Raw genomic sequence first — 72,089 nt, forward strand, 5'->3', positions numbered from 1 at the left:
TTGCAACATACTTTGAAACTGTAATAAAATGAACCAATGGAAAAATGTCAAAGAAGTTCAACTAACTGCTCAGTAGTCATTCATCTTTTGACATTATCTGAGATGGAAAATGTATGTAATTATATGATCACGTCAAATGTTATTTGTCACATGCCCTTAACCAACAATCCAGTTGAAGTCGGAAGTTTACATACACCTTAGCCAAATTCATTTAAACTCAGTTTTTCACAATTCCTGACATTCAATCCTAGTAAAAAATTCCATGTCTTAGGTCAGTTAGGATCACCACTTTATTTTAGGAATGTGAAATGCCAGAATAATAGTAGAGAGAATGGTTTATTTCAGCTTGTACTGTATTTCTTTCGTCACATTCCCTGTGGACCAGAAGTTTAAATACACTCAATTAGTATTGGGTAGCATTGCCTTTAAATTGTTTAACTTGGGTCAAATGTTTCGGGTTGCCTTCCACAAGCTTCCCACAATAAGTTGGGTGAATTTTTGCCCATTACTCCTGACACAGCTGATGTAACTGAGTCAGGTTGTAGGCCTCCTTGCTCGCACACACTTTTTCAGTTCTGCCCAAAACAATTCTATAGGATTGAGGTCAGGGCTTTGTGATGTCCACTCCAATACCGTGAATGTGTTGTCCTTAAGCCATTTAGCCATCTAGCCATCTATTTTGTGAAGTGCACCAGTCCCTCCTGCAGCAAAGCACCCCACAACATGATGCTGCCACCCCCGTGCTTCATGGTTGGGATGGTGTTCTTCGGCTTGCAAGCCTCCCTCTTTTTCCTCCAAACATAACGATGGTCATTATGGCCAAACAGTTATATTTTTGTTTCATCAGACCAGAGGACATTTCTCCAAAAAGTATGATCTTTGTCCCCATGTGCAGTTGCAAACCGTAGCCTGGCTTTTTTATGGCGGTTTTGGAACAGTGGCTTCTTCCTTGCTGAGTGGCCTTTCAGGTTATGTCGATATAGGACTCGTTTTACTGTGGATATAGATACATTTGTACCCGTTTCCTCCAGCATCTTCACAAGGTCCTTTGCTGTTGATCTGGGATTGATTTGCACTTTTCCCACCAAAGTACGTTCACCTCTAGGAGACAGAACGCGTCTCCTTCCTGAGCGGTATGACGGCTGCATGGTCCCATGGTGTTTATACTTGCGTACTATTGTTTGTACAGATGAAAGTGGTACCTTCAGGCGTTTGGAAATTGCTCCCAATGATGAACCAGACTTGTCAAGGTCTTCAATTGTTTTCTGAGGTCTTGGCTGATTTGTTTTGATTTCCCCATGATATCAAGCAAAGAGGCACTGAGTTTGAAGGTAGGCCTTTAAATACATCCAAAGGTACACCTCCAATTGACTCAAATTATGTCAATTAGCCTATCAGAAGCTTCTAAAGCCATGACATAATTTTCTGGATTTTTCCAAGCTGTTTAAAAAGGCACATCAACTTAGTGTATGTAAACTTCTGACCCACTGGAATTGTGATACAGTGAATTATAAGTGAAATAAGAAATTGTTGGACAAATTACTTGTGTCATGCACAAAGTAGATGTCCTAACCTGACTTGCTGTTGCCAAATACTTTCATGTTAATTTCTCTACCATAATGTTACGTTCTGACCTTTATTTCCTTTGTTTTGTCTTTATTTAGTATCGTCAGGGCATAAGTTGGGGTGGGCAGTCTGTGTGTTTTTCTATGTTTGGGGTTTTGAGTTCATCCTAGTATGGTTCTCAATCGGAGGCAGGTGTTGTTAGTTGTCTCTGATTGAGAATCATACTTAGGTAGCCTGGGTTTCACTTTTGAGTGGTGGGTGTTTGTTTTCCGTGTGTGTGTTTGTTGCCACACGGTACTGTTTCCTCATGTTCACGTTTATTGTTTTGTATTTTCATAGTGTTCAGTTTAAATCTTAAAATAAACGTTATGGACACTTACCACGCTGCACATTGGTCCTCCGATCCTTCTCCTCCTCAGAGGAGGAGGAGGAATGCCGTTACACATAAACTGCCTCCAACATAATTTTGGAAAATTTGGCAGTACGTCCAACCATAAACTACAGACAACAAACACAATTGCATTTTATCGATGGCAATTTGAATGCACAGAGATACCGTAATGAGATCCTGAGGCCCTTTGTCGTGCCATTCATCTGCTGCCACCAATGTCGCAAGGATCTGTACACAATGCCTGGAAGCTGAAAATGCCCTGGTTCTTCCATGGCCTGCATACTCACCAGATATGTAAACCATTGAGCATGTTTGGATGCTCTGGAGCGACTTGTAGGACGGCGTGTTCCAGTTCCTGCCAATATCCAGCAACTGCACAGCGATTGAAGAGTAGTGGGACAACATTCCACAGGCCACAATCAACAGCCTGATCAACTCTATAGTATGTGAAGGAGATGTGTCGCTCTGCATGAGGCAAATGGTGGTCACACCAGATACTGACTGGTTTTCTGATGGATGCCCCTATCTTTTTTTAAAGGTATCTGCGACCAACAGATGCATATTTGTATTTCCAATCATGTGAAAACCATAGATTAGGGCCTAATGAATTTATTTCAATAGACTGATTTCCTTTTATGAACTGTAACTCAGTAAAATCGTTGAAATTGTTGCATTTATATTTTTGTTCAGTATATTTCTGAACTTCCTTGGTGAAGAGTCAGTTTGTAAAGATTACTGTAAAAACTAGCCACAAAATGTAGAAATTTTACTATCTTCACAAAGCTCCATCAATTGGTAATTTCCTTAACATTAATTTCTGAATTATTTTCGCCTTCCTCCATACATTACCTTCTTGATGTAACAAAAGCCCCTCTAGCCTTCTCTTTGTAAATGTAATCTCATTCATTGAGTAGTTTATGTAACTGAATTTCATTCAACCCTGTACCTTTGTTTTGACTTTCAGATGGGGAAGTAATTTCACTGACAATGCTTTTAATCCTTAATCTCTTTTTTTGATGCATGTTCCTTGCCATGCCTCATTGCCAATCTTCTAATCTTAAACATGAATAATTCACACTATTTCTCATTTCTCATCATCATCAATGGATAATGTCCAGTGTTAAATAAGATAATTGCCATTTGCTGTGAAGTTTGTATAAGTCTTAGTTGTTAATACTTCTCTTTGAGAATAGTGACCTCTGCAGAATAATTTATACCATGTGATAACCACAGCTCATTGATAGTCCCCACTGGTTTTTCCAAAATTGCACATCCTCTGAGTATGAATGGCATTTTTTTTTAAAGAAAATTAAATCTTCCTTTGCCTCTTTACAAAATAGGAAAAAATGCTTTTCTTTTTACAATATCCTGTAAACCCATTGTGTTAAAGGATATAAAAAGTAACAACAACAGAAGTCATTAACTACTTAACTGAATTGTTGTTGTCTCGCCTGCCCAGCCTGTGTGCAATGTCGACGGTCTCACTGACTCACACCAAGACCGGGCGCTAGCTTCTGACAAATGTCACTTACTTTTTGTTTTACGACCACAACGTTGTATTCAGTCTGTTCGTACAGGCAACATCTTATATTGGACCGTTCAGCATTGGAGATTGTCTCCTCCAGCTGAGTGGTTGTTTTATCCATGGTTTTGCACTTTTCGTGAGGGTGCACTGTAGTTCTCTATCTTTTTTTCCATTGATCCAAATCGAGATGGCAACCGGAGTATGGGCGATTGGGTGTGTTGAAAGGAAAACAAGTCAGCTGGTTTGTCAGATTTGTTACCACTCAAGACTGTTTTGTGTGGCCTATTTGGTATTTGGTATTTTATTAGAGTCCCCATTAGCTGTTGCAAAAGCAGCAGCTACTCTTCCTGGGGTCCAACACAACACATGAAACATAATACAGAACATCAGTAGACAAGAACAGCTCAAGAACAGAACTACATACATTGGTTTGCACGACGAGTCAATAAACCGGCGACCAGTGCACTGATGTTGTATGGACATGCCTTCCAACCTGAGATCTGACCGCGATAATTAAGCTTCCGAATGCCTTTTCTTTCCCTCCCATTATTGTATATCAAGTAAGACAGCAACCTACATAAGAAACAACACATATTGATTGCTCAATGGGCAGGGAATGAACAGCAACAACACCAGGAGCTCCCGAGTGTTGCACCGGTCTAAGGCACTGCATCTCAGAGCGAAAGGCGTCACTACATACTCTGGTTCGATTCCAGGCTGTATCACAACTGGCCGTGATTGGGAGTTTGCAAAGGCTATTTTCTTGCCGAAATCCCCCCCTCGCCCCAATTCTATCTTGGGACTGCAAGGCCTGGCACACTTCATAATCATTTTGGTAGCTCATGTTGACAAGTAGTGTGTGCCACAGAAAGCAAAATTAAAGTATAAAGAAACATAAACATTTATTTTAGAAACATTTTGTAATGTTTAAGAAAAATAATGATAATAGACAAATATTATCACACAGTAACACAAACAGAAAGTTACGTTTGTTAACAAACATTAAATAAGTAATATAAATTTCGATCTTTGCATAATAAGATGTAAAATGACAATAAATCAAATATAAAAAGACAATAAATAACAAACAAATATTGGATAGCTGCAACAGCTCGACTGAACATTTAGTCCAATTTTTATGGAAAGTTTTCCAGGTGATATCACATGGAACTCAAGCCTAACCTAGTCCTGATAGGCAGATAGGGGAAAATCCTTCCCCTTCTTTCTTTGGCACACATCAGAGTCAAGTACTTTCTATTGAACAAACTTCACGTTCATATTAAACATTGAGCCGGGAGTAAAATGTAGGCAAGCAATAAACATTTCAGAACAACTACTAGTTGAATAAGACATGGGAGAGATGACACATTTTGTCAAAGAGGTGTATTTATAGACAAAAACACTTGAAACAAATAGCCAAACCGAAAACTGCAGACATTACTAGTGCCTCCCCCGATATCAAACCGACATAAAAAAAAATCTAATGAAAGGCAGCCCAACGTAATCAGAAATCTCAACTAGCAAGCAAGTCGCAACAATGAATAATTGAGTACCTGCAAGTCGGGGGTGGGGGAGAATTCTGGCAGCGGGAGCTTTTCGGCACAACACCTGCAACGGTTAGGAAAGTAGCTAAAGTACCTAGTATCAGGGTCACAGTAAGCACACTCATACAACGCATGAAGAAATAGTACACCCATCAGTGCTTTTATTTATTTTTTTATCATATTTTTCATAAGTGAAAATGTCAAATTATTTGTGAAATACGACTCATTCTCTGGCTTCAAAACACAAGTGCAAACTCTCGCAGTATAATGTACGGTAGTTGTAGCTGCGTGGTAAGAAACACAGCTCAATCAAATCCGTCTAACCATAGACAGAAGGGGAAACCCATCACAGCGGCTATACACGCCAGTTCAGAAAGTTTCCTCACTAGGAGGAGTGCAAGGGCGAATGGAGTTTGTGCAGAAGCGTACTTCACCAGGGGCGTTCCCTAATATACATATGCAAATACATGGTACAACGCGCCAATAGTATCGCGCTATCTCTTGCTTGGCTTTGCCCACCTGCTTCCAGGTTCTGCCCAGTATGCTTCACGTTCTCCTACTGTATACAACATAGATTAACTATCTTGGGTTAGTTCTTAATATATTTTGTCTAACCTATAGTGGAGCGCTTTCGACACACCCACTCGCCATAGCTGTAGCTGCCCTTCTCAGAAAAGTGACCAAAGCTCCTTTTCCTATTTTGGAAAAATGACATCCTTCACACACATATACAAATTATCCAGCACTCTAGGCACATCGTTGTTTCGGCGAGTTAGCTACTAAAGTATATCCTCTATGAAATGATAAATGGAATAACGATAGAGTGCAGAGGCAACTCGTTGTCTGTAAGCACGAAAGACCAGAGCCGTTACTAGCTTTGAAACTATTTGTCCCTCCCTTTATAGCTAGTTATCTACGTGCCAACGTACAAATAACGTGTCTCACATAGCTATAGCTAGCTAATATGGTTCGTAGATATCTTTAAATGTCTGAATGTTGCACTTTCTCTGGGCAGAAGTGAATTATGTTTATGTGCCTAGCGTTGACAACACATTTAAATGTACTGCTCAAGAATCAATACACCACGGAGTACCGAAGGTTTAAAAAGTCTGGACAATGCACCACTGGAGAAACAAGTTCTACATTTTGTATTGAAGTGCGTGACGTATGCACATGAAATATAATTGATTACAGTAGTAACTGTATAAATATTTTTTCAAAATGTCAAACAAAAAACAACTGGCAGCGGCGGGATTCGAACCCGCGCCTCCGAAGAGACTGGAGCCTTAATCCAGCGCCTTAGACCGCTCGGCCACGCTACCGATGAAATATAGATGTTGGGTTTGGGTATTTAACTGAGCATAAGTAGGGAATATATTTCTACTCCATAGTTTATTTGATAGGAAAGTTTTACTTCGTCTGACTATCACTTCAAAATCAGTAGACCTATCCCACTACTTTTCTCCCAATGGTACTGAAAACGTGTGTTTATTCAGACCTTGTACACTGCCGCCAACCTTGTACACTACCGCCATCTACTGGTTGAAGAGGCAGTGTAATAACTATCACGCACCAATCGGGCAAGGTCAACTTTTTATTTTGTATTTATTCTTATATAACCTTTATTTAACAAGGCTAGTCAGTTAAGAACAAATCATTATTTACAATGACGGCATATAAAAAGGCCTCCTTCTGGGACGGGGGCTGGGATCAAAAATAAAATAAGAAACAAAGCCACATCATGAAAAGAGAGACACCACAACACTAAAAGAGAGACCTAAGACAACAACATAGCATGGCAGCAACACATGAAAACACAGCATGGTAGCAACACAGTATTACAACAACATGGTAGCAACACAACATGGCAGAAGCACAACATTGTAGCAGATCAAAACATGGTACAAACATTATTGGGCACACAATAATAATCACACAAAGCAGCCACAACTGTCAGTAAGAGTGTCCATGATTGAGTCTTTGAATGAAGAGATTGAGATAAAACTGTCCAGTTTGAGTGTTTGTTGCAGCTCGTTCCAGTCACTAGCTGCAGAGAACTGAAAAGAGGAGCAACCCAGGGATGTGTGTGCTTTGGGGACCTTTAATAGAATGTGACTGGCAGAATGGGTGTTGTATGTGGAGGATGAGGGCTGCAGTAGGTATCTCAGATAGGGGGCAGTGAGGCCTAAGAGGGTTTTATAAATAAGCATCAACCAGTGGGTCTTGTGACGGGTTTACAGAGATTACCAGTTTACAGAGGAGTATAGAGTGCAGTGATGTGTCCTACAAGGAGCCTTGGTGGCAAATCTGATGGCCAGAATGGTAAAGAACATCTAGCCGCTCGACAGAACCTTTACCTGACGATCTATAAATCATGATGAAACTTGATGTCTAAGTGTATTTTATTAAAGTTACCTCTTGTGCTTAAATGACACAATGTGAACAAACAACACAACAACCTTACATTAAGAAAACTAGATATTTCTGCAGCCAGAAAAGCTTGCTAATATGATACATACTGATGCTGTAGTTATTAATAATCAAGTAATCACATAACATTATTTGTGACTCAATAACCTTAGAGGATAAACATTATGCTTTATCCTCAGCCTGAGCATAAAATAGTGCACAATGACGTAGCCTAGTTGTGATTTGTGTCATAGTGACTCGTGACTGTCTCAATTCCTCGTGGTGCGTTGCTGCTGTATGCTGAGAAGTAGCGACCCTTTAGTCCTGAAGCCATTCCTAGCCTGAAGCACTGATTGTTATGATAATCACCGTTCTATTTACGTAGCTAACCTATTCTTCTTTTCCTCCTCACTACCACTCTCTCTTTCTGTCTCACATTCTGTTTAACTCTCTCTTTCTGTCTCACATTCTGTTTAACTCTCTCTTTCTGTCTCACATTCTGTTTAACTCTCTCTTTCTCTTTCACATTCTGTTTAACTCTCTCTTTCTGTCTCACATTCTGTTTAACTCTCTCTTTCTCTTTCACATTCTGTTTAACTTTCTCTTTCTGTCTCACATTCTGTTTAACTCTCTCTTTCTGTCTCACATTCTGTTTAACTCTCTCTTTCTCTTTCACATTCTGTTTAACTCTCTCTTTCTGTCTCACATTCTGTTTAACTCTCTCTTTCTCTTTCACATTCTGTTTAACTTTCTCTTTCTGTCTCACATTCTGTTTAACTCTCTCTTTCTCTTTCACATTCTGTTTAACTCTCTCTTTCTGTCTCACATTCTATTTAACTCTCTCTTTCTCTTTCACATTCTGTTTAACTCTCTCTTTCTCTTTCACATTCTGTTTAACTTTCTCTTTCTGTCTCACATTCTATTTAACTCTCTCTTTCTCTTTCACATTCTGTTTAACTCTCTCTTTCTGTCTCACATTCTATTTAACTCTCTCTTTCTCTTTCACATTCTGTTTAACTCTCTCTTTCTGTCTCACATTCTGTTTAACTCTCTCTTTCTCTTTCACATTCTGTTTAACTTTCTCTTTCTGTCTCACATTCTGTTTAACTCTCTCTTTCTCTTTCACATTCTGTTTAACTCTCTCTTTCTCTTTCACATTCTGTTTAACTCTCTCTTTCTGTCTCACATTCTGTTTAACTCTCTCTTTCTCTTTCACATTCTATTTAACTCTCTCTTTCTCTTTCACATTCTGTTTAACTTTCTCTTTCTGTCTCACATTCTATTTAACTCTCTCTTTCTCTTTCACATTCTGTTTAACTCTCTCTTTCTCTTTCACATTCTGTTTAACTTTCTCTTTCTGTCTCACATTCTATTTAACTCTCTCTTTCTCTTTCACATTCTGTTTAACTCTCTCTTTCTGTCTCACATTCTATTTAACTCTCTCTTTCTCTTTCACATTCTGTTTAACTCTCTCTTTCTGTTTCACATTCTGTTTAACTTTCTCTTTCTGTCTCACATTCTGTTTAACTCTCTCTTTCTCTTTCACATTCTGTTTAACTCTCTCTTTCTGTCTCACATTCTGTTTAACTCTCTCTTTCTGTCTCATATTCTGTTTAACTCTCTCTTTCTCTTTCACATTCTGTTTAACTTTCTCTTTCTGTCTCACATTCTATTTAACTCTCTCTTTCTCTTTCACATTCTGTTTAACTCTCTCTTTCTGTCTCACATTCTGTTTAACTCTCTCTTTCTGTCTCACATTCTGTTTAACTCTCTCTTTCTGTCTCACATTCTGTTTAACTCTCTCTTTCTGTCTCACATTCTGTTTAACTCTCTCTTTCTGTCTCACATTCTGTTTAACTCTCTCTTTCTGTCTCACATTCTGTTTAACTCTCTCTTTCTGTCTCACATTCTGTTAACTCTCTCTTTCTGTCTCACATTCTGTTTAACTCTCTCTTTCTGTCTCACATTCTGTTTAACTCTCTCTTTCTGTCTCACATTCTGTGTAATTCTCTCTCTCTTTGACATTCGGTGTAACTCAATTCAATTCATTTTAAGGAGCTTTATTGGCAATGGAAAACATATGTTAACATTGCCAAAGCAAGTGAAGTAGATAATATACAAAAGTTAAATAAACAATAAAAATGAACAGTGAACATTACACTCACAGAAGTAACTCTCTCTCTCTCTCTCTCTCTCTCTCTCTCTCTCACATTCTGTGTAACTTTCTCTTTCTCACATTCTGTGTAACTCTCTCTTTCACATTCGGTGTAACTCTCTCACATTCTGTGTAACTCTCTCTTTCACATTCGGTGTAACTCTCTCACATTCTGTGTAATTCTCTCTTTCCCTCACACATTCTGTGTAACTCTCTCTTTCTCACATTCTGTGTAACTTTCTCTTTCTCACATTCTGTGTAACTCTCTCTTTCACATTCGGTGTAACTCTCTCACATTCTGTGTAACTCTCTCCTTCACATTTGGTGTAACTCTCTCACATTCTGTGTAACTCTCTCTTTCACATTCGGTGTAACTCTCTCACATTCTGTGTAATTCTCTCTTTCCCTCACACATTCTGTGTAACTCTCTCTTTCTCACATTCTGTGTAACTTTCTCTTTCTCACATTCTGTGTAACTCTCTCTTTCACATTCGGTGTAACTCTCTCACATTCTGTGTAACTCTCTCCTTCACATTCGGTGTAACTCTCTCACATTCTGTGTAACTCTCTCCTTCACATTCTGTGTAACTCTCTCCTTCACATTCGGTGTAACTCTCTCACATTCTGTGTAATTCTCTCTTTCCCTCACACACTCTGTGTAATTCTCTCTTTCCCTCACACATTCTGTGTAATTCTCTCTTTCCCTCACACATTCTGTGTAATTCTCTCTTTCCCTCACACATTCTGTGTAACTCTCTCCTTCACATTCGGTGTAACTCTCTCCTTCACATTCGGTGTAACTCTCTCACATTCTGTGTAATTCTCTCTTTCCCTCACACTTTCTGTGTAATTCTCTCTTTCCCTCACACATTCTGTGTAATTCTCTCTTTCCCTCACACATTCTGTGTAATTCTCTCTTTCCCTCACACATTCTGTGTAATTCTCTCTTTCCCTCACACATTCTGTGTAATTCTCTCTTTCCCTCACACATTCTGTGTAATTCTCTCTTTCCCTCACACATTCTGTGTAATTCTCTCTTTCCCTCACACATTCTGTGTAATTCTCTCTTTCCCTCACACATTCTGTGTAATTCTCTCTTTCCCTCACACATTCTGTGTAATTCTCTCTTCCCTCTCACATTCTGTGTAATTCTCTCTTTCCCTCACACATTCTGTGTAATTCTCTCTTTCCCTCACACATTCTGTGTAATTCTCTCTATCCCTCACACATTCTGTGTAATTCTCTCTTTCCCTCACACATTCTGTGTAATTCTCTCTTTCCCTCACACATTCTGTGTAATTCTCTCTATCCCTCACACATTCTGTGTAATTCTCTCTTTCCCTCACACATTCTGTGTAATTCTCTCTTTCCCTCACACATTCTGTGTAATTCTCTCTTTCCCTCACACATTCTGTGTAACTCTCTCCTTCTCACACTGTGTAACTTTCTCTCTCACACTGTGTGTAACTCAATTCAATTCAATAGGCTTTATTGGCATGGCAAACATATGTTTAAATTGCCAAAGCAAGTGAAATAGATAATAAACAAAAGTGAAATAAATAATCAAAGATTCAAAGTAAACTTTACACTCATAAATGTTTCAAAGGAATATGAACATTTCAAATGTCATATAATGTCTATATACAGTGTTGTAACGATGTGCAAATAGTTCAAGTACAAAAGGGAAGAGACATTTACATAAATCTGGGTTGTATTTACAATGGTGTTTGTTCTTCACTGGTTGCCCTTTTCTTGTGGAAACAGGTCACAAATCTTGCTGCTGTGATGGCACACTGTGGTACTTCACCCAATACATATTTATCAAGATTGGGTTAATTTTCAAATTCTTTGTGGGTCTGTGTAATCTGAGGGAAATATGTGTCTCTAATATGGTCATACATTTGGCAGGAGGTTAGAAATTGCAGCTCAGTTTCCAACTCATTTTGTGGGCAGTGAGCACATACCCTGTCTTCTCTTGAGAGCCAGGTCTGCCTACGGCGACCATTCTCAATAGCAAGGTTATGCTCACTGAATCTGTTCATAGTTGTTTCACAAAGACACGGCGGTTGGAGCCAAAAATCTCACATTTGGATTCATCAGACCAAAAGCCAGATTTCCACAGCTCTAATGTCTATTACTTTTGTTTCTTGGCCCAAGCAAGTCCATTCTTATTCTTGGTGTCCCTTAGTAGTACACTGCTCAAAAAATAAAGGGAACACTAAAATAACACATCCTAGATCTGAATGAATGACATATTCTTATTAAATACTTTTTTCTTTACATAGTTGAATGTGCTGACAACAAAATCACACAAAAATGATCAATGGAAATCAAATGTATCAACCCATGGAGGTCTGGATTTGGAGTCACACTCAAAATTAAAGTGGAAAACCACACTACTGGATGATCCAACTTTGATGTAATGTCATTAAAACAAGTCAAAATGAGGCTCAGTAGTGTGTGTGGCCTCTGCGTGCCTGAAAGACCTCCCTACAACGCCTGGGCATGCTCCTGATGAGGTGGCGGATGGTCTCCTGAGGGATCTCCTCCCAGACCTGGACTAAAGCATCCACCAACTCCTGGAGAGTCTGTGGTGCAACGTGGCGTTGGTGGATGGAGCGAGACATGATGTCCCAGATGTGCTCAATTGGATTCAGGTCTGGGGAACGGATGGGCCAGTCCATAGCATCAATGCCTTCCTCTTGCAGGAACTGCTGACACACTCCAGCCACATGAGGTCTAGCATTGTCTTGCATTAGGAGGAAACCAGGGCCAACCGCACCAGCATATGGTCTCACAAGGGGTCTGAGGATCTCATCTCGGTACCTAATGGCAGTCAGGCTACCTCTGGCGAGCACATGGAGTGCTGTGCAGCTCCCCAAAGAAATGCCACCCTACACCATGACTGACCCACCGCCAAACCGGTCATGCTGGAGGATGTTGCAGGCAGCAGAACGTTCTCCATGGCGTCTCCAGACTGTCACGTCTGTCACATGTGCTCAGTGTGAACCTGCTTTCATCTGTGAAGAGCACAGGGCGCCAGTGGTGAATTTGTCAATCTTGGTGTTCTCTGGCAAATGCCAAACGTCCTGCACGGTGTTGGGCTGTGAGCACAACCCCCCCCTGCGGACGTCGGGTCCTCATACCACCCTCATGGAGTCTGTTTCTGACCGTTTGAGCAGACACATGCACATTTGTGGCCTGCTGGAGGTCATTTTGCAGGGCTCTGGCAGTGCTCCTCCTGCCCTCCTTGCACAGGTGGAGGTAGCAGTCCTGCTGCTGGGTTGTTGCCCTCCTACGGCCTCCTCCACGTCTCCTGATGTACTGGCCTGTCTCCTGGTAGCGCCTCCATGCTCTGGACACTACGCTGACAGATACAGCAAACCTTCTTGCCACAGCTCACATTGATGTGCCATCCTGGATGAGCTGCACTACCTGAGCCACTTGTGTGGGTTGTAGACTCCGTCTCATGCTACCACTAGAGTGAAAGCACCGCCAGCATTCAAAAGTGACCAAAACATCAGCCAGGAAGCATAGGAACTGAGAAATGGTCTGTGGTCACCACCTGCAGAACCACTCATTTATTAGGGGTGTCTTGCTAATTGCCTATAATTTCCACCTGTTGTCTATTCCATTTGCACAACAGCATGTGAAATGTTTTGTCAATCAGTGTTGCTTCCTACGTGGACAGTTTGATTTCACAGAAGTGTGATTGACTCGGAGTTACATTGTGTTGTTTAAGTGTTCCCTTAATTTTTTTGAGCAGTGTAGTTTCTTTGCAGCAATTCAACCATGAAGGCCTGATTCACACAGTCTCCTCTGAACAGTGGATGTTGAGATGTGTCTGTTACTTGAACTCTGTGAAGCATTTATTTGGGCTGAAATCTCAGGTGCAGTTAACTCTAATGAAGTTATCCTCTGCAGCAGAGGTAACTCTGGGTCTTCCTTTCCTGTGGCGGTCCTCATGAGAGCAATTTTCATCATAGCACCTTTTTTTAAACCTTTATTTAACTAGGCAAGTCAGTTAAGAACAAATTCTTATTTTCAATGACAGCCTAGGAACAGTGGGTTAACTGACTGTTCAGGGGAAGAACGACAGATTTGTACCATGTCAGCTTAGGGATTTGAACTTGCAACCTTTTGTTACTAGTCCAACGCTCTAACCACTAGTACACGCTGCCACCCCAGCGACTACACTTGAAATTTTCCGTATTGACTGATCTTCGCTTCTTAAAGTAATGAGAACTTGGCCATCTAAATTCTATCAGCACATTGATTGTAGCACCCGCACAGGCAATACACTGGACCACTGCCACTCTAACTTCCGGGATGCATACAAGGCCCTCCCCCCGCCCTCCCTTCGGCAAATCCGACCACCTTGCTCCTACCGTCCTACAGGCAGAAACTCAAACAGGATGTACCCGTGACTAGACACATTCAACGCTGGTCTGACCAATCGGAATCCACGCATCAAGATTGTTTTGATCACGCGGACTGGGAAATGTTCCAGGAAGCCTCAGAGAATAACATCGATTTATACGCTTACTTGGTGAGGGAGTTTATAAGGAAGTACATAGGAGATGTTGTACCCACTGTGACTAAAACCTACCCTAACCAGAAACCGTGGATAGATGGCGGCATTCGCGCAAAACTGAAAGCGCAAACCACCGCATTCAACCATGGAAAGATGACTAGTAATATGGCCGAATATAAATAGTGTGGTTAATCCCTCAGCAAGGCAATCAAACAAGAAAAATGTCCAGCCACGTCACGAACGCCGATGTCTTCCAGACAAACTAAACACCTTCTTTGCCCGCTTTGAGGATAATACAGTGCCACCGACGCGGCCCACTACCAAGGACTGTGGGCCCACCTTTCCTTCTCCATGGCCGACGTGAGTAAGGCATTTAAATGTGTTAAACCTCGCAAGGTTGCTGGCCCAGACGGCATCCCTAGCCGCGTCCTCAGAGCATTAGCAGACCAGCTCGCTGGTGTGATTATGGACATATTCAATCACTCCCTATCCCAATCTGCTGTCGCCACATGCTTCAAGATGACCACATTGTTCCTGTACCCAAGAAGGCAAAGATAACTGAACTAAATTACTGTCGCCCAGTAGCACTCACTTCTGTCATCATGAAGTGCTTTGAGAGACTAGTCAAGGATCATATCACCTCCACCTTACCTGCCACCCTAGACCCAATTCTGTTTGCATACTGTCCTAACAGGTCCACAGACGATGCAATCTCCATCAGACTGCACACTGCCCTATCCCATCTGGACAAGAGGAATACCTATGTAAGAATTCTGTTCATTGATTACAGCTCAGCATTCAATACCATAGTACCCTCCAAGCTCATCATTAAGCTTGAGGCCTTGGGTCTTAACGCTGCCCTGTGTAATTGGGTCCTGGACATCCTGAAGGGCCGTACCCAGGTGGTGAAGGTAGGAAACAACATCTTAACTTCGCTGATCCTCAACACTGGGGCCCCACAAGGGTTCTCAGCCCTCTCCTGTACTCCCTGTTCACCCATGACTGCGCGATCATGCATGCCTCCAACTCAATCATCAAGTTTGCAGATGACACAACAGTAGTGGGCTTGATTACCAACAACGACGAGACAGCCTACAGGGAGGAGGCGAGGGCCCTCGGAGTGTGGTGTCAGGAAAACAACCTCTCACTCAACGCCAACAAAACAAAGGAGGTCAAATAAAAAAATTAAAATAAAAAAATTATTAAAAAACCTAGAGAGGAACCAGGCTATGAGGGGTGGCCAGTACTCTTCTGGCTGTGCCGGGTGGAGATTATAACAGAACATGGCCAAGATGTTCAAATGTTCATAAATTACCAGCATGGTCAAATAATAATAATCACAGTAGTTGTTGAGGGTGCAACAGGTCAGCACCTCAGGAGTAAATGCCAGTTGGCTTTTCATAGCCAATTATTCAGATTATCTCTACCGCTCCTGCTGTCTCTAGAGAGTTGAAAACAGCCGGTCTGGGACAGGTAATACGTCCGGTGAACAGGTCAGGGTTCCATAGCCACAGGCAGAACAGTTGAAACTGGAGCAGCAGCACGGCCAGGTGGACTGGGGACAGCAAGGAGTCATCAGGCCAGGTATTCCTGATGCATGATCCTAGGGCTCAGGTCCTCCGAGAGAGAGAAAGAAAGAATTAGAGAGAGCATACTTAAATTCACACAGGACACAGGAGAAATACTCCAGAAATACTCCTGATATAACAGACTGACCCTAGCCCCCCGACACATAAACTACTGCAGCATAAACACTGGAGGCTGTGACAGGAGGGGTCGGGAGACACTGTGGCCCCGTCCGATGATAACCCCGGACAGGGCCAAACAGGCAGGATATAACACCGCCCACTTTGCCAAATCACAGCCCCCACAACACTAGAGGGATATCTTCAACCACCAACTTACCATCCTGAGACAAGGCCAAGTATAGCCCACAAAGATCTCCGCCACGGCACAACCCAAGGGGGGCGCCAACCCAGACAGGAAGATCACGTCAGTGACTCAACCCACTCAAGTGACACACCCCTCCTAGGGACGGCATGGAAGAGCACCAGTAAGCCAGTGACTCAGCCCCTGTAATAGGGTTAGAGGCAGAGAATCCCAGTGGAGAGAGGGGAACCGGCCAGGCAGAGACAGCAAGGGTGGTTCATTGCTCCAGAGCCTTTCCGTTCACCTTCACACTCCTGGGCCAGACTACACTCAATCATAGGACCTACTGAAGAGACGAGTCTTCAATAAAGACTTAAAAGTTGAGACCGAGTCTGCGTCTCTCACATGGGTAGGCAAACCATACCATAAAAATGGAGCTCTATAGGAGAAAGCCCTGTCTCCAGCTGTTTGCTTAGAAATTCTAGGGACAGTTAGGAGGCCTGCGGCTTGTGACCGTAGCGTACGTGTAGGTATGTATGGCAGTACCAAATCGGAAAGATAGGTAGGAGCAAGCCCATAATGCTTTGTAGGTTAACAGTAAAACCTTGAAATCAGCCCTTGCCTTAACAGGAAGCCAGTGTAGAGAGGCTTGCACTGGAGTAATATGATCATGATATGATTTTGGTTCTAGTCAAGGATCTAGCAGCCGTGCTTAGCACTAACTGAAGCTTCTTTCGTGCTTTATCCGGGTAGCCGGAAAGTAGAGATGATCGTGGACTTCAGAAAACAGCAGAGGTAGCACTCCCCTATCCACATCGACAGGACAGTTTTAAGTTAATCGGCATACACATCACGGACAAACTGAAAAGGTACACCCACACAGACAGTGTGGTGAAGAAGGTGAAACAGCACCTCTTCAACTTCACGAGGCTGAAGAAATTTGGCTTGTCACCTAAAACCCTCACAAACTTTAACAGATGCACAGTTGAGACCATCCTGTCGGGCTATATCACTACCAGGTACGGCAACAGCACCTTCCTCAACTGCAATGCTTTCCAGAGGGTGGTGCGGTCTGCCCAACGTATCACCGGGGGCAAACTACCTGCCCTCCAGGACACTTACAGCACACAATGTCACAGGAAGGCCAAAAAGATAATCAAGGACAACAACCATCCGAGCCACTGCCTGTTCATCCCACTACCATCCAGGAGACAAGGTCAGTATAGGTACATCGAAGCTGGGACAGAGAAACTGAAAAAAACAGCTTCTATCTCAAAGCCATCAGACTGTTAAAAAACCATCACTAACACAGAGGCTACTGCCTACATACATACTCAAATCATTAGCCACTTTAATAAATGGATCACTAGTCACTTTAAAAAAATGGCACTTTAATGTTTACATATCTTACATTACTCATCTCATATGTATATACTTTATTTTATACCATCTATTGCATCTTGCCTATGCCGCTCGGCCATTGCTCATCCATATAGTTATATGTACATATTCTTATTCCATCCCTTTACATTTGAGTGTATTAGGTAGTTGTGAATTTGTTATATTACTGCACTGTCAAAACTAGAAGCACAAGCATGTCGCTACACTTGCATTAACATCTGCTAACCATGTTTATGTGACCAAGAACATTTGATTAGATTTTTGAAGAGTGTGCAAAGCTGTCATCAAGGCAAAGGGTGGCTACTTTGAAAAATCTCAAATCTCAAATATTTTTTTATTTGCCTAACACTTTTTTGGTTACTACATTATTCCATATGTGTTATATATACATATAACACCCACAGTCTCCCTTCTCAGGCCTGAGATTCCTGTGGAGAATTTAAAAGCAAATATGTTACGAACATGGTATGAAATATAGGCCTACTGATTAACAGATCGCTTCTGTAAATAACATACATGTTACATGTGAAAGAGTAGGTCATATGGAATGGCAAATAAAAGCATATATTATCAAAAAGTGGAAGATGTGTGTGTGAGAGAGAGAGAGAGAGAGAGAGAGAGAGAGAGGGAGGGACAGAGAGGAGAGAGAGAGAGAGAGAGTAGAGAGAGAGAGAGAGAGAGAGAGAGAGAGAGAGAGAGAGAGAGAGGAGAGAGAGAGAGAGAGAGAGAGAGAGAGAGAGAGAGAGAGAGAGAGAGAGAGAGAGAGAGAGAGAGAGAGAGAGAGAGAGAGAGAGAGAGAGAGAGAGAGAGAGAGAGAGAGAGAGAGAGAGAGAGAGGGGGGAGAGAGTGAGTGGAGAGAGAGAGCGAGTAGAGAGAGAGAGTAGAGAGAGAGAGTAGAGAGAGACTAATTATCAAAATCCAGAAAAGAGCTGTTAAATTCTATAACCACCTAAAAGGAAGCGATTCCCAAACCTTCCACAACAAAGCCATCACCTACAGAGAGATGAACCTGGAGAAGAGTCCCCTAAGCAAGCTGGTCCTGGGGCTCTGTTCACAAACACACCCTACAGAGTCCCAGGACAGCAGCACAATTAGACCCAACCAAATCATGAGAAAACAAAAAGATAACTACTTGACACATTGGAAAGAATTAACAAAAAAACAGAGCAAACTAGAATGCTATTTGGCCCTACACAGAGAGTACACAGCGGCAGAATACCTGACCACTGTGACTGACCCAAAATTAAGGAAAGCTTTGACTATGAACAGACTCAGCGAGCATAGCCTTGCTATTGAGAAAGGCCGCCGTAGGCAGACATGGCTCTCAAGAGAAGACAGGCTATGTGCTCACTGCCCACAAAATGAGGTGGAAACTGAGCTGCACTTCCTAACCTCCTGCCCAATGTATGACCATATTAGAGAGACATATTTCCCTCAGATTACACAGATCCACAAAGAATTCGAAAACAAATCCAATTTTGAAAAACTCCCATATCTACTGGGTGAAATTCCACAGTGTGCCATCAAAGCAGCAAGATTTGTGACCTGTTGCCACGAGAAAAGGGCAACCAGTGAAGAACACGCACCATTGTAAATACAACCCATTTCTATGCTTATTTATTTTATCTTGTGTCCTTTACCATTTGTACATTGTTAAAACACTGTATATATATATATAATATGACATTTGTAATGTCTCTATTGTTTTGAAACTTCTGTATGTGTGATGTCTACTGTTAATTTTTATTGTTTATTTCACTTTATATATTATCTACCTCACTTGCTTTGGCAATGTTAACACATGTTTCCCATGCCAATAAAGCCCTTGAATTGAATTGAATTGAATTGAATTGAGAGGCAGAGAGAGAGAGAAACAGAGAGAGAGAGAAACAGAGAGAGAGAGAAACAGAGAGAGAGAGAGAGCGTAGAGAGTAGAGAGAGAGAGAGAGAGAGAGAGTAGAGAGAGAGAGAGAGAGAGAGAGAGAGAGAGAGAGAGAGAGAGAGAGAGAGAGAGAGAGAGAGAGAGAGAGAGAGAGAGAGAGAGAGAGGAGAGAGAGAGAGAGAGAGAGAGAGAGAGAGAGAGAGAGAGAGAGAGAGAGAGAGAGAGAAAGATGGAAAAATGTACTGCATTGTTTTTATTTTGACAGGATTATATATGCAGCATGTTGCTCCTGGATCGCAAGCTTAGCCTCGACGGATTCACGGCTCAGAGGTCAGAGGTGACAGCTGACATGACGAGATGGGAAAACAGGATATTTCAGGGAGGACAAAAATGTCACAACATCATCTCATTGTGTATTGGCATTCTAGCCCATACGGCTAAAAAAAGTAGTGCCCTATGTAAAGAACAAGGTTACATTCAGGATGCAACCTTAGTGTAGTCAAGGATGCCCAGGCCCGCATCTCTAATGAGATGACAGCTTTAAATGAAGTGAAACACTACAGTACATTGCAATGGCTTTTTACCCTAGTCTCGATATTTTCCCTAGAGTCTTCCCACTGGGCACAGACATCAATTTAACGTCTATTCCAAGTTGGTTTAATGTCATTTCATTGATATGACGTGGAAACAACGTTGATTCAACCAGTGTGTGCCCAGTGGGTTGCCTCAATACTTTTTGCTTAAGATGCATATGGTTCACCCAAACATTCTCCCATGGAGGTGGGTGTCATAATGGATTCATTTGATGTGCGGATTATTGGGTCAACAATGGACAGGGTTGAAACTAATGAAATGGAATTCTCAGAATTTCAAAGTACAAGATGGAGTGAGGAGGAATATGATAAGCTCGCAAGCAGACACGCAAGCACAAATGCACGCACACACACACACACACACACACACACACACACACACACACACACACACACACACACACACACACACATAGGTTTGATTTGAGGGGCACTTTGGTTAGAGGTTCACGCTGCCCTGGCTAGAGAGTCCTGCCTGCTCATCCCAAATTACTCTGACAGCCAATTGGGTATCCTAGATTCACCGGCATTTTACACCGGCATTTCACCCATCTACGCAGACTGGCACCCGTGTCTCACTGGGCCATGGCTCTGAGGGAACTGCTCTGACTTGGGGGCCCAGGCTTACCTTCTCACAAAACAAAAGTCTTTGAATGATGCAGAGGTTGTTGATTCCGCTCGCCCCAAGTCTTTAGTGTCACACTCCTGATGGAAACACAATTACACAAGAGCTTACGTTAACATAAAACACTCGCGACACACTGCTGTGGGGGGGAAGAGATGGAAAAGCACCAATAGATCAATCCATAACCCAGTGGTCACCGACTCTGGCCCAGGACTACAGGGTGTGGGTCTATGTTGTAGTTCCAGACACATTTTAACAGAACAGACTACACTTGCGCTATTAAGGCTGGGCTAGAGTAAAATCCTGCACTCCCTACTTTACCATAGATCAGGGGTAACTATAACTACTGCTATATCCCACTGATAAAAGCATCATCTCTATCTGTCACAAGGTGTCATTAAAAACCAATGATCTGATAAAGTAGACCGTGGCTGTGAATGATCATTACCCCATTTATATCAAAACGTCACTTTAATCTACTTACTCCACACATTCAGGCATAACCTAGAATGTATTGTCTGACTAGAACATGTTGTAATCTGGGGACAGCGGAAACCAGATGACTTCCCCAAATCTCTGAAGATTAAAGAGATTACCGGCCTCCCAAATGGCACCCTATTCACTATATAGGCTACTAGTGCATTATTGATTAGAACCCTATGGCCCCTGTTAAAGCAATGTGCACTATAAAAGGGCAAATTTGGAATGCTGCCGGGGATAACTGCTGCATTCATATGATACCCTTCCCTCACGATAACAGCTGTTATTCCAACTACTTCCAAGACGAGTCGTACTTATCCACTGGTACCAGACCCTAGTCATCCAACCATCCCACATCCAGCTGCCATGCTGTCATTCTGCCAAAACCACATTGGGTTCTCAAAACGATTTTGAGGTACATTGATCTAATAATTTGTCATTTAGAAAATATATATATCACAGGTGGTTGGTGGCACCTTAATTGGTGGGGGGGGCAGGCTCATGGTAATGGCTGGAGCAGAACAGGTGGAGGAACAGCTGGAGCGGAACATGGTTTCCATGTGTTTGGTGCCATTCCATTTGCGCCGTTCCAGACATTATTATGAGCCGTCCTCCACTCAGCAGCCTCCACTGAACTATATATATGTTGATCTGTTTTTAGTTTACTGTAAGTAGTATCCCCAACCGCCCACCCTAATGGGCAAACTGCCCCCAGGGCAATCAATGATACTTATTATTAGCATTTTCCAAGTGATCTATATGTAACTTCTTTGAGTTAAACAATAGATTTTGAGATACTTTAGAATGGATTTCATATTGACTGCAGACTCCATGTGAAATATCATACCAGTTCTAATGATGCCAATTTAAAAAAATAAATGAACCTTTTTTGATGAACCTCCTTTAAATGTTCACACCCAATGGAACAAAAACATGTTCTCTGATTTATGCCCTTACTAATTTTGTAATTTATTTTGTAAAGGAAGAGGGGGCAGTACATCAAAACCTCATAGTGAGGATATGAATCATGTGCAACGTAATTTGGTTCCGATATTTGACTTATTTAATTGAAATGAGATACCTAGACTTTAGCTTTTAAGGTTCAATGACTCTGAAATTCCAAAATAAAACATATAAAATAGATTTTTAACGCACTAATCTTCAGGGACCATTTTGCCCCATAGAGTGGGCCGCCCCCCCCCCCCCCACCCCCACCCAAAACACCCCCTTTCTTAAGTTTATGTTTCTATTGAATAATAATAAAGAAAATAACAGATTCTTATTTCCCTTCAACATGTGTTTGCTTAAGGATAGCCAGTGTGCACATACTGTATCTAAATATTACCAAAAGTTGCCTTTTTATGTCAGAATATAGACATTTCTCTTAAGGTGGACGTTACCTTATGACATAACATAAGCATGCTGCATTCATGAATCCGCTGTTCATCCATATGATATGAGAAAGAAAGACCATAGCCTTTCCTAACTTTGGGATCCATCATTTAATGCATATGATTACATTAATTACAAATCAATTGATTACTAAGCAATTAGTATTAAAATAGGGTATGCATGCCATTTCTATTTCATACTGTGCAGTAAACTTGAACTACAAATGAACTTTTACTACTGTGTAGCCTAATCATTTTTTCTCTTTAATTGTGTTCAATATTAAATGTTGATATTGTCATGTTTCTAGGCCTACTTTAGCAATGTATTCAATTCAAATTGCGAGAGAGTGAGAGACAGAGAGAGAGTGAGAGACAGAGTGAGAGAGTGAGAGAGCTAGAGAGAGAGAGATTGAGAGAGAATGAGAGAGAGAGAGAGCGAGAGAGCTAGAGAGAGAGAGATTGAGAGAGAGAGAGAGAGAGAGAGAGAGAGAGAGTGGGGGCTATACTGGTGATGATGGTGTGGGGTTAGACAGGATAGCCTAGCCTACTACGAGGGGGAGAGGGTTTGTAGGAGGGGCTTAAAATTATACATCTCTTATATTGAAAGTTCGAGCCAGTGGCTGGGATAATTTGTATTTTATCCTGAAACTGAACATTAGCCGCTGTAACCATCCACCTCTCGCACCTGGCAATACACCTGCCTGTTGTTACGGTCAACACCCGCACGAGACCTCCGGGCTTCACTAACGGTAAGAGGGAAAAAATTCCACCGGCCGGCAGCGCTAGATATTTGGAGCACGTTGTCGGCTGTGAACATAGTCTAGCCTATCGATCACTTACGCTAACGGTATCCATCTATGATCGATCATTATGATTTCGTAATATTTTTTAAATAATATTCTAACGAATATTTTTTTTCTCAATTCTAAATACTGTTTTCATAGAAGGCAACGTAGCCTATAGCCTACGTGTGGTCGCGTTTTCTGCATAACCTTCAGTCTCTGTACCAAGCCTTTTCTCATATTAGGAACCGATTATCCCACCATCATATTCTTATCCGCCATTTTGTGTCCAATTTAAGGAATTTATAAGAGACTGAGTAACGGGATGGTAAAGCTAACACAATGATTCGATATGGATGGTCTAATGAAACGGGTTCATCCTCCACATTTGTAGCCTTATGTAGGTTTGCTATTCCACTGTATAGCATTATGGCATTGTGTGCCTGTCTGTGTTCTAGGCCTATATGCAATGCATAGGGATGAATGATGCCGGTAGCCCATATGATTGAATATCGATATGATCAAAGATTCATCCAATCACCGTTGAGGATGCAATGCTGTACCTGACAGCGCCTCAGACTATTTTAATAAATGCATAGTCTGAAACGAAAAAGAAAACACACATATGTTTATCAGATATCACCTTGCGGCATCACTTTTGTGATATTTGTTTCTTCTTATATCCAATGATAGCTATGCAGTCAATGTGGAACGCTGAAAGCCCCGGCTAAAGCAGTCCCATACGGACAGATGGGGGCGGGCAGGATAGGGGGATATAACGGGGCAGAGTTGCCAAGTTATGATGAATAATTCCTTTATCCACAACATTGATTCGGAGTATTCCTTAAATTTCGGGTGCGTACATGTGTTCTATGAAAACGTATGTGCGCAATGCCATGGCAGCGGTAAGGGAGCCTCTGAGCGGTGCGCCCGCCTCCAGTGTGTCTACATACAGCATGTGCTTGGGTAGAAGAGTCGTGACAACTACAATTGTGAGGTTCTCTATACGCTGGTGCACGTGTGGTGCCATTTACGTAGGTCCCTAGGTAGGCCTATAAGCTTAGGCTATTTCTCAGAAATGAGCTATAACAGCAATTCCTGTAATTCTAGGTATACATTTTGTCACGCCCTGGTCAAAGTATTTTGTGTTTATCTTTATGTATTTGGTCAGGCCAGGGTGTGGCATGGGGTTTTTGTAATTGTGGTGTGTTTGTCTTGGGGTTTTGGTGGTGGTATTGGGATTGTAGCTTAGTGGGTTGTCTAGCAAGGTCTATGGCTGTCTGGAGTGGTTCTCAATCAGAGGCAGGTGCTTATCGTTGTCTCTGATTGGGAACCATATTTAGGCAGCCATATTCTTTGAGTTTGTCGTGGGTGATTGTCCTTAGTGTCCTATGTGTACTCGTTGTTAGTTTGCACCAGATAGGCTGTTTCGGTTTCGTTTATTGTTTTTTTGTAAGTTCGTGTTTCTTTGTTATATTAAACATGGATCGCAATCGACACGCTGCAGTTTGGTCCGACTCTCCTTCATCACCACTAGAAAACCGTTACAGAATCACCCACCACCAACGGACCAAGCGGCGTGTCAACAGGCAGGAGCAGCCGAAAAAGGAGATGCTCACCAAGGATTTCTGGTCATGGGAGGAGATCTTCGACGGGAGAGGACCCTGGGCTAAACCAGGGGAGTGTAGCCGCCCAAAGGAGCAACAGGAGAAGAGGCAACAGAGGCAGCAGCAGCAGGAGCAGCAGCAGCTACAGTGGGAGAGGTTGCACCACCTGGAGTATGGACATGGGAGGAGGAATTGGACGGTAAAGGACCCTGGAATGAGCCTGGAGATTATTGTCGCCCCAAAGCCGAGCTGGAGGCAGCAAAAGCAGAGAGGCGGCATTATGAGGAGCTAGCACGGCAGAGCGGATGGAAGCCCGAGAGTCAGCCCCAAAAATTTCTTGGGGGGCTTACAGGGAGTATGGCTATGCCAGGTAGGAGACCTGCGCAAACTCCCTGTGCTTACCGGGGGGCTGGAGAGACCGGGCAGGCACCGTGTTATGCTGTGGAGCGCATGGTGTCTCCAGTGCGGGTGCACAGCCCGGTTCGGTATATTCCAGCTCCTCGTATCGGCCGGGCTAGAGTGGGCATCGAGCCAGGTAAGGTTGGGCAGGCTCGGTGCTCAAGAGCTCCAGTGCGCCTGCACGGTCCGGTCTATCCAGTACCACCTCCACACCCCAGCCCTCCGGTAGCAGCTCCCCGCACCAGGCTTCCTGTGCGTGTCCTCGATCCAGTACCACCAGTTCCAGCACCACGCACCAGGCCTTCAGTGTGCCTCGCCTGTTCAGCGCAGCCAGCGCTTTTCTCCTCTCCTGCGCTGCTGGAGTCTCCCACCTGTTTAACGCAGCCAGAGCCTTCCTCCTCTACAGCGCTGCCGGAGCCTCCCGCCTGTTCAGCGCAGCCAGAGCCTTTCTCCTCTACAGCGCTGCCGGAGCCTCCCGCCTGTTCAGCGCAGCCAGAGCCTTCCTCCTCTACAGCGCTGCCGGAGCCTCCCGCCTGTTTAGCGCAGCCAGAGCCTTTCTCCTCTCCTGCGCTGCCGGAGTCTCACGCCTATCTAGCGCTGTTAGAGCTTTCCTCATCTCCAGCGCTGCCGGAGTCTTCCGCCTGTTTAGCGCAGCCAGAGCCTTCCTCCGACACAGCGCTGCAGGAGTCTCCCGCCTGTTCAGCGCAGCCAGAGCTGCCAGTCTGCATGAAGCAGCCAGAGCTGTCAGTCTGCATGGAGCAGTCAGAGCTGTCAGTCTGCATGGAGCAGTCAGAGCTGTCAGTCTGCATGGAGCAGTCAGAGCTGTCAGTCTGCATGGAGCAGCCAGAGCTGTCAGTCTACATGAAGCAGCCCGAGCTGCCAGTCTGCATGAAGCAGCCAGTCTACATGGAGCAGCCAGAGCTGTCAGTCTACATGAAGCAGCCCGAGCTGCCAGTCTGCAGGAAGCAGCCAGTCTACATGGAGCAGCCAGAGCTGTCAGTCCGCATGGAGCAGCCAGAGCTGTCAGTCCGCATGGAGCAGCCAGAGCTGTCAGTCTGCATGGAGCAGCCAGAGCTGTCAGTCCGCATGGAGCAGCCAGAGCTGTCAGTCTACATGAAGCAGCCCGAGCTGCCAGTCTGCATGAAGCAGCCAGTCTACATAGAGCAGCCAGAGCTGCCAGTCTGCATGAAGCAGCCAGAGCTGTCAGTCTGCATGGAGCAGTCAGAGCTGTCAGTCTGCATGGAGGAGCCAGAGCTGTCAGTCTACATGAAGCAGCCCGAGCTGCCAGTCTGCATGAAGCAGTCAGTCTACATGGAGCAGCCAGAGCTGTCAGTCCGCATGGAGCAGCCAGAGCTGTCAGTCTACATGAAGCAGCCCGAGCTGCCAGTCTGCATGAAGCAGCCAGTCTACATGGAGCAGCCAGAGCTGTCAGTCTGCATGAAGCAGCCAGAGCTGTCAGTCTGCATGGAGCAGCCAGTCTGCATGGAGCAGCCAGTCTGCACGGAGCTGTCAGTCTGCACGGAGCTGTCAGTCTGCACGGAGCTGTCAGTCTGTAAGGAGCTGCCAGTCTGCAAGGAGCTGCCAGTCTGCAAGGAGCTGCCAGTCAGCACGGAGCCGCCAGAGCGGTCAGTCTGTAAGAAGCCGCCAGAGCTGTCAGCCTATATGGAGCAGCTAGTGCCGCCAGTCTGCCCAGCGCCGCCAGTGCCCCCAGTCTGCCCAGCATCGCCAGTCTGCCCAGCGCCATCAGTCTGCCCAGCATCGCCAGTCTGCCCAGCATCGCCAGTCTGCCCAGCATCGCCAGTCTGCCCAGCATCGCCAGTCTGCCCAGCACCGCCAGTCTGCCCAGCGTCGTCAGTCTGCCCAGCGTCGTCAGTCTGCCCAGCACCGCCAGTCTGCCCAGCGTCGCCAGTCTGCCCAGCGTCGCCAGTCTGCCCAGCGTCGCCAGTCTGCCCGGCGCCGCCAGTCTGCCCGGCGCCGCCAGTCTGCCCGGCGCCGCCGGTCTGCCCAGCATCGCCAGTCTGCCAGACTCTTCCAGATCTGCCAGTCAGCCAGACTCTTCCAGATCTGCCAGTCAACCAGACTCTTCCAGATCTGCCAGTCAACCAGACTCTTCCAGATCTGCCAGTCAACCAGACTCTTCCAGATCTGCCAGTCAACCAGACTCTTCCAGATCTGCCAGTCAACCAGACTCTTCCAGATCTGCCAGTCAACCAGACTCTTCCAGATCTGCCAGTCAGCCAGGATCTGCCAGTCAGCCAGGATCTGCTGAAACCACCAGCCAGCCAGGAGCTGGTAGATCTATCTACCTGCCTGAGTTTCCTCTCACTCCTGAGCTTCCTCTCACTCCTGAGCTTCCTCTCACTCCTGAGCTTCCTCTCACTCCTGAGCTTCCTCTCACTCCTGAGCTTTCTCTCACTCCTGAGCTTTCTCTCACTCCTGAGCTTTCTCTCACTCCTGAGCTTTCTCTCACTCCCGAGCTTTCTCTCACTCCCGAGCTTCCCCTCAGTCCCGAGCTGCCTCGGTCCCGAGCTGTCCTTCAGTCCCGATCTGTTCCTCAGTCCAGTGGGGTTCTGGGTGAGGACTACTAGGCCATGGTCGGCGGCGAGGGTGGACTATCCAGGGACGAAGGGAGAGGGGACTAAGACATTAAAGGAGTGGGGTCCACGTCCCGCGCCGGAGCCGCCACCATGGACAGACGCCCACCCGGACCCTCCCTATTGTTTTGAGGTGCGTTCGGGAGTCCGCACCTTAGGGGGGTTCTGTCACGCCCTGGTCAAAGTATTTTGTGTTTATCTTTATGTATTTGGTCAGGCCAGGGTGTGGCATGGGTTTTTGTAATTGTGGTGTGTTTGTCTTGGGGTTTTGGTGGTGGTATTGGGATTGTAGCTTAGTGGGTTGTCTAGCAAGGTCTATGGCTGTCTGGAGTGGTTCTCAATCAGAGGCAGGTGCTTATCGTTGTCTCTGATTGGGAACCATATTTAGGCAGCCATATTCTTTGAGTTTGTCGTGGGTGATTGTCCTTAGTGTCCTATGTGTACTCGTTGTTAGTTTGCACCAGATAGGCTGTTTCGGTTTCGTTTATTGTTTTTTTGTAAGTTCGTGTTTCTTTGTTATATTAAACATGGATCGCAATCGACACGCTGCAGTTTGGTCCGACTCTCCTTCATCACCACTAGAAAACCGTTACACATTTACCTTTTGTAAAGACAATGTATAGGCGCACATGTTATGCATTATGGACAAGGGCTATTTTCTAGCCTATGGCGGGTTTTATTTCTCCACATTCCATTGGGGTTGAGATACTCGGTCAAGGGCAGCACGAGGAGGTGAGTGCTGGAGACGGAGTGAGACTTATTTCTTATATCCAACCTGCCCATACAGTGCGCGTGCCGTGCGCCAAAGAGCGCGTGTGCGTGCGCTCGCGTGTCTGCTCCTTCCCTCGGCCTGCTTTGTGATCTGATTCCACTTGACGGTTTGGAATTCGGGAATGAAAGAGGGGAGACGTGACTGTGTACTCATGATTAGACGCATCAAGGGACAGTTGGAAGATGAGAGCAGATTCGGAGCATCAACTGCCCAACATTTTATAGATAGACACGTTTCTCTTTCATCCCACTCTGTCATTCTCTCTCTCTCCAGGCCCTCTTGCTCTCACTCGACCTCTCTCCCTTTACTCTTATGCATTCTCTCACTTTCGCTCTCTCTCTACCTCCCTGTCTCTATCTCCCCCTCTCTCTCTATTTCCAACCCCTCTCTCTCTCTCTATCTCTATCTCCCCCTCTCTCTCGCTCTCTCTCTCTATCTCCCCCTCTCTATCTCCCACCCGCTTTCCAACTATCTCCCACCCTCTTTCCCCTACCCCCTCTCTATATATCCCCCTTTCTCTCGCTTTCACTCGTTCTGTTTCTATCTCTCTTTTCCTCTCACTTTTATTGTATATATCTATCTCTCTATCTGTCTCTGTTGTCTGTCTTTCTCTCTCCTCCAATGCTGTCTCAGTCAAACAAACACCTTGTAGCATCATCCATCCTTCCATCCCTCTGCACCTTGCACATTTACACGTTTCTAGCAAGTTTCTTATATGCTAGCATCCTTCCATCTATCTATAAAAATATAGCAAAGCAGCTTTTAACAGAGGCTCCGTAACAAGTAGCCTGATAGACTCAGAGTAAGTAAGCTGTTTGGGACATTAGCCTAAAGCATTTTCAAAGAGCATGCCCGAGGGAGTGGGAGTACGGCCCAAATGGCGCCTATTCCCTATGTAGCGCACTACTTTGACGATGGTCCATAGGGGTTCTGGTGAAAAGTAGTGCACTACATAGGGTATAGGGTACTATTTGGGACATAGCCTGGGAGATTATTCAGTCTATATGTGCTGGTGAGGCAGAGGGGGAGAGGTGGGGGACCAGAGGTGAGGGGGAGGAGGCGGATAGCCTGGCACTATTGTCCCGCCTGAGCAGTTTTATGTTTTATCATGAAGGGCCCCTACTACTTACTCATGGTTGATCGGGGCAACTGCAAAGTCATCTAGGGAGTAAAGCTTTAGTTTGTGCGCACACACACACACACACACACACACACACACACACACACACACACACACACACACACACACACTCTTACATCTGCTCCCCCTTCATCCGTTCTCTTTTTCATCCATTCACCCCTTCTGTTACACACACGTGCACACAGCACACACCCATAACTCTATAAACACTCAATCACCACCCGCTCACCACCCGATATTCATTCGCCTGGTCACATTCATCCACCCCTACCCCCTCCCTCCCATCCTTTTTCACCCAAAAGCAATTCTGGTGAAGCTCATTGATTCAGACTCACTGGGGTGCCCTCTATATCCACACAGTGCTGAGTACTGACTCTGCAGTACACATACGCACACACACACACACACACACACACACACACACACACACACACACACACACACACACACACACACACACACACACACACACACACACACACACACACACACACACACACACACACACACACACACACACACACACACACACAGAGTTGGTCCTCATGCATAGCCTACATACTGATCCAAGAAAAGGTCTGTATTTTTCCACCGTAATAGTAAAGGTTAGGTGGAGGTGGAGGTTAAGCTGATCCTAGATCTGTGTGGATGGGCTAACTCTCTTCCCGAAATGAGTGACAGATAGAGAAAGGTAAAAGCAGGGATGAGATCAGTGCAGTCATCAACATGATAACCATCAGCTGTTCAATCTTGGCAGTATCTTGCTACGTTTGCTTGTTCTTGATGCCGACCTAAAGGGTCGTGTTGATTGGGCACAAAACAGAAGACAAAAGACTGAAACAAAAATAAACGCTCATTTTATTTTCCGTTGCGTGTCCTACTGAAAATGACGAGCCATCTTTCTTGTTTAATGGACCTCTAGGGAGACAGACTCATGCCTTCATCATTCACACCTGGATAAGAATAGGATTGTTACGTTCATATCTGTTTTATAAGAGTTTTTTATTTTTATTTACATAATGATAAGAATAAAAGGTGTACGCACTTGTAACGTTTTGTTTCACTTTCTTCCACCACCCCCAATCCCATCCCATCTCCCCCACTCCCAGCTCATTAAATGGGTGTCTGTTTTGTTTATGGTTATGTTTGTGTGTTAGTGTTTGCTTGGTCCAGTGCAGCTCTAGTATGATGTATGTCTATATTTCTGCAGCTCTATAATTATGTATGTCTATATATCTGCAGCTCTAGTATGATGCATGTCTATATTTCTGCAGCTCTAGAATTATGTATGTCTATATTTCTGCAGCTCTAGTATGATGTACATCTATATTTCTTCTTTTTGAAGTTTCCTAACCTAAACCAAGGTTATTGTTTGTAATCACCCTTAATAATCAGATAGAGACATAGAGGGGGAAATGAGTCTTGAAATTATGCCAGATATCAGGATAGTAAGTTTGGGATTGGGACAAAAAGATAATGATAGGATAAGAGAGAGAGAGAGATAGAGCGAGTGAGAGAGAGAGAGGTAGAGATAGAGCGAGTGAGAGAGAGGTAGAGATAGAGCGAGTGAGAGAGAGGTAGAGATAGAGCGAGTGAGAGAGAGGTAGAGATAGAGAGAGCATGAGAGAGAGCACGAGAGAGCTAGAGAGAGAGCACGAGAGAGCTAGAGAGAGAGAGGTGGAGAGATAGAGAGAAAGAGGTGGAGAGATAGAGAGAAAGAGGTGGAGAAATAGAGAGAAAGAGGTGGAGAGAGAGAGAAAGAGGTGGAGAGATAGAGACAACGAGAGAGAGATAGATAGATAGAGAGGTAGAGAGATAGAGATAGATAGAGAGAGAGATAGAGACAGTGAGAGTCAGAGAGATAGAGAGATAGATAGATAGAGAGAGAGAGCTACAGATGTGGTGATAGAAAAATACAGTAAAAATAGGTAGAAAGAGAGTGAGATTTACTGCACTCGTGTTTGATGATGATGCCCTCAAAAAGGTCTAAAACTAGGCCACATATTGATGGCAGTTAAATGCGATGTCCCATAACGTGTGTGATATTCTCTAGCGGAGAAATGATCTAACTCCGACTGATTAACCATTATACGAATGAGAGCTCCGGGTACAAGCTGCCAAAAGAACAGATCTAGGATCAGTGCACCCCCAATACTAACCTTAACCATTAGAAGGGGGAAGCCAAAACTGATCTCAGATCAGCAGCTATAGGAGTGAAATACTGTACAGGTGAAATCAAGAGGACAAGTGTATAAATATGTCATGGGATTTTACCACAGAGAGTTATGTAAACACACAAGCATGAACACATGGACTAGATATGGAGGGAGGGAGGGAGGGAGGGAGGGAGGGAGGGAGGGAGGGAGGGAGGGAGGGAGGGAGGGAGGGAGGGAGGGAGGGAGGGAGGGAGGGAGGGAGGGAGGGAGGGAGAGAGAGAGAGAGAGAGAGAGAGGTAGAGAAGGAGGGAGAGAGGGTGGGAAGGAGGAAGAAAGAGATGGAGGGAGGTAGAGAGGGCGGAAGGAGAAAGAGAGAGAGAAGGTGGGAAGAATGGAGGGAGGGAAGGAGGGAGGGAGGTAGAGAGGGAGGAGGGAGAAAGAGAAAGAGTGAGAGAGACAGGGGGGGGCACTGCAGCAAACGAGGAAGAGAGATTTATTTAAATGCCAGATTCTTCAGTGTAGCCTAATTCAGGAATCTCCTTTTAGATCATGTTGATTGGTCCGTCCTGTTTACATGAGAAGAGAGAGAATTGTCTAAGGAATTTATTTCAGTTGGCTGATTTCCTTCTGTGAACTGTCACTCAGGAAAATCTTTGAAATTGTTGCATGTTGCATTTATATTTCTGTTCAGTGTAATAGGTTAAAAAAAGATTAAGGAACATTTCATGGGGACTGTGAGGAGACACACACAGATACAGTACAATTATTATTATTATTAGCGTTGTATTTTTAATGTGTGTGACTGTCCTTGTCTATCGCTGCTGCTTCGGAAAAATAGAATGGGGATCCGAATAAACCAAACACTCACGTGTCTTCACTAACATTTTCAAACTGTCCCTGACCAAGTCTGTAATACCAACATGTTTGAAGCAGCCCAAGAATGCCATGGTAACCTGCCTAATGACTATCGCCCCGTAGCACTCACATCTGTAGCCATTAAATGTTTTGAAAGGCTGGTCATGGCTCACATCAACACCATCATCCCAGACACCTTGGATCCACTTCAATTCACATATCGCTCCAATAGATCCACAGATGACGCAATCTCTTTTGCACTCCAACCTGCCCTTTCCCACCTGGACAAAAGGAACACCTAGGTGAGAATGCTGTTAATTGACTACAGTTCAGCTTTCAACACCATAGTGACCTCCAAGCTCATCACTAAGTTCAGGACCCTGGGACTGAACACCTGCAATTAGGTCCTGGACTTCCAGATGTGACGCACCAAGGTGGTGAAGGTAGGCAACAACACATCCGCCACGCTGACCCTCAACATGGGTGCCCCTCAGGGATACGGCTTAATCCCCTCCTGTACTCCCTGTTCACCCACGACTGGTATGGTTGGGGCTGTTACAGTGTCCATATTACAGCCACTCTGGCGGTCACGAGTCATGAAGGCAGTCAAATTACATGTGAATGTTTAGTCACGGTAACTAGGCTTCTCCAAACTCTGATGCTGCTGCTGGTCATTAGTAGCCTACCAAACTTGCTAACTGCCTGGTACTATCAATGCAAATGTGATGGGAAATCTAATCAAACACTTCATGAAAGCCCATGAGCTCAAGTTGCGCAAAATTTCTATAGGCTATGCAATTGCGTGAGAAAACAGAGTGATGGCCTCTATTAAAAAAAGGAGGATCACATCAGCTTTCTATAGGCTAGGCCTACTATATTTATTTATCAACTTTCCTAATATTAAGCACATTTCTTCTCTTTACAACAGGAGTATAGCCTACCTGTCTGGCATGAAAATGAAACACAGGAAACAGCGTCCTCCATTCGCTATTTAAGTGCCGAGATGACATTTTTCCACCCCCTGCCCCTGTTTCGAGACAGGTGCATGATAATGGTCCGTTCTAAATAAAAACAAATTTAACACATATTATTTAGTATATGTAAAGACCAAATTAAATCAAGAATAGTCTGATGGGTGGGTAACAATATCAGCCTATCGGTTGTGAATCATGCCCAGCTTTTGTGCAGTAAGGCAAGAAAGTGCCTTTTCTTTGTGACTTTTTCAAATCGTAGTCGCAGTAGTCATAGGCCTATACACCTTAGATCAGTGGTTAGATGTAACCACTGATGTGTACAGTGCATTCGGGAAAGTATTCAGACCACTTCCCTTTTTCCACATTTTGTTACGTTACAGCCTTATTCTAAAATGGATTAAATGAGTTTGTTTCCTCATCAATCTACACACAATACACTGTTGTGTCTTTACTATCATTAAATTGAAGACTTATAGTTTTTATCAAAGATTCTCTGTAATTAGTATTCCGCGGTCAACTGATTAATCATGTAACTAATTAACTAGGAAGTCGGGCACCAAGGGAAATATTCAGATTACAAAGTTATCATTTCCTAAAATAACTTTTCAGATATTTTATCTGATCAATTAGTCTTCGAATTAATGAATTATTTACTTTACCTCACGTTAGTCTCATTCCAAACGTCGTAAATTGTTGGTTATCTGCACGAACCCCGTCTTCACTATGAGTCATCCATACATCAATTGTCTTAAATAATTTATTTATTACTAACTAAGTAATTCACAGAAATGAATAAACAAACAGTAAATATGGTTACAAGAAATTATAGGAGAATGTGCCCTGGTGGGCTAAACTGGCATGGCGGCTTGTTAGACAAAAGGGGAGGTGGGGGTCGACTAAGAAGTCACTACAAAGTGATAATTACAACAATTGAAAAGCTAGTCCTTTGCACATGAACGCTCACTCATTCGGGAACAATTGCAATCAATACATATATTTACGCTCAGTGTCTGGTCAAAAATAGTGCACTAAATAGGGAATAATTGGGATGCAGACGTCTATTTCAAACCTTGACACATCTGTCGCCGTGTACCTTCAATTACGTAAAGGGATAACGTACAGTAGTGTTCTAATCTCTGTCAAGTCCTCTGTGTTTATTACAGGACAGCAGTGTGTGTGTGTGTGTGTGTGTGTGTGTGTGTGTGTGTGTGTGTGTGTGTGTGTGTGTGTGTGTGTGTGTGTGTGAGTGTGTGTTTATGTGTGTGTGTGTGTGTGTACTGTCTGTGTGGTGTGTGTGTGTGTGTGTGTAGTCAGAGCACCACAAGAGTGTGACATTAGCACTGTATAGCCTAAATCCTCCTCTTTGCTGTCCTCCTCTGTTGACATCATGTGACTACTAGTCTGTTTCACTGCTGTTTCAAAGGAAGAGAGAAACAATTTGAGGGCAGATTATATTCTGTTCTGTATTATATTATATTATATTATATGTACTATATTACATTATACAGTATGTGGTTTGAGCATATCACTCAGTGCCTCTTTGTACACTACTTTGCCTGCCTACCGTCCAATGTTGTTAAAGGACATCATTTACTGTATGTTTCAATAGGGAATGGTTGTTTGAGTTTGACGCATCCATATCTCCTGTTACCAATAGACCTTCAACTCCTATCTTTAACACTGATACTATGACAAACGGAAGAACTGCAGAAATTACTTTCACTCTCCACACTCTTCGAATTAGTGGTTCCTCAAGGAACCCTGGAGTTCCTCAAAGAACCCTGGAGTTCCTCAAGGAACCCCTGGAGATTCTCAAAGAACCCTGGAGTTCCTCAAAGAACCCTGGAGTTCCTCAAGGAACCCTGGAGTTCCTCAAAGAACCCTGGAGTTCCTCAAGGAACCATGGAGATCCTCAAAGAACCTTGGAGTTCCTCAAGGAACCATGGAGATCCTCAAAGAACCCTGGAGTTCCTCAAGGAACCCCTGGAGATCCTCAAAGAACCCTGGAGTTCCTGAAAGAACCCTGGAGTTCCTCAAGGAACCCTGGAGTTCCTCAAAGAACCCTGGAGTTCCCCAAGGAACCATGGAGATCATCAAAGAACCTTGGAGTTCCTCAAAGAACCATGGAGATCCTCAAAGAACCCTGGAGTTCCTCAAGGAACCATGGAGATCCTCAAAGAACCCTGGAGTTCCTCAAGGAACCATGGAGATCCTCAAAGAACCCTGTGTGTGTGTGTGTGTGTGTGTGTGTGTGTGTGTGTGTGTGTGTGTGTGTGTGTGTGTGTGTGTGTGTGTGTGTGTGTGTGTGTGTGTGTGTGTGTGTGTGTGTGTGTGTGTGTGTGTGTGTCTTTACCTATTCTAAACCATGTGAAGGGATGGTGTGATTAATGGGGAACCAATTACTTGTCTCCACAATGTCTGTGTGCTTGTCACTCCCTCCTTTGGCCTTGGAGTAGATAATGTCTAAGAAAAGATGTGTGTGGTAGTGTCTGGAACCATTGTATGTCATCTCTGATGTTGCACCTATCCTGGGGTAGTGTATGACCTAGAAGCTCACTCCCCTCAGTCAGCTTGTCCAGGTGTGTGGTCAAGAAGAGGTTTTACTTGAGATGGGAGTATCTGGAGTTGACAATCAATCTATGCCATAGAATGAGTTGGTGTTTCTGTGCTATGAAGTACCAGGAACGAGATCGGAGCCACGTCTTAGGTGCCAAACTGAACAATTAGAACAGTCTTCATAGCAAATGCTATCTGGCTGCGGGATACTCCTTTCTCATATATCAAGTTTTACCTTGTGACCCATTCCATACATCTGTTGTTTGTAATGAAGATTAAAAGGACGTATTTTTTCTATAAAATATATTTGTATTCTTCCTATATCAGAGGTACTCGTCACAACACTTGGAAGTGTTGAGCCCACAAGCCTCATCATTATAGAAGCAATTGCTCTATGCTTTCCTTATGAATACATTTTAAATAAAGTAATATCCTGATTGGTGATTGACCTTGTTTCTCCTCATTACAGATTAGAATTTCCACGACACCGCTTTGAACACTCTTAGCATTTTCTCAACCAGCTTCATGAGGTAGTCACCTGGAATGCATTTCAATTAACAGGAGTGCCTTCTTAAAAGTTCATTTCTGGAATGTATTTCCTTAATGCATTTGAGCCATTCAGTTGTGTTGTGACCAGTCCATATTATGGCAAGAACATGTCAAATAAGCAAAGAGAAACGACAGTCCATCATTATTTTAAGACATGAACGTCAGTTAATCCCGAACATTTCAAGATATTTTAAAGTTTCTTCAAGTGCAGCCGCAAAAACCATCAAGCGATATAATGAAACTGACTCTCATGAGGACCCACACAGGAATGGAAGACCCAGAGTTACCTCTGCTGCAGAGGATAAGTTCATTAGAGTTACCAGCCTCAGAAATTGCAGCCCAAATAAATTCTTCACGGAGTAACAGACACATCTCAGCATCACCTATTCAGAGGAGGCTGTGTGAATCAAGCCAAATTTCTGCAAAGAAACCACTACTAAAGGACACCAATAAGAAGAAGAGAATTGTTTGGGTCAAGAAACACAAGCAATGGACATTAGACCGATGGAAATGTGTCCTTTGGTCTGGAGTCCAAATTTAAGATTTTTGGTTCTAATCGCCGTGTCATGGTCTTTGCCTCCACAATCCCCTGACCTCAACCAAATTGAGATGGTTTGGTATGAGTCGGACTGCAGAGTTAGGGTAAATCAGCTAACAAGTGCTCATCATATGTGGGAACTCCTTCAAGACTGTTGGAAAAGCATTACAGGTGAAGCTAGTTGAGAGAATGGTGACTATTTGAAGAATCTCAAATATAAAATATATTTTGATTTGTTGAACACGTTTTGGTTACTACATGATTCCATATGTGTTATTTCATAGTTTTGATGTCTTCACTATTATTCTACAATGTAGAAAATAGTAAAAATGAAGAAAAACCCTTGAATGAGTTGGTGTTCTAAGACTTTTGACCAGTAGTGTAGCTTGAGAGGATCTGCAGAGAAGGTTGGGAGAAACTCCCCAAATACAGGTGTGCCAAGCTTGTGGCGTCATACCCAAGAAGACTTGATGCTGTAATCGCTGCCAAAGTTGCTTCAACAAAGTACTGAGTAAAGGGTCTGAATATTTATGTAAATGTGATATTTCAGTTTTTAATTTTTATACATTTGCAAAAAAATCGAAAAACCTGTTTTTTCTTTGTCATTGTATGTAGATTGATGAGGGAAAAAATACAATTGAATACATTTTAATGTAAGGCTGTAACGTAACAAAATGTGGATAAAGTCAAGCTGTCTGAATACTTTCCGAAAGCACTGTATATATATTTTTTATGTTTATCTTACATAATATAATGTAATAATGTAAAAGTATGCATTAAGGTGTCTGTAATAGAATAAACAAATATAGATATTAATAAAAGCCTTTCTATAGCTTCCAACACATTTTTTTTTTTTTACAATTAAGGAGTACCAAGATGGCGGCGCAGTGGCTTCAATTCAGTCATCCTGGGTTTATACACATTGTTGATGGCACCATGTCTGTGCATGCCAGTTGATGGAAAAGTACCAGAGAGAAAGAGAGAGAGAGAGAGTTGGGATCTGGTGGGGCGAGACAGTGTTTTCTCTGTCTCATGCAGGCGTCCGGCCTCTCTCTCTCTCCCCCTCCCTCCCTCCCTCCCCTCCCCCTCCCTCCCCGCCGCCCCTTCTCCAGACTCACATCTCCCATCGACAGATTATCAGAAATGTCCGGCCCTGCTTCACCGTAGAAGCCTCATTCCCCCTGGGGCCAACTAACGCTGACTGTCCATGCATGCATGGGGCTGAGAACACACAGACGGAGACAGAGACACACACATGGACAGAGACACACCCACACACACATACAAACAGTCTTTAACTGCCCAAGCTTCTCTGCACCTTTCTGGAATCACATTCCAACGACCTGAGCTCTCGCCCATCTCGCCACCTTTTTTTCCCAAGCCTGGAGAAATGTGTTTGTTTTCCGAGCGAGACTGTGTTTTCTGAGGAATCCAAAGAGGTTACCAAAAGGGATTAGGGGGGTAGGGGGTTGGTAGAGAGGAGTGGGAGGGGGACAGATGCCAGTCTCCTCATTCCGTGCCACATGCAAACTGGTGCCAAACTGGACAGGCAAAGTGGCCCTGCATCCTGACAATGACCAGACCAGAAACTACACTAGTGCCGTCTGTGTGGTTAGGGTTCGTGCTGTCTGTGTGGTTAGAGGTTGTGTTGTCTGTGTGGTTAGGGTTCGTGCTGTCTGTGTGGTTAGAGGTTGTGTTGTCTGTGTGGTTAGGGGGTCCTGTTGTCTGTGTGGTTAGGGGTTGTGTTGTCTGTGGGGTGAGGGGTCCTGTTGTCTGTGTGGTTAGGAGTCCTGTTGTCTGTGTGGTTAGGGTTCGTGCTGTCTGTGTGGTTAGAGGTTGTGTTGTCTGTGTGGTTAGGGTTCGTGCTGTCTGTGTGGTTAGAAGTTGTGTTGTCTGTGTGGTTAGGGTTCGTGCTGTCTGTGTGGTTAGAGGTTGTGTTGTCTGTGTGGTTAGGGGGTCCTGTTGTCTGTGTGGTTAGGGGTTGTGTTGTCTGTGGGGTGAGGGGTCCTGTTGTCTGTGTGGTTAGGAGTCCTGTTGTCTGTGTGGTTAAGGGTCGTGTTGTCTGTGTTTTTCCTGACCAAGACCCACTGTGGTCAAAACACTAGGATGTGATAGTTAAAATGTATACATTCCTAGAGAAAAAAGGTGCTATCTAGAACCCATAGGAGAACCATTTGAACAACCCTTTTTGGTTCCAGGTAGAACCTTTTTGGTTCCTGGTAGAACCCTTTTGATTTCCATGTAGGACCCTTTCCACAGAGGGTTCCACATGGACCTATGTGGAACCAAAAATGATCTCCCTGGAACCAAAAATGGTTACCCTACGGGGACATCCGAAGAACCCTTTAGGAACCCTTTTTTCTAAGAGTGTGATTGATGCCAGACTGGAGGTACAAGGACAGAGGACACACTGATTTTTCACTGTTATACATTTTGCTTGGCTAGTTATAGCCTAATGTTAGTTAGCTAACATTGAACCTGGTTGGTTAGCTACCTGCAGATTCACGCAGGGTAGTAAGGTCATGAGTTGTGATTGTGGTTAATTGTTTAGCTAGCTAGCGAGCTACATGTCTTATCAAAAGACTCCACTATGCAAGTATCCATTTCAATAGAATGTTACTGTGACAACTGTTGATAGACGTAGCTGGTAAATTCGCTCTGGCTATCTACTCCGATTTCCGACGCCGGGTAAGCTACATTTTCAGATATTACAAGTTTCAAATTTTGACATGAAGTCTTTTCATTTCAAGTTAAAGTGTACTGTTAGATAGCTAGCTAACGTTACGTGTATGATCTTATTACTTGTATCTCAGAGCTATTTGCTTGGCTAGTTAAAGTCTAATCTTAGCTAGCTAACTGTTAGCTAGCTAACATTGAACCTGGTGGTTAGCTACCTGTAGATTCATGCAGGGTAGTAACATCATGAGTTGGGATTATGGTTCATTGTTCAGCTAGCTAGCTACATGTCTTAACAAAAGACTCCACTATGCAAGTGTCCATTGTAATAGAATGTCACTGCGACAACTGTTAGCTAGTTAGTTTGGGAGATTGAATGCTATTGTTAGGACAGAACGCTCGCATCAACCCTAAAAGAGATTGGTTGAACTAAAGCTTAAGAGGGTGTGAACGATGCTGAATGGGGGTAGACAAAGAAGAGCTCTCCAGTAGGTACCAAAACATTCAAATGCCATTTTCTCAAAAGTGAGGTTACAAGTTCATCAACTTTCAAAGCAGAATTGCTTTCCCATTGTAGCTCTGTGTCTCTGCTTTTATCCAATGTAAAAAAACACAATTTCAAATTTTTGTACAGTACATAAGACCAAATCAAGGCTCTGAGATACGAATAATAACATTGTAAACGTAACGTTAGCTAGTGAGCCAGTCAGCTAACATCAGCTCGCTAGCTAACAGCACACTTTAACTTTAAATGAAAATTACTTTGTCAAAATTAGAAACATGTAATATCTGAAAATGCAGCTAGCTAGACTATTTTACCCGTATACATCATGGTTGGATGCTTCTCCCTGTCACAGATGCCATGGTTGCCCTTAGTTTGAAGATGTAATCCGGAGACAGGTGTTTTCTCCATCTCCTTAGCTATCATACTCGAATTCCACTGATTTCAAAACTCGTTCCTCCAGAAAGTGGAGAGCGACACTTATGCAGTTTTATTACACGATACATTTTTAAAAAGCTGCATTAGACAGGATTACCAAGACGTACTGACCAGCTCAACGAGACAGAAGCGTGCTATATAGCAGACCAATCTGAACTCATCTCTCGGCATGTCCAGCCCCCTCATTATCTCAGCCAATCCTGGTTAGCGGGAAGGTTGCTGACTTTTTCTGTGGCTAAACCAGCTAGGCTCGTAAGTTAACAATTTTATTTGAATTTACAGATTGAATACAAGTTTGTTAGTTAGGCACATGAAGGTTCACATGTTCCAGAAGGCATTTATGCTAAAAAAACACTTATTAAAAAAAGATTGTGTTCAAATGGCTCTTGTCACCTGTGACATATGCCTAGTTTCCTGAAATGGGTGACATAATGTATTGATGACATTCAACACTATCAGCAGTGTATAATCAGTGTGTCCTCTGTCCTTGTACCTCCACATTATGCGGCAGGTAGTCTAGTGGTTAGAGCGTTGGACGAATCTTTGAGCTGAGAAGGTGAAAATCTGTTTTTCTGCCCCTGTACAAGGTAGTTCACCCACTGTTCCTAGGCTGTCATTGGAATAAGAATGTATTCTGACTTGCCTAGTTAAATAAAGGTCAAAAATAAAATCACTATCAACAGATATGAGAATAATCCATAACATTCAGTATAAAGTGACCATCAACCCACACCTGGAAATCATGAGTACAGATGTAGGATCTTAATTTCAGCCAGTTTGCTACAGCAGAAAAATCATTTTGCAGGAACAGATTATGTGAATTATTATGTCTGCACGTACACAGGCAGTGTCACGTTCTGACCCTAGTTATTGTGTTAATTGTTTGTTTTAGTTGGTCAGGACGTGAGTTGGGTGGGCATTCTATGTTTTGTGTGTCTAGGTTGTTTTTCTGTGTTCCGCCTAGTATGGTTCTCAATCAGAGGCAGGTGTCGTTAGTTGTCTCTGATTGAGAATCATACTTAGGTAGCCTGGGTTTCACTGTTGTTTGGTGGGTGGTTGTTTCCGTGTCGGTGTTTTACACCACACGGTACTGTTTTCGGTTTTCGTTATTCACGTTACGTTTATTGTTTTGTATGGAGTGTTCAGTTTATGTGTTTAATAAACAACCATGGACACTTATCACGCCGCATATTGGTCCTCCGATACTTCTCGCCTCTCCTCTTCAGACTAAGAGGAGGAAAACCATTACAGGCAGCCTAATTCAGATTTTTTTTGCCCAATTATGGGCAAAAGAGCTGATCCGACTGGTCAAAATACCAATTAGTGGAAAACGATCAGAATTGGGCTGCCTGTGTAAATGCCGTCTAAGTGGATTATAATTTATGGATATTTTTGTAGGGGTTGATAGATTTTTTTGGAAGGGAAAATTACAAAAAATGACAAACTTCAGAAGCCTTTTTTAAACCTCAAATACACTACAGGTTTTACATTTCCTGCATTACAGATCTCCTGCATCAGGGTAATCAAATTAAGATCCTAGATTTGTAGGCATAAAGTGACAAATATATACACTCTTTGCCAGATTAATTGAATGAGATCATATTCTCATTTACAGCAACAGATGTGTAATCCAATCCATTTGCTTTATACTCCTACTCTTGGTCCCACTCTCTTTACCTTTTATCTTTCTCTCTCTCCCCGTCTCAATCTACTCTCTCCCTCATTCCTATCCTCTCTCTTCCCCATCTCTATCAATCTCTCCCCCTCTCAATCTACTCTCTCCCTCATTCCTATCCTCTCTCTTCCCCATCTCTATCAATCTCTCCCCCTCATTCCTATCCTCTCTCTTCCCCATCTCTATCAATCTCTCCCTCATTCCTATCCTCTCTCTTCCCCATCTCTATCAATCTCTCCCCCTCTCAATCTACTCTCTCCATCATTCCTATCCTCTCTTCCCCATCTCTATCAATCTCTCTCCCTGTCTCAATCTACTCTCTCCCTCATTCCTATCCTCTCTCTTCCCCATCTCTATCAATCTCTCCCCCTCTCAATCTACTCTCTCCCTCATTCCTATCCTCTCTCTTCCCCATCTCTATCAATCTCTCCCTCATTCCTATCCTCTCTCTTCCCCACCTCTATCAATCTCTCCCCCTCTCAATCTACTCTCTTCCTCATTCCTATCCTCTCTCTTCCCCATCTCTATCAATCTCTCCCCATCCCTATCAATCTGTCTCCCTCATTCTTATCCTCTCTCTTCCCCATCTCTATCAATCTCTCTCCCTGTCTCAATCTACTCTCTCCCTCATTCCTATCCTCTCTCTTCCCCATCTCTATCAATCTCTCCCCCTCTCAATCTACTCTCTCCCTCATTCCTATCCTCTCTCTTCCCCATCTCTATCAATCTCTCCCTCATTCCTATCCTCTCTCTTCCCTATCTCTATCAATCTCTCTCCCTCATTCCTATCCTCTCTCTTCCCCATCTCTATCAATCTCTCCCCCTCTCAATCTACTCTCTCCCTCATTCTTATCCATCTCTATCAATCTCTCTCCCTCTCATTCTACTCTCTCCCTCATTCCTATCCTCTCTTCCCCATCTCTATCAATCTCTCTCCCTCTCAATCTCTCCCTCATTCCTATCCTCTCTCTACCACATCTCTATCAATCTCTCTCCCTCATTCCTATCCTGTCTCTTCCCCATCTCTATCAATCTCTCCCTCATTCCTATCCTCTCTCTTCCCCATCTCTATCGATCTCTCTCCCTCATTCCTATCCTCTCTCTTCCCCATCTCTATCGATCTCTCTCCCTCTCAATCTCCTCTCTCCCTCATTCATCTCCTCTCTCTTCCCCATCTCTATAAATCTCTCTCCCTCTCAATCTACTCTCTCCCTCATTCCTATCCTCTCTCTTCCCCATCTCTATCAATCTCTCCCCCTCTCAATCTACTCTCCCTCATTCCTATCCTCTCTCTTCCCCATCTCTTCATCGATCTATCTCTCTCTTGCCCTTTTCCACCTTTCTCTCTCACTCCCTTTCTCTCCTTCATCTTCCTTCTCCAACCCTTTTCCTTTCCTCCATCCCCACTTTCTCTTTCCTTTCCTTCTCCTCCCTTTCTTTCTCCTCCCTCCTCCTCCCTCGCTTCCCCCCCAGCTGTAAGGATGAAGATTGAGAACAGCCTGCCCCGCCCCCAGCTTCCCGAGACTCCGCCCCAGACAGGCCTGCAGTTCACCGTGGCGACGGAGGAGGACTTTGATGAGATCATGGCCATAAGCCAAGACATCTACGGAGGGCTTGACTACCTACCGACCCGCTACACCGCCTGGCTATCCGAGTCCAACCGCACTGTCATACTGGCCCGCAAGCAGGGCAAAGTGGTGAGAAAAGGTTATAAAGTGTGTCATAAACCTGTTATAGCATGTGTATAAGGGTTCTATTACGGGTGTTATAAGAGTGTTATGAACGCTAACAAGCATGGCTGTCCGAGCTCAACCGCACCGTCATACAGGCACGTAAGCAGGTCAAAGTGGTGAAAAATTGTTATTAAAGTGTTATAAATGTGTTATAGCATGTTTATAAGGCCATTATAAGGGCTGTATTAGAAGCTACCAGTATCTGCTACATCACCTGGCTGTCCGAGACCAACCTGCCGCCACACTACTGCTTTGCACGCAAGCAGGGCAAAGTGTTGTGAGAAGGAGTGACAAGAGCATTACAAGGGTGTTACCATAGAAATAGAATCCATGTTAGAAGAGTCCTTAAGGAACCTGTTCTACTTTGGAACCATTGAGAGTTATTTTACCTAGAAACAACCATGAAAAAATGACAAGAAAATGACTCACAAAATGTATTTATTCAGTTGTTCATAATCTCCCTTTGTTTTTCTTTTCCCTCTCCTTTGTTCCCCATCTCCTTTATCCCTCTCTTCTTCATTTATCCCATCTTCCCTCAACAGATTGCCCTGGAGTCGGTGTGTGTGATTGACGATGGTGAGACCATGCTGGTGGAGGGGTTACGTGTGGCCCCCCAGGAAAGAGGGAAGGGTGTGGCAGGGGTGCTGCTACGGTTCTGCTCTCAACTGGTCAAGTCCAAGTGGCCTGAGGTGAAGGTGACCAGGCTGACCCGTGATGACCAGCTGGGGCCCAAGGACTTCCAGAAGTACCGCCTCATCACCAAACAGGTAGGTATTGGTTGATTATTTAATTGCTTGGTTGATTGGTTAATTGCTTGGTTGATTGGTTAATTGCTAAGTTGATTGGTTAATTGATGGATTTGTACCATAAGTCAAGTATTCCAAGTTGTCAATTTTGTTTCTAGTTATTTCTATAGTCGTTATATTTGTGACTAGACTCAGACCTGAGTCAAGCCATTATAACTCAAATCTACTTTTGCAGTTTACAAAGAATTGTCAGGGAAGCATGTTTTACCAAAATGACAGATTTAACCTTTCACAATGCTTCATTATGTGATACATTTGATTCACAGTCTATTATCCAACCATACAAGCATCTCTTTACCCTACACCATTTCACCACAGCCTTTCTCCCTAAGGGCATACTGCTGGTTCGCTTCAATGCTGAAGATCTCAAGCTCCGGCTCTCCGAACTGGGACCGGTTGTGACCCTTCCCACCTACTCCGAAGGTACCCCCCAGGGTTCTGACACCCCTCTGGTTCCCCCTGTCCTTCTGGACCTCAACGAGGCCCACCAGATGTTCCTCAACTCGGGCCTGATGTCCAACGTACTCCCCAACGCTACCATCGTCCAGGACTGGCAGCCGTTCAAGCCAGTGCCCAGCAACATGGTCATTCTTCTGAAGAAGGTAAGATTATAATCACAGGAGGACCACAATGGAAATAAGTCAGTTGACTTTATCATGCTTTAGGATTGCAAACTTCTGGAAACCTTCATAAAAATGTGTGTTTTTAATCATTGATGATTTTTTTGATGTATTGTCGTACTCCCATGACTGGGGCAACTCTATATGTATCTCACATTTCTCAAATAAAATTGATGAATTGATTAATTCAAGGACATCGACTGGATGGTGGACGACCGCTACACCCCCACTGTGGCCAGCCTGTGCACCCACCCCTTCTGGGTTCCTGGAGGTCCTCGCGGAGTTGGGACGGACACGTACTACCTCAACATCGACGTGTTTGGCAAGGACATAGGCCTGGTGCTCCATCAGTTCCTGAGTCACCTGAGGCGCCACGCCACCACCCTGAAGGGGCACGTCATGTGCCAGATGTTCCTGGATCCTCCCATGTGGAAACCCATGGCCGAGTTCTGTTGCCAGACACTGAATGTGGAGCTGGTGAAGGAATACACGGAGCAATGCGTGGTCGAGTCGGATGTCGTGTAGCCCGGAGGAAGAGGAAGGAGGAAGAGGAAGAGGAGAGACAAGATGGAAGAAGAAGTAACATGAAATCATTTTAAAAGTTTCCAGAGACCCAATGAACGAATGAACCTCATTCTCTTTAGAAAATGAAATGGAAAATTTCCCCAAGAAACTTCAGAAGGATTGGCAACAACCTCGCTAAGCAACTCTAGCGAAACACCTCAGAAGCTGCATAATATTTGCAATATGTTTGATTTGAACACTACCGCTAACAGAAATATTTTACACAAAAAAAGGCAGCTACATGAAAAACTTTTGACTAATTAGTTTGAATTAACTTCTCACCGTTTTTTTTTTCAACCATTCAGTCATTTACACAAATCTAGCTCTGTTATTCCTGTTATTCCTTTAAAAAAGACAAAAAGACAAATGCAAGCTAGCTTGGAGAATATCATGCCTTTCAATCCTTTTAATGTAAATATAAAGTATAAATATGTACACATTCTGAATTGCAAATAAGTCTGCACAACTCTTGAGGCACTTTATGAAACCATATGGGCTGTTGTGCTAAAGTGCAAGTGATGACGGGAGGAGGAAGGGAGTCGTTTAACTTTTAGAAATTACAGAATATAACTGATTCAGAACGCATCACTCCCATGGTAACGGTAGAAATCCTTATGGACCTAATCTATCCAACACCATATCCCCAAATACTGTCCAACAAACAATAGCCCTTCAGTGAATCTTACAGAGCATTTGCACGCTTATAATTCACACAAAATGGCTGAAACGCAACAGCTACAATTACACTTAGTTTATAACACTAAAACATGGCCAGTTTGCATTTAAAACAATTTCATTTTTTTAAACAATTGCTCAGATGTTTTGTTTTTATGTTTTTAAGCACTTAATCATATTGCTAATTTATTGTTACTTTTCCTCGTGTACTTGAATGCAACCGTAGTATCTAAAGAGGTAATATATTATCAGCAGAAGCTTTCTGGAGGCTTTCTAATACTTAATGTGCAATCCAAGCTTACTCTATAGTACATTGCTAGTAGTGTGAAAAAGGGAGCTGTACTTACTTTACAGTAAACCACAAAGACTAAAACAATTTAACTAATGTAGTTCTGATTGACTTAACATTAACAACATTGTTCAGTAGCTAGAGAAATAATTCCATGGTAAATGTCGCCATCGCAAATATTAGCTGACAACCTTTGTAAAGACTGAATTGTAGTCCCTCATCAACATAGACTCAGTCATCAGACATGCTGTGAAACAGCCCTCTGAAACCATTTTAAGCTTCGTAGCCACTCTAAGATGCTTCATAACCCCTCTACGAAGCTCCATAGCTACCCTAAGAAGCTTCATAAGCTTTGGGACATGATCAGAGCTCAGATAAGCAAATGGGACACCCTTTGCTCTCGAAAGTTTCATAACCACTCTACTAAGCTTCATAGCCACTCTAAGAAGCTTTATAAGCTTTCGGCTCTTGAACGTTCCCTTTAAGACATGATGCCCTTGACACTATGTAGCACTGAACGAGCCTACATTGCAACCCCCAACTTGAGACTAAAACCACTACAGATCAGTTACTGGCCACTTCACTGACTCCAACCTGCCCTCGTTGTAAAAGGGACCTTGTTGTAAAGGATGAAATGGACGGAGGAAGAGAATAGCTTTTTATTTTTTGGTAGACTGATCAGTGGTTTGCCTGTCTTTCCCTGACTCTAAAGGATGAACGCACTCACCCATGATAACTGAAGAATTTAGGACTGGATCAATATCGGACGATGGATGAGATGCCTGGAGAAAGTGGAATGAAGAATGAAGCAAATTACATACCGGATTCCATATTCTTCAAACCAACAAAACAATACTTTGTCAAGGCTGACAATGATTTTCTCAGTTCTCTGAGAAGCACTTCCTATTTTTTTCACCGATCGAAGAAGCAAACATGGACTGACCCCCCTTCTTTTGCTGTGGCGAGTCGTGAGGAAGCCAAAGATGAAGATGAAGATGTGAGTTGCCTGACTCCAGTGGCGAAGAGAAGAAGCAGTACACAATCATTCCTACACCACCCCACCCTTGTCTCTAAAGGCATTCCCCTACACAACGTACGAAACCCCACATGAAACCCCCCAATCAAATCATTTCTAAGAAATTCTCCATCATATGGGAAGGTGGAGCTTTTCCTCACAAGCCCATACAACCCCTCTCTCTGTCCATCTCTCCTCATGAATAGATTGAAGACCAATTTAAAGCCACTGAGTTTAAAACATCACTATGTAGGTTATATAAATCTCTTGGCTGGTCAAATGTAAGGTTCCCTGGATGCACTGTCGTATCCATGCCGACCATCTGGTGTATGTAAATGATCTTGGAGAGCGTGCTTTCCTGCTGCTAGTGTGTGCCCACAAGACCAGATGATTTACCAAACGTATTGTTCAGAAAACGGCCTAGTTAAATTTCTCCCTATTTTTTTAAAGCTGGTTTGAACAATTCAGATTTTGGCTTCGTAGGCTACGCCACAACACGAGAGTAGTCGTTTTGAATTTACCTTGGTGGTGGTTGGACATTTAATGAATAGAGCTCAGTGTATTTACAAAAAGGTCACTGAGATGGGAGAATATGAGCTAATTTGTCTCTTTGATTTTAAAAACATTTGAAAAACTCCAGTCCAGTCCACACCCCATATCTGTGTCTGTCGGACTGCACGATTGGCAAATGGAAAGCAGTTCTACTGTTACTTCATGTTCTCCTTATCTCGCCATGGTAAAGTTAAAAGCATCTGAGTGCGAGTGGGGAGTGTGATTTTATAATTCCACAGTGTCACGGTGGTGTTGGTGTTAGTGGCGGTAGTGGACTTTGCATGGTCACAGACACACAGTGTTGCATTGTATGACTGCCGATATACCCTGCATAGTCCACAGATCCACAGATCAACTGATCCAATGGCTGTCCAAGACCATATGGCTAAAATGGATACCAGTACACACCGCAGCACGTCCAGGGATACGACAGGTTGGAGGGTATTTGGTTGGAGGGTGAACACAATCTTTGATATGATGCACACAGACATGTATTAAAAACTTTAAAACTATTCCCACAGCCTCACCATGCCCATGCAGTCTATTGCCCAAATGCCCACTACTTACCCACCCAACAACATGTTCTAATCAATGTTGTATCCACTACTACGATAGAGACAAGGTTGTTGTCATTCAAACTGCCTCAGTCCTCAACATACACATCCAGTAAAGACTATATCCCACCTCCATCTTCATACGGACTAGACATGATGGTTTTTATCTTAATTGTTGTCTGGTGAATTGGTGGTTTGTCACCTGGTATATTTCTGTACTGTATATTTCTATATTTGACATGCAGATATATGCACAGTGTTTCAGGGAGATGTGAATGTTGAAATAAGATGCAGTACTGTAGGTGTCTTTTGTCTTGTTCTTAAAGGTATGTTTTGTGTGTTTGAGGGAAAGCTCGAAGGAGAATGTTTGGCAGAGATCCAATGAGATTTGATTGGTTATAGAGTGCTCCAAATCTGATAATTCCGGACTCATTCCAGAATTAAAATAATTCCGGGCACTCTTAAAAGATTATGTAGCAGTACAAGTCATCCACTGTTGCAACATGGGAACTCTCCTTCCTCCCTTGTCCCCCATTCCACACACACAGCCGAGAGAACAAATGGTGTTGAACCAACAGCTTTGGGAATAGATATGATGAACAGGGTCGATATTTAAGTGTTTCCTAAAGCACTGTGTATTAGTACGTGACATGCATTTTACATGTGAAAGATACTGTATGGTTATGTACTAAACCAGGAGGAGGGTATTTAATGCTCTCCCTTGATTAGGGGGTTCTTAACACAATGAGGTTACTGTTACTGCACTGTGCTGCCATTGAGTCGGAGCTCGGTCTGAGGGCGGTAAAGTAAGCACTTTGTTCAGCCGATTCATTGGCTCTCTGCTGCTGTGATAATGTCGGGGAGGGAAGCAGGGTGAAGTGAAACCGAAAGGATGTGACATCAGTCATTCATAGTTCTAACTGAACAGCTGGTGTGTTCTGTCGCGCTGTCATCGTCGTCAAGGTCGATGTTAATCAGCCACTGTTATGGAGCAAACGTTAGATTGAGACTAAACACCCTGTGTGTCATCAGTTCAAGCGCACTGTGCTTGTCCATTGCCGCGACAGACGAAGAACTATTATTGAATAATTTATCGTTATGAATCTGATTGCATGCTTAGTTCTATATTTGCTGATTAAACATAAATGTCATATTTCCCCCCCCCAAAATATATTTATTTTTATTAATTAAGACATTAACGATCAAGTTTGATGTACAAACCGTACTTCATCTGATGGCTGGTTATCATTTAGCTGTGACTCTGTGTTCTCTGATTGTACAAATGTATGCAGGTGTTCTTTGTGTCTTTTTAAAAAATACTAATGATTTCCTCTTATATACCTTGTATTCCAACCATCCCATTCTTTTCATTTTAATTCCTCACCGCTTTTCACTTTGTTCTTAAAACCGTCACAACATTTAATCTCTTTAAATCTATATTTGGTCATTTTGAATACGGACACACTTGCAGTATTATAAACAGCTGGAGCTGAGATGAAGTAGATGAATGGGAGTTGCTACAGTTCTTAGCATTTTGTCTGACAGAAAGTGTGACAGGTGCCATGGTGACGTGGTTGAAACAGACGGGAGGAAGTTCAGAGATGAGCTTCTATTGATAACATAGACTGATCCCAGATCTGTTTGCGTTTTAGCCAACTCCTCTGTCTATGATAGTCAGACAAATTTGGCTGAAGTACGTACTGATCTCGGACCATTATAGTGGCTCGTTTTAGTAGTTATGGCTATGCTTGGTGGTGAAGAAGGGGAGAGTAAACCGAAACCCTCATCCCTCATTTATGAAATGGTGGAGGTGGAGGTCATAAAGATGAGGGGGATGGAGGACGGAGAGGTCAGGGAGAGAGGGAAGGAGGGATGGTGTGGGTGTTGTGGAGGAGGAGATGAGGGAGTTTCTCTCTGTCTCTTATTGTAGTACCTAAGAGGCTAAACCAGGGGAGGATGGTTACAGTAGGTTACAGAACCCTGAAAAAGTCTATGAAGCTTTGTCGCCAAGCTAAGATGCTTTATAACCACTCTATGAAGCTCCACACGGTAGAGTCTGACCTTTAACCCACATGCACAGTATGTAGGTAAAAGTTCAGACAAAAACGTGGGGGAGACAGAGATAGCAACAGTAGGGAGAGGTGAATGACAATAGAGGACCAGGCCGGTCAAACTATTTATATCTACTACATTGTTATGTATCCACACTATGTACCCTTCTAGTGTCTAGGGCAGAGCACATGACTTCCTGGTTCTCTAGCTACCCATGGACAGCAGGTGTAAAACACCGGTGACAATTTATCACTCACAACGCTGACATTGAGACACTGACTAGACCAGAGCTCTCCAACCCTGTTCCTGGAGAGCTACCCTCCTGCAGCTTTTAACCCCAGTTGTAACTAACCGGATTTAGCTTATCAACCAGCTGGGTTATTAGAATCAGGTTCGCCGGTTTAGGGTTGGAGTGAAATCCGTGAGGACGGTCGCTCTCCAGGAACAGCGTTGGAGATCCCAGTTCTAGAGTCAGTGTGTCTCAAGTCAGTGTTGTGAGTGATAGACTGTCACCAGTGTTTTACACCTGCTGCCCATGGGTAGCTAGAGAACCAGGAAGTCAAGTTAAAGCTGTTCTGTTTGCAGACTGAGGCTGTGTTCAGAGTGAACATCTATTCCCTACATAGTGCACACTAGGCAATAGTGTGCCATTTGGGACGCACATTCAGTGTCCTTTCCAAGCTAAAATACATTTGGCTTATCGTTGAATCCCCTATGGTGAGGTGAGAGCCAGCAAGGTTTGTATTTATATCTATAGGCTAACTCCACATGAGATGGAGTTGAAGGCCCGTCACCTGCTGATATTAGGATACATGATACAGTAAGGCCCCTTAAACACACACTCACACACACACACACTTTATACACAGACAGAAGAGTCTATTCCTCTCCTAAACTGCTTACTGCTTAGCCAGTGACATTTAAGAGGCTACGACGACAGTTAGCTAGAGTTTCAGATTTGTGTGTGGGTGCATGTGTAGATGTGTAGATGTGTGTGTGTGTGAGTGAGTGCGTGTCTGTGTGTGTAATCTGTCGATGTGTCACAGTGTCTGGTTGCACGGCGAGAGACACAGAGACCCTTTTCAGACAGATTTCTCAGATGGTTGTGAATGGAAAGTCTGGTTGTGTCCCAAATGGCACCATGCTACCTATGTAGGGTACTACTTTTAACTAGGGCCCATAGGGAATAGGGCAAGATTTAGGGCAACAACTCTGCGAAAGAGAGAACGGGGGGAAGGGGCAGAGGAAAAAGAGGGAAAGGGGAGAGGTTAGGGAAAAGAGAGAGAGTTTTTCAGATGCTTGTTGTGGGTTTTGGAGAGAGACAGATTGGTACCTACAGTACTGTCTGGTTTTATGGCTGTTGGAAGCTGCTGCTGGTGAAAGTGGTTTTGGCTGGGTGTTTAATAAGGATCTAGGACTGCGTGGAATGGATTCAAACAGCTGTCTCGACCAGTTATTGGGATCGAGTAACCACGAGTAATGTAGATGTACACACACACAGACACACACACACACTTGCAACATATGTAACACACACACACCCACACACACACGCTTGCACATTTAACACATTTGAAAACTATTTTTTCACAATCCTATTTTTCTATATCTTCTAAATGAGTGAAAGCAAAGACCCTAATGCATGTTTTATTATGGCCTTGTCAACTTCAGAAAGGGCTGTTGAATTTATATTTCATTTTGTTCTCAGTTTTTCATCCATTCATTTATTTGTTTATTTCTCCTTCTTTTAACCCTCTGTATTCAGACACATCTTAATCTATGACAAAGATTAGGATAATTTTGTGACCCCATTTTTGTCTGAACCTGGGAAAGGAATCAAGAAGAAAAGCACAAATGAACCCTTGATTGCCTGACTACTAGCAAATATAAAGTCTTTGCCAAATTATAAATTCAACTAAAACCACCATCAAAACAAAACTGGAAATAAACTGGAAAGACACAACAAAACTGAAAAGGCAGCTGGAATTGACCAGTGGGTACAAGCTTTTGAAGTGTGTTCTTCTTAATGTCCTGCTTAAGGGAAAAACTAAGAAAAAACCCTTGTGAGAAAAAAAAAACAAATCTAATCTTACTACTTGGCCATACTGCACCATGCCAATGCCTCTTTTGTGAACAACTACTGTATGTGTGCTCTTGTGCAATTATCTCTTATGTTACTGTTGATGCGAAATACTGTAAGGAACATGGGAGTGGTAGAAACCGTAGGAATAGAAACATGGCCGCTGTTACTGTTGATTTGAATGTGAATGGCCGTTCTAGGAATTCTATTTCGATGGGCGAGAAACGCAGCTGGACCTTCTACCCTATCAATCTGTGACCATGCATATAGCCCAAGTGTTGTGATACCTAATGATGCTAACCGTGCTACATGCATGTTATCCAACCCAAATTATCATCTGACTGTCCTGCATATACAGTACAGTAATATATGTGGCCTGGTCACGTTTGTGTGTACATTGTAAATAACCTAAAAGCCTATCTATCCATCTAAAGGGCAGAAAACAAGACACAGCATATTGTAATTTTGTACGTTTGAACAGAGATTTCAGATGCTATGTGCAAGATAAAAACAAACACTAAAACACAGTTTCTGGTTACGTCTCCACACCCAAGTTCTGAAAACATTTTATATGGGGAATGATTTTTCTGTAACACCAGATGTAAAGGGGGGGAGGGTAGATTTCTGTGTAACACCAGACATGGTCATTCAGTGGGTTTTCATTCAATTCAATTCAAACTTATTAGAGCTTTGTGATGAAATAGTCCACCAGCACATTCATTCCTTAGGTAATGTTGAGTGAATACTCTTACTCCGTTTCCTTATTTCTTTCTTCTTCACATCCAAACATGTAAAGAAAAGAAACAGCATATTATTCCCTTTATAAGGTGGAATCCACCTGAACACTGGGGTTTTTTGGGGTCTGAAGTCGTACCAAAGACTTCTCAGATGGTCTCCCAAGGCAACGCAGCAAAGACCCAACTGTCAATCTATATATTATTGTTATCAGAATCAGCTTTGGTTATCTATGATAACAAGGTCCAAACACAGCTTCTCTGTACGACCTACTATACAAATTCTCCTAAATGTACCTGTGCAGAAATTGACCGATTCCAATAACTGCTGAGCCTGAAAGAGATTTAAAAATAATTAGAGATATTTTGAGATTAGATATATCTGGATACGCTGAATAATCAAATTAAACAAACAGACAGCTGAGGTTAAAGACATGGCCGCTCATGATTGTTGCTCATGATTGTTTTTATTTTTCAACAACAAGAAATACTCACACTTACCTTGCCAAGCTTTCACTATAGCGGTCCAACTAAATGACCAATGTCTGAATAAACACACATACCGTATATAGATTTAGGTTAGATGAAAATGCCCAGACCTTGACCCCTGCTCGGAACCACCAAGGTCATAGGTCAAAGGTCATAGAGCAAAGGTTATGGTTCCGGAGTTTTCATTTAGCCCTTTTTCCTTGATATGGCTGCAGCTGTTGAGTATCCGCTAGAGTTTCACGATTATATACGGACGCACAGTACAGTGTAAAATATATTGTACGTTGAAGCCTATATGTCATTGACTCACAGTTATAACAGGTTATAACCAAGATCCTGTGAGATAAAAGACAGGATATATATTCATTTATCTCGTAACTTTACAGTTTTAAATCATTTTAGTGAGACTTCTTATTGGATTCACAGCTGTGTGTCTGTCGAGGTGGTAAATACAGTGGTCATGCCATTTGAAGGTATGCTGGTAATCTGGAAAAAATGTATCTTTTTTTTTTCTTGGTCCTTCTATTCATTTTAATATTTTATTTTATTCCCAACTTTCTCTGCTTATTCTCAAGCGGTGATTTGGAGAATTTTCTTTTCTCATTTTTTTTTCTCATTTTTTAAATGTATTATTATGTTTTTTGATTCTTATTATTTTTCAGTTATCAGAAGCTATTTTTTTGTGAGACTGAGATGCAAAACTATTTTAAATACAATACTTAAAAAAACGACTTTACAATCTACGAGAGATCTATGGGATGTGTTTTTTTCTCTCTCCAATTCGGATGCAAAAATGTGTGTATGTTGGGGATTGACAATGGGTATGGAACAGAAACATGTGGCTAGGTTTACACGGAGTCCGACCACACTCAGCATAATACTTAAGAAACGTCTTAAGACAATACGTAAGATGCTAATTAATAAGATATGCATTTTTACTTTGTCTAGGGCAATACTTATTCCTGTTTTGACCTAATATTCGAGTTATGCATTTTTTTAAGTTGTCAAGGCTAGGCAGGTTAGCTAGTATTATTAACGTTGTAAAAACTAGACAGGTTAGCTAGTATTATTAACGTTGTAAAAACTAGACAGGTTAGCTAGTATTATTAACGTTGTAAAAACTAGACAGGTTAGCTAGTATTATTAACGTTGTAAAAACTAGACAGGTTAGCTAGTATTATTAATGTTGTAAAAACTAGACAGGTTAGCTAGTATTATTAACGTTGTAAAAACTAGACAGGTTAGCTAGTATTATTAACGTTGTAAAAACTAGACAGGTTAGCTAGTATTATTAACGTTGTATAGATATTAATGTTGTGCTACTATTCTTTTGGGGGAAAGTATAGACTTAGGTATGGGGCACAGGATAGATGTTAAAGTTAAATAACACACCTCACACACACACACTCCCAAAATGATTTTTCAGTGTAAACCTAGCCATATACTTACATGGAATACAATTTTTTGAATGCTTTATAATCATAAAGTGATTGCTACAAATGGGTTAGTAGTAGTATTTAGTGATAAAAAAATATATATTTTTAATTTTGCTTGCATTTATATAATATTGTTGTAGTAGTAGTAATACTGTAAAAAAATGTGTACATTTCAACATACCTCCCTTTCTCTCCATTCTCTGGATAAGTAGTTTAATCAAGGACATTTTAACATCTACAAACATATAAACCTTATTAAGTGTATATTGCAACATTGTTAAGGACAAAACAGCCGTGGAACACAGTAACTTTGTTTAATTATAGAAACTATTGTGAAGTCAAGTCCAGGCTGTTTATGTATGTAGTAGTATTTGAGTAGTATTTTTGTCGTAGTATATTCTGAGATGAAGTAATGATGAAAGTAACAAACATGGCAGAAATGCATATTGTTAGAAAATGAAACTCCGCACTACAGACGGATGTTTTCAAAAGTTATTTGTTGATTGTTTCTTTATTATCATTTTTGTTCTTTTTTTTACATTTATTTTTTACTTTCTCTGTTCAGATTTTTGCCTTTGTTAGGTGTTGTTAGCTAAAAAGATAACATTTTTTAAAAACGAAACAACAAGGGCATGTCAGAATGTTAAGCTCTTTCTATATATTAAAAGAGCTCACTTTTTGTGTTAGAGTTACGGAAATTTACAAGGACAAAAAAAAGAAAAGAAAACAAGAGAAATAAAGGTGGGGTGGTGAGATGTGTGTGTTTTACAGGGGCACAAACAAACAAAACACCAATACCACGTGAGAGTGTTATTACGCATCGCAATGTACAAACACACAAACAGACACCGAATTTTCCCCCAAGCACTTCTAGCCTACCCAATTGACCAAAACTGGCATATATCATTTTCTTTCTTCACATTTTACAGTTACATCTTAAGATAGCTATTTTAAGATAGCTAGGTGAGACAACCACATATGTCAATTATAGTAAGTACATTTAAGAGTGTGTTTACAATCAAACACACAAACACAGTAGAATGTTGTGTGGGTTGTAATCGACGTTAAGTTGACATTTGGGTAAAACCGTTTGTAAACCTTGTCTGAAATGCTGAAACTAAAAGGGGCTTGATGGGTGGATGGTTTCTGAAATGCTGAAACTAAAAGGGGCTTGAGGTTCCATTAGTCAGGGGTTCCATTAGTCAGGGGTTTCATGAGTCAGCGGTTCCATGAGACAGCGGTTCCATTAGTCAGGGGTTCCATGAGTCAGGGGTTCCATGAGTCAGCGGTTCCATGAGACAGCGGTTCCATTAGTCAGGGGTTCCATGAGTCAGGGGTTCCATTAGTCAGGGGTTTCATGAGTCAGCGGTTCCATGAGACAGCGGTTCCATTAGTCAGGGGTTCCATTAGTCAGGGGTTCCATGAGTCAGGGGTTCCATTAGTCAGGGGTTCCATTAGTCAGGGGTTCCATTAGTCAGGGGTTCCATGAGTCAGGGGTTCCATGAGTCAGGGGTTCCATGAGTCAGGGGTTCCATGAGTCAGGGGTTCCATAAGTCAGGGGTTCCATGAGTCAGGGGTTCCATGAGTCAGGGGTTCCATGAGTCAGGGGTTCCATGAGTCAGGGATTCCAGAAGTCAGGGGTTCCATTAGTCAGGGGTTCCATTAGTCAGGGGTTTCTTGAGTCAGCGGTTCCATGTGTCAGTGGTTCCATTAGTCAGCGGTTTCATGAGTCAGGGGTTCCATTAGTCAGGGGTTTCATGAGTCAGCGGTTCCATGAGTCAGGGGTTCCATGAGTCAGGGGTTCCATGAGTCAGGGGTTCCATGAGTCAGGGGTTCCATGAGTCAGGGGTTCCATGAGTCAGGGGTTCCATGAGTCAGGGGTTCCATGAGTCAGGGATTCCAGAAGTCAGGGGTTCCATTAGTCAGCGGTTTCATGAGTCAGGGGTTCGATTAGTCAGGGGTTTCATGAGTCAGCGGTTCCATGAGACAGCGGTTCCATTAGTCAGGGGTTCCATGAGTCAGGGGTTCCATGAGTCAGGGGTTCCATGAGTCAGGGGTTCCATTAACAGCGGTTCCATGAGACAGCGGTTCCATGAGACAGCGGTTCCATTAGTCAGGTGTTCTATTAGTCAGGGGTTCCATGAGACAGCGGTTCCATTAGTCAGGGGTTCCATGAGTCAGGTGTTCCATGAGTCAGCGGTTCCATGAGACAGCGGTTCCATTAGTCAGGGGTTCCATGCGTCAGGGGTTCCATTAGTCAGGGGTTTCATGAGTCAGCGGTTCCATGAGACAGCGGTTCCATTAGTCAGGGGTTCCATGAGTCAGGGGTTCCATTAGTCAGGGGTTTCATGAGTCAGGGGTTCCATTAGTCAGGGGTTCCATGAGACAGCGGTTCCATTAGTCAGGGGTTCCATGAGACAGCGGTTCCATTAGTCAGGGGTTCCATGAGTCAGGGTTGCTGTTGGTCAGTATTTGTCTGAAATGTCCTGTAGCTACAGTACCTACCCAGCTACTTTGGGTAGTCAAATGTTGGTCCCTTTTTCTTTGACAAGAAAATCAGTGTGTGTGTGTGTTATGCTCTCCCTGACCCAGAAAGTAAACAAATAACCTCCTCTCCCCACCAAACAAAACAAAGCACAGAGATAAGGGCAGTGGGTGTAATAAGGACAGATGCATTGTATGTAGTCCTCTGGTTAGTTTTTTCCCCCAGGTGCCAAGTGTGTGTGTGTGTGTGTGTGTGTGTGTGTGTGTGTGTGTGTGTGTGTGTGTGTGTGTGTGTGTGTGTGTGTGTGTGTGTGTGTGTGTGTGTGTGTGTGTGTGTGTGTGTATATGCGTGCGTGTGTGGAGCTCTTATCAATGCCTTTGTGACATGAATTCCCTCACTCTGTCCCTCTCTCTCTTTCCCTCTCACTTTATCTTACTCTCTCTCTCGCTCTCTCTTTCACTCAGTCTCTCTCCTTCTCTTTCTCTCTCCAGGTCAAGCTCTACCCAATTCTCTCTGTGTCTATCTTTATTTAAAACACAACAACCCACCCACACATCTAAAGGTATCTATCTGCTGTATAACTCTGTTAAATAACACAACACCACGTGTTTAGGACAAGTGGGCAGTTTAATAGAAATCCAAAGCTTTGGAATATATAGCCTCTCTATACGGCCTACGGTATCCTCTCTGCTGAGGTGTTGATTTAGGGGGAACAACAAATGGCTGTGAATATTTGACAACATGCAATGACGGGATCACACTCCCACACACACATACACACCACACACATACACACGTACACACATCCACACACACCTGTCTTGAGAGGGAGATGGAGAACGAGTGAAAGAAAGAGAGGAAGAATGACAGAGAGAGGTAGTGAAGGAAAAGGCTTTATTTTGCGACAGAGGAAAGGAAACTACATGAGAAGGTACATTCTTCTAAGATGGCTGGGGCCATATAGTAGAGCAGGGTTTTAGAAACTATGGGTCAGGACCCAAAGTGGGTCTGGGCATGTAAGAGGTGGGTCATTTGGGTCTCGAGTTGAAAAAGTGTAAGAACCCCTGATTTAGAGAGTTTTTTCATAATTCTAAACATACAGTCATATAGCATTATTTAAATATTCGCCATTTAATATTATTAATGTGAGCTAACATGGCTGCCATAGAATGTTGTCGTGTTATACTCTCTAAATGCATGGCTCTGGTGTCTGGTTGGGATAACCAGTAGATTAGGGTTTATTTCTAGTAACAACAAATGGTGTCCATGTTTGACAGGGGGTGCTAGAAGGGCTGATCCACCAGGGCCTGCTGACCCCACCTGCTCTAGAAACAAAACCCCAGATGGTGGCCCCTCACTGGGGAAAGACAGACAGATAGTACCCTCCCACAATCCTGAATCTAAACCCAACCCCCTCTACCATGGTGTGGCTAATACACACACACACACAGAGACACACACGCGTGCGCACACACACACTGGAGAAAGACAGAGTCCTCCCCTAACCTTGACCCTAACCCCACCCCTCCCCCCGTTCAGCTAAAAGTCTGTAGGTTCAAGTTCCACCTCAAAGATTTTAGACAAATGTTCTTCAATTCCAGACAGTCCAAGGGGCCCACTGGGTGTGTAGACTTCTGTGTCCAACAATTTAACCAATCATCACATCCTTCATAAATTGACACAGATCTTATGGTTACAACATCTACCCAGAGGTGTCACATTAATATGAATACATTCTTGGTCATCCCAAAAATCGCCAAAGAATCCAGCCACCCAAGCTGTTCCCTCTGCTACCATCTGGCAAACGGTACCGGAGCATCGGCTCTCGGATCAACAGGCCCCGAGACAGCTTCTACCCCCAAGTCATTAAATAGTTCATTCCTGGTTAGCCGGATTATCTGCACTGACTCTATGCACACACTACATACACACTTTAATATTCTGCTCCTACTCTGTTCTTTATTTTACTCTCATTATTATGTATCCTGATGTCTAGTCACTTCACCCTGCCTTCATGTACATATCTACCTCAAATAACTTATTATCTATCCTGATGACTAGTCACTTTACCCTGCCTTCATGTACATATCTACCTCAAATACCTTATCCTGATGACTAGTCACTTTCGGGGATCAGGGCTACCACTGTTGTGTCATTGGCAAATTCAATGATGGTGTTGGAGTCATGCCTGACCGTGCAGTCATGAGTGAACAAGTACAGGAGGGGACTGAGCACGCACCCCTGACGGGCCCCTGTGTTGAGGATCAGCGTGACGGATGTGTTGTTACCTACCCTTACCATCTGGGGGCGGCCCGTTAGGAAGTCCGGGATCCAGTTGCAGAGGGAGGTGTTTAGTCCCAGGGTCCTTAGCTTATTGATGAGCTTCGAGGGCACCATGGTGTTGAATGCTGAGCTGTAGTCAATGAATAGCATTCATTGACTACAGCAGCCTGGTTTACAAGTTGGAACACTGGAATGTGAGATGTAATCTACACCTATATTAGGAACACTGGAATGTGAGATGTAATCTATACCTCTATTAGGAACACTGGAATGTGAGATGTAATCTACACCTCCATTAGGAACACTGGAATGTGTGATGTAATCTACACCTCTATTAGGAACACTGGAATGTGAGATGTAATCTACACCTCCATTAGGAACACTGTAATGTGTGATGTAATCTACACCTCCATTAGGAACACTGGAATGTGAGATGTAATCTACACCTCCATTAGGAACACTGTAATGTGTGATGTAATCTACACCTCCATTAGGAACACTCTAATGTGTGATGTAATCTACACCTCCATTAGGAACACTCTAATGTGTGATGTAATCTACACCTCCATTAGGAACACTGGAATGTGAGATGTAATCTACACCTCCGTTAGGCTGATAGAAGCCCTTCTTATTTTGTTTCGTTATGTTCAATGTGAGCGTCATTATATATATTTAGTCTACACCAGGGTTCCCCAACTGGCAGCCTGTGTATATAGTCAACACCTTCTTGTTCTAAACGTCTAACTCGAATGTGTCTTCGTGACAATGATCAAGATCGGCTGCTTACCGATTTGACAGCTCCAATGCTGTTCCATCTCCGACACTGACAACACATCAGCTATGCGGGTGTTCGCTAATGCTGGTTCAATCTAGGCCTTAGTCTCTCCTCTCACTTCTCTTCAATCTAGGCCTTAGTCTCTCCTCTCACTTCTCTTCAATCTAGGCCTTAGTCTCTCCTCTCACTTCTCTTCAATCTAGGCCTTAGTCTCTCCTCTCACTTCTCTTCAATCTAGGCCTTAGTCTCTCCTCTCACTTCTCTTCAATCTTCTAGATGAAAGATGGACGGACAGACAGACAGACAGACAGACAGACAGACAGACAGACAGACAGACAGACACACAGACAGACACACAGACAGACACACAGACAGACAGACACACAGACAGACAGACTCCAGGTATAGGGTTACACCACTGATAAGTAGTCTATGGTAATAACACCCTTTGAAGTACCCTAAACCTGGCCCTAAGGATGGAGAGAAGGAGGATGGAGGGGTGGAGGTGGATTGGTGAAGGGACAGGTTGGGTTGGAGAGATTGAGAAGAGGAGGGGTGGAAGGAGTTATTAGATAGAAAGATGTAGTAGTGGAGGGGTGGAAGGAGTTATTAGATAGAAAGATGTAGAAGTGGAGGGGAGGAAGGAGTTATTAGATAGAAAGATGTAGTAGTGGAGGGGTGGAAGGAGTTACAGTATTAGATAGAAAGATGTAGTAGTGGAGGGGAGGAAGGAGTTATTAGATAGAAAGATGTAGAAGAGGAGGGGAGGACGGAGTTATTAGATAGAAAGATGTAGTAGTAGTAGAGGGGTGGAAGGAGTTATTAGATAGAAAGATGTAGAAGTAGAGGGGTGGAAGGAGTTATTAGATAGAAAGATGTAGAAGAGGAGGGGAGGAAGGAGTTATTAGATAGAAAGATGTAGAAGAGGAGGGGAGGAAGGAGTTATTAGATAGAAAGATGTAGAAGAGGAGGGGAGGACGGAGTTATTAGATAGAAAGATGTAGAAGAGGAGGGGAGGAAGGAGTTATTAGATAGAAAGATGTAGAAGAGGAGGGGAGGACGGAGTTATTAGATAGAAAGATGTAGAAGAGGAGGGGAGGAAGGAGTTATTAGATAGAAAGATGTAGAAGAGGAGGGGAGGACGGAGTTATTAGATAGAAAGATGTAGAAGAGGAGGGGAGGAAGGAGTTATTAGATAGAAAGATGTAGAAGAGGATGGGAGGACAGAGTTATTAGATAGAAAGATGTAGTAGTGGAGGGGTGGAAGGAGTTACAGTATTAGATAGAAAGATGTAGTAGTGGAGGGGTGGAAGGAGTTATTAGATAGAAAGATGTAGTAGTGGAGGGGAGGAAGGAGTTATTAGATAGAAAGATGTAGAAGTGGAGGGGAGGAAGGAGTTATTAGATAGAAAGATGTAGAAGTGGAGGGGTGGAAGGAGTTATTAGATAGAAAGATGTAGTAGTGGAGGGGTGGAAGGAGTTATTAGATAGAAAGATGTAGAAGTGAAGGAAGGAGTTATTAGATAGAAAGATGTAGAAGTGGAGGGGTGGAAGGAGTTATTAGATAGAAAGATGTAGAAGTGGAGGGGTGGAAGGAGTTATTAGATAGAAAGATGTAGTAGTGGAGGGGAGGAAGGAGTTATTAGATAGAAAGATGTAGTAGTGGAGGAGTGGAAGGAGTTATTAGATAGAAAGATGTAGTAGTGGAGGGGTGGAAGGAGTTATTAGATAGAAAGATGTAGAAGTGAAGGAAGGAGTTATTAGATAGAAAGATGTAGTAGTGGAGGGGTGGAAGGAGTTATTAGATAGAAAGATGTAGAAGTAGAGGTGTGGAAGGAGTTATTAGATAGAAAGATGTAGTAGTGGAGGGGTGGAAGGAGTTATTAGATAGAAAGATGTAGTAGTGGAGGAAGGAGTTATTAGATAGAAAGATGTAGAAGTGGAGGGGTGGAAGGAGTTATTAGATAGAAAGATGTAGTAGTGGAAGGGTGGAAGGAGTTATTAGATAGAAAGATGTAGTAGTGGAGGGGTGGAAGGAGTTATTAGATAGAAAGATGTAGTAGTGGAGGGGTGGAAGGAGTTATTAGATAGAAAGATGTAGTAGTGGAGGGAGGAAGGAGTTATTAGATAGAAAGATGTAGTAGTGGAGGGGTGGAAGGAGTTATTAGATAGAAAGATGTAGTAGTGGAGGGGAGGAAGGAGTTATTAGATAGAAAGATGTAGAAGAGGAGGGGAGGACGGAGTTATTAGATAGAAAGATGTAGTAGTAGTAGAGGGGTGGAAGGAGTTATTAGATAGAAAGATGTAGAAGAGGAGGGGAGGACGGAGTTATTAGATAGAAAGATGTAGTAGTGGAGGGGTGGAAGGAGTTATTAGATAGAAAGATGTAGTAGTGGAGGGGAGGAAGGAGTTATTAGATAGAAAGATGTAGAAGTGGAGGGGAGGAAGGAGTTATTAGATAAAAAGATGTAGAAGTAGAGGGGTGGGGTTTTGAAACAATTAGGACTCCAAATGTGATGCAAATATCAACTCTGTAAGGGGATCTGGGACATGACAGTGTGAGGAGAGAGCTGTGGATCATGTTCTATGGAGAGGTTCTACACTCTTAGAAAAAGCTGTCCCCATAGGAGAACAACTTTGGTTCCAGGTAGAATTATTTTGCGTTCCATGTAGGGTTCTACATGGAACCCAAAATAGTTCTACCTGGAACCAAAAAGGGTTCTTCAAAGGGTTCTCCTATGGGGACAGCCAAAGTACCCTGTTAGGTTCTAGATAGCATATTTTTTCTAAGATTGTAGGATTTCCTCTCTAATGCAAAGGGTGTGATTGTTGCTCTTTTGTGGCACACACGACAGGGTGTACGCTGAGGAGTGAGGGTAGTGAGGGGTCCCCATGGGGCCGACATTAGGAGATAATGACTAGGTTAAATATCCTAGAGTTCACACCAGCTTCTTCCTACTGTACTGTCTGTGAGCACAATGGTAATAGGGATGATGGTTCATAAGATTCACATGTAATAATCTGGGGCCATAGAGTCTCAGAGTTGGAGTGCTGATCTAGGATCATCCCCCCTGTATTCATGTGATCGTATTCATTGTTATCTAAAATGCCAAACTGATCCTAGATGGGGGCAGTTCATACTGTACATGGCAGAGTTCTTAGGAAAATAGTTATGTTTCACATTGTTGTGTATGAGAATCATTACGTCGGCGTTGTATGTGCACGGCCTATTGGTTAAATGTGCATGCACTTGTTCAGTGCGTGATCAAAAGAATGCATGGTTTCACTAGTTACAATAGCCACAAAGTCAAAATTGGCTATATCATAAAAATGTATCATTTTTTTGTCGTTGCTTTTTTGGTCTTCATTTAAGTTTAGGATTAGGCATAAGGTTTGCAGTGTGGTTAAAGTTAGGGATAATGTTAGGGGTTAGGTTTAAATACTTTGATTTGAATTAAGAAGATACATTTTTGAAATAGGCGGGGTTTATGACTTTGTGGCTGTGGTAATTAGTGATGACCCAGTTGAAAAAAATGGTAATATTGTGAGTTGGGAAACCCTGTCAGCATGTCCACTGCTCTTTAAATACTGTATGTCACTCATTGCTTCAAGCCACAACCACCAAACGGGAGCAAACGTGCCTCAAAGTCTGTTCACGACCGTACAAGAACGTTTTGGGGAAATGTGTCGTTCAGTACAAACCGTTACGCAACGTAGTAAACTTTTAAGCAAACTGAAAGCACTTGAGGTTCGTGCCGTAGGAGCAACAGTGCGTGAGGACAAAACCTGCCAAAACATTTTAGAATGTTTTTAGAACGAATTTCTCTGTTATTTCGAGGTGAAGCTGCAGCAAGAGGGGAGAAATGGTCTACAAAGCTGGCCATATCAATACATATATCCGTAATTGGTTGTGAAGTAGTTTTATTTTGCTGAGGAAGTCCTAGTCACTCAATTAATGAATTGTATATCTAACGCAGAAGTTTGGTGCTTGACAGGGCAGTATTTATGGAGTTTGGCAATGTGCACGACAACTATCTTCGATTTGTCCATTAGCTTGCGAACGTACCTCTAAGCCAGTCACTTCGTTTGAAATTAATAGGAAGCTAACCTAGTGCACACACTCAATGCTAAACACCAAATGTTTCCTCCATAAGTTAGCTAGCAAACTACTTTAGCAACATTATGTTATCACAATTAATGAGTTTTGAAGAAGAATCTAGCACTGCCTGTTCCGCCTCTAGTCAGTAGCCTCTAGTTCTGCCGCTAGTCAGTAGCCTCTAGTTCTGTCGCTAGTCAGTAGCCTCTAGTTCTGCCGCTAGTCAGTAGCCTCTAGTTCTGCCGCTAGTCAGTAGCCTCTAGTTCTGTCGCTAGTCAGTAGCCTCTAGTTCTGCCGCTAGTCAGTAGCCTCTAGTTCTGCCGCTAGTCAGTAGCCTCTAGTTCTGTCGCTAGTCAGTAGCCTCTAGTTCTGCCGCTAGTCAGTAGCCTCTAGTTCTGTCGCTAGTCAGTAGCCTCCCGTCTGATTTTGGAGGTATGGCAACGCGAGACTAGTGTGTGTATAATGCCACTGGAGCAGACAATATCCCAGTGGAATTTTCCTCTCCTGCTCCCCCTCCCTTCCCCTCTTCACCCTCCCTCCTGTTCCCCTCTTATCCACTCTTATCCCCCTTATCCACTCTCCCTCTCAATTCCGCTGCGAGGGAGGGGCGGCATGCTGATTGGGCAGAGTCAGGGCAAAGGGGGGGTTGGGTGTGTGCGTGTGTACGTGCACAAGGCCCGCTGGCACAGTTATCCCAGCTGGCAGCGTCTCTCAGATCCCCTGGACATCCATGCCAAGCACATGCCGCAGCATCAGAGAGAGGGGGAGAGGGGGGAAAGGAAGAGAAGAGAGGGGGAAAAGGAGGAGAATAGAAGGGGAAAAGAAGGAGAAGAGAGGGGGAAAGAAGGAGAAGAGAAGGGGGAAAGAAGGAGAAGAGAGGGGGAAAGAAGGAGAAGAGAGGGGGGAAAAGGAGAAGAGAGGGGGAAAGAAGGAGAAGAGTGGGGGAAAGAAGGAGAAGAGAGGGGGAAAGAAGGAGAAGAGAGGGGGAAAGAAGGAGAAGAGAGGGGGAAAGAAGGAGAAGAGAGGGGGAGAAAAGGAGAAGAGAGGGGGAAAGAAGGAGGAGAGAGGGGGAAAGAAGGAGAAGAGAGGGGGAAAGAAGGAGAAGAGAGGGGGAAAGAAGGAGAAGAGAGGGGGAAAGAAGGAGAAGAGGGAGGAAAGAAGGAGAAGAGAGGGAGGAAAGAAGGAGAAGAGAGGGGGAAAGAAGGAGAAGAGAGGGGGAAAGAAGGAGAAGAGAGATGGGGTAAAGAGAGGAGAGAGAGGTGGTGTAAAGAGAGAAGAAGAGAGAGGTGGGGTAAAGAGAGAAGAAGAGAGAGGTGGGGTAAAGAGAGAAGAAGAGAGGTGGTGTAAAGAGAGAAGAAGAGAGAGGTGGTGTAAAGAGAGAAGAGAGAGGTGGTGTAAAGAGAGAAGAAGGGAGAGGTGGGGTAAAGAGAGAAGAAGAGAGAGTGGGGTAAAGAGAGAAGAAGAGAGAGGTGGTGTAAAGAGAGAAGAAGAGAGAGGTGGGGTAAAGAGAGAAGAAGAGAGAGGTGGGGTAAAGAGAGAAGAAGAGAGAGGTGGTATAAAGAGAGAAGAAGAGAGAGGTGGTGTAAAGAGAGAAGAAGAGAGAGGTGGGGTAAAGAGAGAAGAAGAGAGAGGTGGGGTAAAGAGAGAAGAAGAGAGGTGGTGTAAAGAGAGAAGAAGAGAGAGGTGGTGTAAAGAGAGAAGAAGAGAGAGGTGGGGTAAAGAGAGAAGAAGAGAGAGGTGGTGTAAAGAGAGAAGAAGAGAGGTGGTGTAAAGAGAGAAGAAGAGAGAGGTGGGGTAAAAGAGAAGAAGAAGAGAGGTGGGGTAAAGAGAGAAGAAGAGAGGTGGTGTAAAGAGAGAAGAAGAGAGAGGTGGGGTAAAGAGAGAAGAAGAGAGAGGTGGTGTAAAGAGAGAAGAGAGAGGTGGTGTAAAGAGAGAAGAAGGGAGAGGTGGGGTAAAGAGAGAAGAAGAGAGAGGTGGGGTAAAGAGAGAAGAAGAGAGAGGTGGTGTAAAGAGAGAAGAAGAGAGAGGTGGGGTAAAGAGAGAAGAAGAGAGAGGTGGGGTAAAGAGAGAAGAAGAGAGAGGTGGTATAAAGAGAGAAGAAGAGAGAGGTGGTGTAAAGAGAGAAGAAGAGAGAGGTGGGGTAAAGAGAGAAGAAGAGAGAGGTGGGGTAAAGAGAGAAGAAGAGAGGTGGTGTAAAGAGAGAAGAAGAGAGAGGTGGTGTAAAGAGAGAAGAAGAGAGAGGTGGGGTAAAGAGAGAAGAAGAGAGAGGTGGTGTAAAGAGAGAAGAAGAGAGGTGGTGTAAAGAGAGAAGAAGAGAGAGGTGGGGTAAAGAGAGAAGAAGAGAGGTGGGGTAAAGAGAGAAGAAGAGAGGTGGTGTAAAGAGAGAAGAAGAGAGAGGTGGGGTAAAGAGAGAAGAAGAGAGAGGTGGTGTAAAGAGAGAAGAAGAGAGAGGTGGGGTAAAGAGAGGAGAGGAAGAGAGAAAAAAGACATGCCACAGCATCAGAGAAACGTGAAGGAAAAGGAGCAAAATGAGGAGAGGAGGGGGGGGAGTTGTAGGACTTGAGGTTTATGCAACACACGGCCTGGCCTCGGCCTCGCAGCGAGCCTCCCCTCACCTCAGCACCCCAGATACACACACGCATGCACACCACAGGAGGTTGGTGGCACCTTAATTGGGGAGGACAGGCTCGTGGTAATGGCTGGAGTGGAACAGGTGGAATGGTATCAAATACATAACATCAAACGCATGGTTTCCATTCGCTCTGTTCTGGGGCATTAGTATGAGCCCCTCAGCCCCTATATCTATGATCTGCTGGGGAGAATCAATTTGAGTAACTATTTGATTTTAGTTGCAAATTACTTCATAACACCTGCAGGTATACAGACCAAGATCTCGTGGTTTTACCAACCTGACTTCAGTATCTGACATTTATCCACAGTTCTCCAAACGTTTACATTTTGATGTTAATGGTTACATTTTGGATAAGGTAAAAAAATATATATTTACAAAAATGTGTTTCTACCACTGGGAGTGAGCACATGACCTTCAGATCAGGAGTGATGTGATTAAAACAAAGAACGAGTTTCTACCACTAGGATTGAACACGTGACCTTTGGTTCTGGAGATTTTGCAACGCCACACACACACACACACACACAACCACACAGAACGAATGGCCATGCAATGTAATCGTAGCGATACCAACAATGCTACTGTAAATAAACACACACATACATACACACACACACACACACAACCACACAGAATGAATGGCCCTGCTATGTAATCGTAGCGATACCCACAATGCTACTGTAAATAAACAGACACATCCATACATACACACACACACATTCCTGAAACAAGATAGTTTATAATGCATACATATACACTCATGCTGTGCCAACTGAGCCCACAGTGTAGTGTGTGTGTGTGTGTGTGTGTGTGTGTGTGTGTGTGTGTGTGTGTGTGTGTGTGTGTGTGTGTGTGTGTGTCATGAAGCTGCCGCTGATGCCGCCTCTTCAAGCGTAATAGACTGGAGGCTTAGAGCTAGGATGGACATATGCAGAAGGGAAGCAGGGGAACAGAGGGAAGGAGAGAGGTGGAGTCAGGATGGAGATAGGCAAATAGAGAGAAGAAGGAGTGAGATAGATAGATGGATGGATAGATGGAAGCGAAGAGAGAGAGAAGAGGGAGAGGATGAGAGAACGAGAGAGATGGGGAGATAGAAGAGAGGGGGTAGAGAGGGAAGGTGAGAGGCGGACAGAGAAAAGAGGAAGTGGGAGAGAGGGATGGAGTGGAAGATAGAGAAAGAATAAGAGGTAGAGGAGCGGGGGAACGAGAGATGGAGATGGAAGAGAAGGAGGTTGAAAAGAACAGAGAGGAACAGAACTCAGATCAAATAGTTTCTTATGATATAATAATGAGAATAAGATGTAGTTCTTTACCCTTGTCTTGTAGTAATTCATCCGTCTTGTACATGCGTGTTGGCATGTGTGTGTGTGTGTGTGTGTGTGTGTGTGTGTGTGTGTGTGTGTGTGTGTGTGTGTGTGTGTGTGTGTGTGTGTGTGTGTGTGTGTGTGTGTGTGTGTGTGTGTTGAAATGCATTTGGGTTGAGCTAATTCGTTGGTCACTGGTCGGCTGGTCCATGGTGGATAACAGAGGTCAAAAATAATACTGGGGGATAAGGTTGTGTGTGTGTGTGTGTGTGTGCCTGTGTGCTAGTGCTTGAACAGAGAGAGGGGTGAAGAGAGGCATAAAAGGGGGAGAAGAAGCAATAAATGAAGTGGATGGCTGGGGAAGGATGGTTGAAGGGGTTTTAAGGGTGCAATGAGGAGGGGTAGGATTGAAAGGGTTAAGAATTGGGTAGGTAGTGGGGACAAGGGAGAGGGGAAAGGAATAGGGGGTAGGGAGAGGGGAGAGTGGGAGGAAAAAGGGGGGTGAGTTCATTCATAGATAATGACTAACCTATGGGTCCTGCTTAAACTTTTATTTTCATTTGTTTTGTGTTTTCACAATGTTTTCTAAAGTCGATCAACGATAAGAGGGAAAGAGAGAGAGGAAAAGCGTTAGTGTTAGTGACTTCTTCATGGTTACACATTCCTGAGGGCTGTTCAGATACAGATTTGTCAGTAGGTGGTCTAATTGTGCAGAGATATTTTCCCAGAGACCAGGGCCTGTATTCTCAACTTGCCTGATCTAAGATCAAGTCCCACCTCTTATTCACTATGATTTATAAGGCAAAACTGATCCTAGATCAGACACCGCTTCTACTCAAAACACATCCTAGTCTTTTTACCACAACAAGATCAACAGACACCCAGTGAACGTTGTCAGAATGTTGATGGAACGTTGACGGAACGTAGGCATAGCTCCACAACAGATTCCAGCATCTCTCTCACTGCAGACAGCAAAGCACTCATCTTAACATTCCAGCCCATTGTTACGTAACCTTGACACCCCGGTCCTGCGATCTAATTGGCTACTGCACCCCGGCCCTGCGATCTGATTGGCTGCTGTGCCTGTGATCTTGGAGGCCAACGGCAGGCAGCGACACACAGAAGCTCCCCTCTGTCTTGATTGACTTTGCTTCAGGGACGCCTGACGTATCACACTCAAACATGTATACACACACACACACACATACACTCACACACACATACACACACGCACACACACACATACACTCACTCACACACATACACTCACACACACACACACACACACACACACACACACACACACACACACACACACACACACACACACACACACATACATACATACACACACATAGCTCAGATCAATCTGCAGAACACAGGAAGACAAGGAGTTTTCTAATGGATGAAGGCCAAAGCCCACATCACTCACATGCAACCAAGGCTTCAGTCCCAAATGGCACCCTGCTCCCTATATAGGGCACTACTTTTGACCAGGGCCCATGGGGCTCTAGTGACCTATATAGGGAGAAGGGTGCTATTTGGGATGCACCCCAGTGTGTAGGAAGACTACAGGCATCTGTGTCTATCATCCATCTATCTGCAGAGCTAAAAATACTCCTCCATGTGAATTTACACTGACTAATACCACCTCTGTAGTGCTGACCTGGGTTCAAACACTATTCAAAATAATTCAAATGACTTTATCTGTGCTTGACTGAGCTTCCCTGATTTAATGGAACCAATATAACTGTCCCAGAATGACAATACCCTCCTATATGGTACTCCAGGCAAGCTAGCTCAAACACTCAATGTGTTTGAAAAATGTAGAATAGTATTTGAACCCAGGTCTGGTGTGCTGAAACATACTGCATGCAAGCTGTTAGTGATGGTGGAGCAGCCCAGTGTGCCCTCTGGTGGTGAGAGCTTTGATGTGCGCGTCTCTCTCTCATGGTTGGAATTTCCATGTGATCAATATTTAATACAATATATAATAGAAGAGCCTACTTTTAGAACAGACAGGACACACACACACACACACACACACACACACACACACACACACACACACTACCTCCACCAGTACATCAAACAGCTGTTATGTTTCCTCGTCAAATGCCTATTAAAGCCACATTCTGGAGTTTGACACAGTAAGACAGAGGTACTTAACTAAATGAAGCATTGGGTACTGCTCTCTAATATAATGTATATCTTATCTGTGTGTGGTTTAGAAGATGTTAGCACAATGGAAAAACCCAAGCAGTCTACGAACATGGAACTATGCAGTTCTATCGCTTCACTCTTCAAATTCACTTCCTCTTCCTTTCTCTAGAAAA

General features: G+C 43.4%; 1 protein-coding gene and 1 non-coding gene across 2 annotated transcripts; one reads left to right on the forward strand and one right to left on the reverse strand.

Annotated features, from left to right (window-relative positions):
• Positions 1 to 6,266: 6,266 nt before the first annotated feature.
• Positions 6,267 to 6,348, reverse strand: trnal-aag. Its single transcript has one exon. It is a non-coding gene; the product is annotated as a tRNA-Leu (tRNA).
• Positions 6,349 to 22,963: 16,615 nt separating this feature from the next.
• LOC112259748 (histidine N-acetyltransferase) lies at positions 22,964 to 56,931 on the forward strand. The gene is made up of 5 exons (XM_024434375.2): positions 22,964 to 23,114; positions 44,053 to 44,276; positions 44,855 to 45,079; positions 45,451 to 45,720; positions 45,931 to 56,931. The coding sequence occupies exons 2-5, from the start codon at positions 44,061 to 44,063 to the stop codon at positions 46,261 to 46,263; spliced, it is 1,044 nt and encodes a 347-aa protein (XP_024290143.1). The 5' UTR covers positions 22,964 to 23,114; positions 44,053 to 44,060; the 3' UTR covers positions 46,264 to 56,931.
• The last annotated feature ends 15,158 nt before the right edge of the window (positions 56,932 to 72,089 follow it).

This window comes from Oncorhynchus tshawytscha, linkage group LG10 (assembly GCF_018296145.1).
Source record: "Oncorhynchus tshawytscha isolate Ot180627B linkage group LG10, Otsh_v2.0, whole genome shotgun sequence".
In the NCBI taxonomy this organism is placed as follows: domain Eukaryota; kingdom Metazoa; phylum Chordata; class Actinopteri; order Salmoniformes; family Salmonidae; genus Oncorhynchus; species Oncorhynchus tshawytscha.

Excerpts from the sequence above, each read along its gene's own strand:
- LOC112259748 (XM_024434375.2), top strand. The coding sequence starts at position 44,061 with ATGAAGATTGAGAACAGCCTGCCCCGCCCCCAGCTTCCCGAGACTCCG. Across the intron at positions 44,277-44,854 it reads CCCGCAAGCAGGGCAAAGTG|ATTGCCCTGGAGTCGGTGTG; the intron begins GTGAGAAAAGGT and ends TTCCCTCAACAG. Across the intron at positions 45,080-45,450 it reads ACCGCCTCATCACCAAACAG|GGCATACTGCTGGTTCGCTT; the intron begins GTAGGTATTGGT and ends TTTCTCCCTAAG.